The sequence below is a fragment of the Tenrec ecaudatus genome, chromosome 13 (genome assembly GCF_050624435.1).
Source record: "Tenrec ecaudatus isolate mTenEca1 chromosome 13, mTenEca1.hap1, whole genome shotgun sequence".
Taxonomy (NCBI): domain Eukaryota; kingdom Metazoa; phylum Chordata; class Mammalia; order Afrosoricida; family Tenrecidae; genus Tenrec; species Tenrec ecaudatus.
In genome coordinates, this window is record NC_134542.1 from 99,323,646 (window position 1) to 99,395,420 (window position 71,775).

Consider the following 71,775-nt stretch of genomic DNA (forward strand, 5'->3'; position numbering starts at 1 on the left):
TATGGAACCAGGAATAACACTCAAAGTAAGAAGAAACAGCTGCAAACATCGACTACTACGCAGAGTGTAAGACGCACGGATTATGGTGACACTGCTTGCCAAAGAGGAGGAATGGCTGGTCAGCCTCCCAATGGCACACGAAGGAATGGATGACCGGTGCACATTGAGGGGCCAAACAGGACTACAAGTAGCAGTGAGGAGAGGCCAGAAAGCGGCTCCCATCTTAGTTTAGTGCTGGTTGCTCCCCTTACACGCGTGCATGTGCGTGCACACACCAAGCACAGGCCATGGCAGAGTCCCTCCCACAGACCATGGTAGCCAACACCAGACCAGGGTGCAGTCCACAGCTCAAGCTAGGACAATGACCATGGCAGAGTCCATGGCACAGGCCACAACAACTTCATGGCACAGGCACATATGTGCTACATGTATGTCTGAAGATTCGCCCAGCTTCAAACTGACAACTCCAGCTGTTGAAGACTGCTGCGGTATATGCTACATACCGAATTATACCAACAAATACCCAACGAGGGGGAAAACATACACATTTACAAATATGTAACTGACATGAATTTTCTTTGCCTTTTTACGTTTTTTCGTAATTAAAAAAAAAAGCAAGAAAACTAGGGCCAGATGATCAACAGCCTTTAGTGCTTGAGTAGCAAAGATATTTGGGAAGCTCAGGAACACCATCACACAGACACACATAAATTTATATTAACTCCCTCACAGCAAACAAAGTATATGCACTCGGCACCCAGGGATCATGTGTTAGCACAGCATAGCCTAATGCCAACATTGGACTCGTCAGTTTTGGGACTGTGCTGGGTTGTGTACTACTATGCTGGGAGCTATGACACCAATATTTCCAATACGAGCAGCATCACAGGTTTAAAACGCAGACTAGAAAGAAAGGCATGACAATAAAGCTCAAGGAAAATGCTAAGGACCACATATAAAACTAACCAACCCAATTCCTTTTAGCACATCAGGAAAGACGAGTCGCTGAAGAGAAAAGCCATTGTGTGTGGACACGCACATCTGATGCTTTCCCGTGACTGATCTCCTGAGATGGTTGCACAAAAACACACTGAACAACATTAAAAAGGGGGGGGGGCAAGCAAAAAAAAAAAAACCACACACTGAACATCTTCGAGCTCAGACAGCATTCCAAGAGCACACTCTGCTCTCTGCCTCAATCGGCGACTGTATACTGGGGCTAGTCCAAGCTTCACCATATGAAGATGGAGCAATTACTGGCTGATGTTCTTAGGAGGAATCTTTGTGGTTCGTGGAAAAACGGGCTTTTCCCCACAAGCTTTTTGAAGTTTCCACAAACAAATTTAGAGTAGCTAACCAGCAGTTCAAACCCACCAGCCACTCCCAGGAATGAAAATGTTCATTCCGTCCAAAATGTACAACCTTGGAAACCCGCTACAGCGTCACCATGAGACTGAAATGACGTGGGTTTCTTTGGTTTTAATGCAAAAGCACATTTCAAGGCATCAAGGCAGAATAAAAAATACTTGTTTCACTTGCATTAAAATGATGGTAGGAAGTTTATTTGCTGGTCACTGTTTGAATATAAGTTACAGAGAACTCTGAAATATCAAGACCGCAAAATCAGCAGGCTGAAGAGGCAGCAGGAGCAGGCCATGGCCAGAGCCCTGTATTTCAGCAAAGGGAGGTGAACAGTTACCTGTTTACTTGGACAGTCCTTGTCCTTAAAAAATTGTGCCAATGTCTGCATCTTATTGCACCCAGACCTAATACCAAAACTGCACGTTTTACAAAAGCTACAGAATGCATTCAGAGTCACTGTTTGCTTTTCCGTTTTCTCTTTCTCCCTGACTTTGCAGGTGGGGGTTGCGTCTCTTGAATTTCTTCCTTGACATCAACTGCAGGCTGTTTGAGAATGATTTCAGGATCTTCGTCATCATTCAACTCAGCCACTTCAGACTTTCGCCTTTCCAAATATGATGGTGTACAAACTGGCGTGGAGTCCTGGATTCAACAAGATTCTATTTAGCACATAAATGTGGGGTGAGACTAGGAATGACTAGCCCACAAATATCACATTCCCATCACCCTCTACTTTTATAAGTTTATTGAGTGATTTCAGGCTTAAGTATCTTTTGGTGATACAACCGCACTGTTAATGAGCACACTAACATCCGTGGCGGTCTAATTATGTAATTTTGTACCCAAAGCAGTACATTGGTTTGCATAAAATTCGTTTTATATTGTAGGCCTGTAATTCTTAAGAAATTACTCATTTTAATCTCTCTAGTAGACATTCCAGGTATGGTAAATGTTAATACACAAAAATCATAAATATAATGTAAACACAATATAATTTTTTCAATAACGTAATCAATGTATTGCTCAATTCTGTCAAAAACTCCTTTTGTACTAAAGTGACACTTTTTTTAATGCCATGGACAAAAAATTTCCAGGCAAAAAATTTTCCAAATGACAGCAAAAGGGCAAGCAGGGCACTGGAGACTGATCGATGGACAAATCTGAGGTGATTTGCTTTGATACAATGTAATCCTCACTGTGTTTATGTATGCCTCTATTAGACTTGCAGTTTTGAATTTCCCACCCAGTTGCATCCCCATGCGGTGACACTGCATGCAGAGAACGAACTGGAATGGAAGCGAACAAGGAAGTCAGATCGCTCTGCGATCACAGCGGAGGACACCACTGGACCGGGAGCAGTTAAGGGACTTCTCTGCAGTGTCATCCCGAGTGTGACTCCTGACAGCTACCATGTACCCCGAGCCACACTCGGGATTACCTACAAACAGGTTAAACTTTGTACGGAATTTTAAAGTGGATTGGATTACAATTATGCTCCATCAGAGTTCTGAGCAAAAAATTCCAATCTAACATTTATATAAATTGTGGTAAACCTTATTTCCCACTGCGAAAAGGTAAAAATGATAATAATCTCAAAATAACCTTTGCTCAGCTCTCTATGGCCCATGTATCACCAGTAAGGGCTTAATGGAAGTGTCACAAGTCGTGATTGAACCTGAAAACTTAGCTGTGTGGTAAATAATCACATTATTTCTATACCTGTGCCCAGAATAAGGGAGACAATTTTATCTGGTTATTTTGGGAATTCTCAGGAGTGCTACAAGTACCCAAAATCTGTTTTATTTTCCTTCCATCATTAGCAAAACCTTAAATAAATTTTAAGACACTATGAACCTGCACATTTTTCTAACATGCAATATTATAAGTAATTTACCTGGCTATTCATAGAGTTCTGAAGATCACTGTTTGAAACATTTTGGTTTTTCTTTTTCGGTAAAACCTTAAATAAACAAAGAAATTAGACACCTGTAGCATCAAATCTTTACTTTTTTTAGCTGATATATTCTCATATACCCTTATTGGTAAAATCTCCTTAAGTGAACATTTAGATTTAAAAACTAAACTGACGAATCCAGTGTAGTTAAAATTAAAGCAAAAACAGGCAAAAGGGGACAAGCAAAGAAGACAGTTCAAACTGGCACTTACAAACTGAATCAAGAAGGGGAGCCTAGAAGAGTGTGAGCGGGAGGATACCCAGGCGGCTTATTCTGGGGAAGCCCTGGCAGTGAAGCAGGCCTGCCTTTCAAAATCAAGCTCCAGGGAAGGCAGTTCTTAGGTGCCTGTTTTCAAACCTTACTATCCCAGCTTCCAAACAATGCACAAGGCCAATTAGGGCCCAAGGTTTGTAACGTAGCACTAAGTAAACCACCCTCATTAATTCTGGCAACACCACCATTCGATAGTTTGGGTTCAATGGTGTTTTCATGTCAAACAACTTAAAATCAGATCATAAGCTTTGCAAAACAGGCAAGTGATCTCAGGATTTCCTTCTTTTGAATAATGGAGATGGTAAGATCTGCTGATAAAGTTTTAGAAGAACCTACAATGTAGACCAACATTTCACATATTTGTCAAAACCTGCATGTGATAAGCCTAGGTAACTCTTAATCATATAGAACACAGATGCTGTGTAATGGCTCTTCTGTATGTTACATGTTATTGTTTGCTAATGAGCTGCTTATGACTCATGGTAACCCCAGGTTACAAATAGTAGGTAAAATCCTCCCCACAGACTGGATGGGGCAGAGGTTGTACACTGGTGCATATGGGAGCTGGAGACACAGGGAATCCAGGGTGGATGATACCAACAGGACCAGGGGTGTGAGGGGCGATGCTGGGAGAGTGGAGGGTGAGTGGGTTGGAAAGGGGGAACCGATTACAGGGATCTACATGTGACCTCCTCCCTAGAAGACAAAGCAGAGAAGGGGGGGGGGGAGACTCCGGATAGGGCAAGATATGACAAAATAACAATCTATAAATTATCAAGGGCTTATGAAGGAGGGGGAAGCAGGGAGGGAGGGGAAAAAAGAGGACCTGATTCAAAGGGCTTAAGTGGAGAGCAAATGCTTTGAAAATGATTAGGGCAAAGAATGTACGGATGTGCTTTATACAATTGATGTATGTATATGTATGGATTGTGATAAGAGTTGTATGAGCCCCTAATAAAATGTAAAGAATAAATAATTTTAAAAATTCTCCCCACAATAAAACATTTCATTAAAGAATATTTACCAATAGAGGGAAACTATAAACTATCCCTTTTTTAGCTAACTTCTTCCTGAGCAATTTTTCTTTGTCCTTAAATCGCTTCTCCATGCGTAGCTTTTCCGGAAGTGTTCGTTTCTTATTGTACCGTTTCACTGCTGGATGGGATGGCTTTGAAAATGGAATATCCCAGTCTTTGAAAAGCTCTTCATGGACTTTTTCAGGTGGCATAAAATCACCTATATTAAAAAAATATAAACAAGAAAAAGAGTTTTCAACCAAGTGGGAAGGTGAGGGGGGGGGGGTGTTAATGTTTACTTCAGTGCGATTCCCCAGAGATAACTACAATAAATGTAGTTAATCTTTTATTAATACAATGGAATTAAGGGTTATAGAAGAAGCCACTAAATTTGGGTTCAGAACTCTTCTTACTATTTCTTAGAAATCAGAGAAGACACAGCATTCACTTCACACACGACAGTTGGACACTGCCAACCTGGCTTACTTCTTTCTGGCACAACTCAGGATTAAGGGTGTGGTTTTATCTTTATCTCAGCCAAGCTGTTGAGATCAAGAGATGCTGGAACAGAGATGCTGTTTTATCAGCCTCATGCCTGAGCACAGGCAGGTGGGGTGTGGGCACTCTGCCTCTGGAGACCCTGGGATCAGGACGGCTCTGTTTGCAGGAACTAGCCACTGATCGGGGACTAATGTCTAATCTACAAGTACCTGGGTGGTGCAAACCATAAATTGTCTACTATTAGTTGAAATACTGGCAGTTCAGACCCACCAAGGTGCCTGGGAAAACAGGCCTAGAGATAAGCTTCCAAAAGGCCACAAACGTGAACACACTAGGAGATCATCATTCGTACTCTCTCCACATCAAACACAATGAGGACGAGCTGTTCTGCTTTAAGGAATTCTGAATCAGGGAGCAGAGGGTAACAGCAGGGAACTGCAGGCAGGTAAGAACCAACTAATCAATAAATAGCATGAAGCAGGAAATTCAACTTTTGTACCATCCCTGTCCTTGCCCTTCCTCCAATACATGCTGGTAGATGTGAACTGGGGAAGCGGCCTTATTAAAGTGCCCGCATCTCTATTAGCCCATCTGTGCTAAGGACCAGAGCTCCAAGGTTCTGCTATAAAATCCAACAATGCAGACCTCCCCAGAGGTGTGTTTAGACTGGGCCAGCACTCCCCCAACCCAATCACTGCTAGCTACAAGGCTGGTAGGAACGGCTAATGTCTTCCTTCAGTGGAGTCTGCTCAGGTCTCTGAAACCAACAATATCGGTATCCCAAAGAGCTGGTTCAGGATTACCTGCCGTCCCTACGTCGGGCTGGCACTGAGGCTGCCGTGCGCTAGTGTCTTGTGTAAAAGTACTACCCAGAACCAACACTGAAAGCATTGGGGGTGGGATGCCTGCCAGTGACAAGGCAATCTCCCAGGGGGTCTGTTCATATTATGACAACCTCTTTCCCATCTGGTAACTGGTTGGCTGCTAGACTGACAAAAACTCCTACTGAAGGTGTCCTGCAGTGGCGACTGCCCCTCCAATCACCACAGGGCTGCTGGGGTGCTGAAATCAGAGAAATGTCTAGGCAGTAATCGTGCAGAGCTCCAGGTGCCTTTCATGCTGACAGGGAGGTAAGTTTGCATGTTTCCCCTGGCAGATATCTCAGATAGAAGCCACCCCACAGAGCGGGGCAAGAAGCCTCGGCTAACCCCTCAGCATGCCTGTTGACTGAAAACATGGTTGCAGAAAGAGCCTAGTGGGGGAATGCAGAAGACTGCACACCATGACAGACAGGTTGTTAATGCTGACACACCTTGCCTGGGAGGCAAGCACTCTCTGGGGTGTTTAGGAGGCAGTCCAAACTGGAAAAAACCTGTAACTGTCAAGTCCTAATAAAAGCAGAGTGGGAGAAGTACCCATCAGAGAGGAAGAGAAAGCAGTAAGGAAAGGCTCTGACTGCCTAAGAGTTTATCACTAAATACTGGGAAGAACAAAGAAAGGTAACACGCTTGTAACTTCCAGTGCCTCAATAAACCATGACACAAAAAGAGAAGAACTATAATGACTCATGCAAATAAGCATGGTGGAAAGAGTGAAATCAAACCTATGGAAGACCAAACAATAAAAAAAGAACAAAAGGATATAGTGCTAAACAAAAATAAAGAGCCAAGAGGGAATGTAAACAAAAATCTACAAGAAATAAAAGCAGCACAGGAACAAAACCCTATCGAGCACTCACGGCCACTGTGAGCACGAACCACCACCACGCTCCACTCTTGTTCTCATTCCTCTTCCACTCCTCATGGAGTCTCCTTCAGTGCAAAAAGCTAGCTTAATAGCCCTTCTAGAATGTTACGGGGCTCCCACAGGCTTGCAGGATGAATGAGCGTGACTCGATTTTGAATAATTTGACCTACGGACGACTTCTGCTTCAACTCAGCACTCCCCTCAGGCTTCCAACTCCAGATTCGGCCCTCTTCACATGGCTGACTCCTTTTTGTAACCCCCAGGCTGTAACCCCCTTCCCCTATTCCACTGGGAATGGGTAACTGCTCTTTCATATGCCCCCAAATTTACTTATCGACTCTATCTTAGCAGTTCTTAACTCAGAAGATTTTTAACTTCTAATTATGCTCCCTGGAAAATGCACTTACATTCTTACACTGGTCCTTGAGAGACTCACCCAGAGAAAAGCAAGGCATCTAAGGAGTAGGGTAATCACCAGCCATCAATCGGCTGTAGGCATCACTCAATCTCGCAAAGAAGAGTACTTACACTTCAAGAGTCTTTCACCAAAAAGGTAGTTGTTCATTGTCTCAGCAACTATCTTGGCAACATCATCTGACTCAAACTCCACAAAGGCATAGCCTTTGCTATTTCCAGTCTGTAACAGCAAAAGCCACAAGATGTAGGCCATATTTTGATGCATTAGTAAATGAAATTTTAGCCACTACTTTACATAACACACACTCTCCCAACTAGCAAGTAACATTAAAAACCCCAAACCAAACTGTCACTAAGTTGATTCCAACTCACTGTGACTCGATGGGGCAGGTAGAACTGTCCCTGTGGGTTTCCAAAACTGTGGCTCTTGACAAGAGTAGGAAGCCTGACTTTTCCTGCAGAGGCTGGTGGTTTTGAATTGTGACCTTGTGGTTAGCAGTCACATCATTTCAATGGTAGTCACATTATTCATATACTTCTAATACAGAGAATAGTATGAAGCTTCACATTAAGATGCAGCCAACCACATTCCCTCAGTGGCTCCTAACAGTAAAGTACTGTGCTTTCTCCTACCCATTGCCTTCCCAGGTGGGAGCCCAGGATCTACACAGTACATCCTGGGCTCTCACCTGCACCCCACACTGTACAGTGGAATTGCCCACCTATCTTAGCAAGGAGCCCTGATGACAGCCTGTTGGGCTGCTAACCTTAAGATCAGCAGGTAGAAACCACCAGCGAGCGCCATGGGAGAAAGACGGGGCTTTCTACTTCCGTAAAGAGTTAGTCTCGGAAACACACAGGGCAGCTTTACCTTGTCTTATGGGGTCACCATGAGACAGAATTGATTCCATAGCCATTTTGATTTTTTTTATAGTAATAAGCACATGAGTTCTGGAATCCAAATGTGCACATTTTGATCCTGTTCTGACATTTACCTGGATATCATTTAAACACTCGGAGCCTGTTTTCAACTCTATAAAATGGAGGCAATAAAATAACTATTCTCCAAGGTTTGCTGTAAAGATATGAAACAATCCACAAGAGCTCAATATGATGTTTGTTTCTGTATTCAGTAAATGTTAGCAATTAGCAGCAGCTGAAAGTACTTTACAATCTTGTATTAAACAATCACTTTCTGAGTAAAGAGTAAAACTGGAGATGTGATTCTGGATGAGAAATCAGGTAGAACCTGTATAGCTTAACAGACTGGGAATCAAGAGGCTCATTTCCAGTTCTTGCAGTGGCAAAACCGGCAATCTAGACAAGCTCACATCTGCGTTTCCCCCTCAGTTACCTTCCTGGGAAGATTCTGGTAAAAATTAAAATGCCCAAAGACCCATTTTACAATCCAATTCTCAGTAGGAAAGAGCGGATGGGAAATTCTGCGAAATCCAACTACCAGTAAATTTACCACAACTGTAAACAGTAACTCTGAAAAGGGACTTGAGAGTATGTATTGTACTAATATATTACCCAATAATTCCAAGAATGCTGGAAAATTGAGCATAGGTGGCAATGCCCTGTTAACTGTCTCTATCAAACAAATCAAGTGGGTTCTGACTAGTGACCCCACAGGACAGAGCAGAACTCCTCTAGGGGCTTCTGAGACAAACTCTTGGCAGGAGCTTAAAGCCTTCTTGTTCTCCTACAGAGCAGCTGGTGGTTTGAACTGCCATCCTTGAGATCAGCAGCCCAATTAGCAACCCACTCAGCTACCAGGGCTCCTTCACAGGTATACAGAGGCATCTGAAAAATAAGAAACCCTAAGGATTCGACTTTAAAACGTTTACCTTTTTACTTCTGGACAACTTGAGTCTTGAAACAGCACCAAACTGGGAGAAATAAGCCTTGAGCTGGGGTTCGAAAAGGCCTCGCGGTATGTGACCCACATACACGACTCCAGGTGTGAGTTTCTCTTGCTAGAGAAAGATCAAGTAAATATAGTTACATTTTTTAAAAAAATCCTCTTCCAACACCCTGCCCCTAGTTCAACAAAGATGCCAAGAACTACCCTGTATTTCATCCTACAACTTTGTGCCTACGTCCTCGCTGGAACCACCACCCTGGCCACTGGCTTGTTTCATATGCCAGCCCGATGTCAGGCCTTAAAACCTCTAAGGCTGGATCAGTGGATCAGCAAATAGTCTTGAACGTGTCATTTCAAATTCCCTGCCCAGGAACTTTGCAAAAAAGGTTCCCTTTGGTTTTTTATTTAATATTTTATTTGCAAGTAATCCAAGAAATTTGAGAAGTTGCTACCGTTTGCAATAGACTTGTATCCTGCATCTCAAGTTATTATGCTTAGGTTTTATAACAAGACCTTTTAGTCTTCCATCCATGTATTTGTTTTTAAGGGTCCAATTTACTTTACTGATACTAAAATTTGAATTTCATATTAACTGTCACTTGTCGCTAAATATTTTTTTTTCAACCATTTGAAAATGTAAAAAACATGTCTTAGCTTACGTGCCATAAACAGGGAGCAGGCTGGATTTACCTTAAGCCAATGTTTCCCCCCAGCTCGTGTATTTGTGCGATAATTTTTTTAAAAGACCCTTGATGTCAGGAGCCCCGGTCAGCGGCAAATGGAACCAGGCACTCATGGTCTTTTAGAATTTCAAAATCACCACCGCCGCACACGAGCCTTCGGAACGGTGAGGCCCCATAGAACCCCATTGTTGGGGAGGGTGGGGGGTCCGCAACGCAGCGGCGGAGCAACAGATCGATTTACGTTCCATTGGGGAGGCCATTCCCACCAGCTGCCTTCTTTTCCTCTGCTCGCAAAAACTCATAGCGACCCTATCGGGTAGGGTACAATTGCCCCGTGAGTTTCAGAGACTGAAACGCTTTCTTACGGGCGGAGAAAACCCTGTCTTGCTCCTGCGGAGCGCCAAGTGGTTTCGAATTGCTGATCAGGAGATTCCAGTTAACTCGCCAAGGTTTCCCGTGACCCCGCTTCCGGCATCTGTCCATCACTCCCAGAGAGCGGGCCCACGGGCGCGCGCGCCAGGCCCCACGTCGCGGGCACCGTGGCCTGCGGCACCCGCTGGGGCCCTTCCACCCGCTCGGGAAGGCCACCCCTCACGCAGCCGGGCGCTGACCGGAGAGGCCTGGCGGGCGCCGAGGGCCGAGGGGACAGGAGCTCGGGATGGAGGCACGCCCCACCCGGCCGCCGGGCGTCTCACCTGGGCCGCGCGCCGGCGGACCTGCGCCACCTGTTTCTGGAACTTGGCCTGTTCCTGCGGGTTCAGCGACAGCAGAGGCTTAGCGGGGCCATCAAAACCCGCCATGTCCCAGTCGGTCCTAGTTGTAACGCTCCACGAGGAGCCTACAGAAACACAGGACCATCAGCCCCTTCGAAGCGGAAGCGGAAGGGGCGGGGATCCTAGGGGGCGGAGTAAAGGTGTGGTTGGGCGATGCTCAGGGCTGTTCTGAGCCCAGGCCAGGGTGCTCGCGCGCCCCCTGGTGGTACAGTCCCGCACCCCTTCCATATGTTTCAAATGGCAGGGGTTACTCATTCACCCTTATTTCGTAGCTGTATAGTTTTAAGGGGGAATTAAAACTAACATCAAAAACTATATCTTTGATTTTTCTGAAATATTCCTTCATTTGTTTTTTTCTTAGAGCAATAAAACATTTCTATGGATCTGAAACCCGAAGTCATTTCCCCCAGTTTTCCACTGTGGTTCGGTACCATCAAATCTGTTGGACCCACAGTGACCCTCAGACAGAAGGAAACTCTGCGGTCCTGCCTCATCCCTGCAACTCTCTCTATGCCTGAGCCCATTGGTTCAGCCATGGTGTCAATCCATCTCGTTGAGGGTCTTCCTTTTATTGGCTCCCCTCCACTTAACCAAGCATGATGTACTACTCCAGGGACTGGTCTCTCCGGACAACATGTCCAAAGTATGTAAGACGAAGTCTTGCCATCCTTGACTCTGACTTAAAGGGTAGCCATGAATTGGAATGGACTTGATAACTGTGAGGGTTTTTTTTGGGTTGGGGGAGTTTGTTTTTTTAGCTACAATGTGCTATTTTCTAACATTCTTTCGTAAAGTCATTTCTAGGTTTCCAAACTCATTTAACTATATGTTATGGTCAAGTTTAATTATGTTATGATTAACCCAATCATTCCAGTTTTGTTATATAGTTTGATTTTGATCAGTTGCATTCATAGCCAATCATGAGAAGACCTTTCTCCTCCCAATCTTAGACATTTTCCCCTTAATCAAAATTATCTTCTTGGATATTTTCCAAGTGTGTTAGTCTGGCTCTCCTGGGATGTAAGCAACTGGATTTAAGACCAAGGATTGATCTCCATTGTAAGGAGTTCTGCTAAGAGTTGGACTGTTCACTGCAAGGCTAGCAGTTCAATTCCAGTAGCCAATCCTCCAGACAAACTCGAGGTTGGCTGCTCCCATAAAGACTGATAGCCCTGGAAACCCAAAGAGGCGAACCTGTTCTGTCTGATGGGTCACTGTCTGTCAGAAATGACTCAATGGCAGTGGGTTATGAGTCCGAATCGGCTCAATGGCCCCTGACAACAACCGTAGTCACCCAAGCATTAGAAGGCTTCCAGAGACTCTAAGCTCCACATAGCGGAAAACCACTTCATGTGCATATGTGCATCTCCTGGTGGCATAATGGTTACTCATTGGGCTTTTAAGTGAAAGGTCAGCTGTTCAGAACCACACCAGCTCTGCGGGAGAAGACAGGGCTTTTTACTTAAATAGTTACATCCTCGGAAACCCATAGGGGTCAGTTCTACCCTGTCCTATAGGGTGGCTATAAATTGAAATGAATCAATGGCAGTGTTTGGTTGTCTGGTTTGATGCATCTGTAGGGTCTAGTTGGGACCCAGCATGGACAGGCCCTAAAGAAGATAAGCGAGGAGGGAAGGGAGTGAGAGCATCAAAGGGGTGTCCATTGCTATGTCCTCTGTCTCTGGCACTGTTAGCCATGCTCCTGTCTCTGAATCTGATAATGCTGTCAAATTGATTGTGTTATTTATGAATTCTTAGCAAGAGAAGAATGACTGATTTGCCCTGCCTCAGGGTGACTGATGAGACTTGGATGGCTTTCTTGGGTTGATGGGAGGACCTGGTTCAATCAGCAGTGCCCGGCATGGCAGAGTTAGGCCACTCAAAAGCAAGATGGCCTTAGAGGGAGATGAGAGGAGCTCTAGGGGCTAACTAAACACCAGGAGGCCTCAAAGAGTCAGCCTTATGTGTTGAGTGGAGTAGGGTCACCTTTATGTTGATGACTGATTTGAATGTGGAAGTTCTTTGCTTCTTACCTCCTTGTGCAGACAAAGCTCCACTGTAGGCCTTCTCTTCATAGAGATTCTCACCTGGAAGTCTTCAGGCAAGGTCAGCTGCAAAAGACCATTTCTATGGGACTGTTTCTATCTGACCCTCCATCACCTCAGTCCACTTCAACATAGTTTAATGTGTTCATGTTACCTTAAGGTCTTTTTCCACATGTGATTTTGGTGATCTTGAGTCCACTTGACTGCTGGACCTCCAAGAGTTTGGGCCAGGAGTCTGAAAGCAGGAGGGATTTGTCCTATTTTCCTGAATTCTTGCTCTGAGTCACATTGCTTCTCCTATCCACATACGGTTGGTTCCCCTTGCATTCAAACGTGGGTTTCACAAAGGGGGGGCCTGTGCTGGGAGCTGGGGGTGGGGGGAGGGCAGATGCTTTATAAACTTCCTCCCAGAAGACAGTCAAGTCACCAGACTGCAATAGGCCCCACTCCCTGCTGTTAAGGACAATGGACATGCCTGCAGTCATTGATTTGGTTCCTGCAGGTGGAGTTCACACCCTACTGATAATGGCATATCAGTTGAGTCAGAGAACAGGGCAAACCTGGCTCAGTAACATTCAAGTTAGGCTGCCATCCTGTATCTAGGATCTGCCTATCCTGTCACATGTATACCCCAACCCCTCCTCTTCCTATTGAGCATGTCTCTAGATTGTCCCCCTCTCATTGCTGTATAACCTATAGCAGCCCCTTCCTGTGACTTATGTCTCCCTGTAATCAGTGGGCTTGCACTCCCCCCAAAGGTATATAGGACTGGGTTAGCAATAGAGCTCTCTCTCTCTTACCCTTGTTCTCACTCCTCCTCCCCTGACCTCTCTTCAGCCCCTCCTGTCCTGTCCTCTCTCCTCTGTTCCCTTTCCCCTTGTCCTCCTTCCCTTCCCCCTCTCTCCATGTGGACCACCAAGTGGACCACCAAGAGGGGCTGAGGTGCGCATACTATCATGAAATGTGTCTGACTCCATTATTTCAATCTCTCTCTTCTATCTCACATGCTCTCTATGACTTTACTATAATCTTTACTTATTATCGCTTTACAATTGCGCCTACTGGACCAGTAATGATGTGCTAGGGGCTGGATTCCCCTTGCAAGGAGCCAGTATTGAATGTCCTGTGTGCAGAGGAAGAAACCAGGGAGCTCTGTGGGATGTGCAGCATATCATGGCATGACCCTTCTCATCAAACAGCATGCTCCTCTCCCAGAACAAAGACAGCCCTTGAGGCAAGGATTCCTGAGGGACTGAGAGGATGTGGCCCTGCCTGCAGCCTCACTGCTAATCCTCTCCTTGTCCTCTCCTCAGGAGTGATCACTGTGGGAAGAACTTCAACAACCATGGAGAAGATTCCAGAGTGTTCACCCACATGACCTGTGTCCTCGGTAACCCCCCCCACCCCCCGCTGCCATTACTGGGAGGTGGAAGTGGGAGGGGGCTAAGAATGGCCTCCTCGGGATATCTGCAGGGAGTCTATGGACAGAACAGGTGCCAACCGCTTCTCTTTTGAGCCCGACTTCTGGGTCATCAGTGAGAAGGCAGGAGCAGTCCACAGCAGTGCCTGTTCACAAACCAATCTGTGGACTCCAGCCATTACCGGGTGGGCATTTTCCTGGATGTGGAAATGGAAGAGGTCAACTTTTTGATGTCACAGGCAGCTCTCCTCTGTGGAGGCCTTGTGTCCCTTCCTCTGCCCATGGGCACAGCTCATGGCCTTCAGAGGACACTTCCAGGAAATACTGAAACGTGACCATGGAAAACAGCACTCTGACGGAGGGAATGGCAGTGGGCTAGACTGGGAATGCTTGGTAGCGTTCACACTTGGTCTATTTTATTTTCTTTTTTTCTAGAGTTTGTAAGTGAGTTAACTTCTGTAGATTTTGCACACTTTATGACAAAGCACTATTGGATTATGTTAACTGCCCATGTCTCAGGTTGATGAATTGTCTAAATGGAGAGGATTATATATTTCAGCTGAATCATCATGATGATTAGATAAATACTGCCAGTGTCTTCTGTAAATAAGTAATTAAATGGGGCTTGGGGTATTGTAAATTTACCATGCTGTTAAATTTGGTGCATTGAAAAGCATTTCTCATGCTTTTTATACCCTTCGAAATAATATGATTCATTATGGTGACATTGGGAGAAAAAGAAGAATGAAATAAAAATTTCCCTTTTGAGTTTTTATTTTTCACCAAGCACAACTGTCTCTGCCTTCCTGCACCCCCCACCCCAACATGGATTAAGACACACAGGTGATAGTCACTGATATTTACTTCTTTTCTGTGCATAAGCTGCCGAATAGTTCAAGTCATATTTAGTTCGTTTTCAGTCTCACCAGCATCCACGGCAAGTGGCGGGGGGCTTTGGGGGCAGTGGGGCTCCTGACATGGTCAAGTTTTGGGCGCCCCACCCCCAGTCTAGTTTTCAAAGCCAGCGCAGCCATGAGGAGATCTCATCATGAGGTTTACCTGCAAGACCCGATTGAGAAGAGGGCAGCAAACAAGGTATAGCATTGCTGGTGGCAGTAGGAGCTTGGGTGAAAGTAGAGAATACCATAGATGTTTGCTTATGTTTTATTGACAATGAAAAGACATTCAAGTGTGTGGACCATACAATTTATGGATATCCTTGATCAGAATGGAAATTCCAGGACACTTCCTTGTGCTCATGCAGAATTTGTATATTAAACCAAAGGCAGTTGTGGGAACATAACAATTGAATGCTGCATGGTTTAAAATCAGGAAAGGTGTGTGTCAGGGTTATAGCCTCTCACCATATTTATTCAATCTGTATGATGAACAAATCAGCAGAGAAGCTGGATTATATGTAGAAGAATATGGCCTCAGGGTTGGAGGAAGGTTTTTTTTAATCACCTGTGATATGCAGATGGCATAACCTTGCTTGCTGAAAGTGGACTCAAAGCACTTGCTGAAGAGAATCAAGGATTTCAGCCTTCAGTGTGGATTACAACTCAATGACCCAAAATCCTCACACCTGGACCAACTGTACTATTATGATAAATGGAGAAAAGGCCAAAGATGTCAAGGAGTTTGCCTTTCCCGGATTTACAATCAATATTCATGAAAGCAGCAGTCAAGAGAACACAAGATTCGTTACAATGCTTAATGTGCTTCACAAGAACTCTTTAGAGTATTGAAAAGCACAGGTGTTACTTTGCGGACTAAGGTGCGCTTGACCCAAGCCATGGTGTTCTCGATTGCCTCAAATGCATGTGAGAGTTGGACATTGACTAAGGAAGGGTATAGAATAGATGCATTTGAATTGTAATACTGGGGAAGAATATTGAAAGGACCATGAACTGCCGAAAGGACAAACTGATCTGTCCTGGAATAAGTCTAGCCAGACTGCTCCTTAGAGGCAAGGATGGCCCAATGTCATCTCACATACAGACATCGTGTTTGGTAAAGTAGAAGGGCAGCAAAAACAAAACAAACAAACAAAAAAAACAAGAGAGAGAGAGAAAGGCCCTCAACAAGACGGAGTGACACAGTGGCCCCAACAAGGAAATCCAGCATAGGGACAATTATGAAGATGGTGTAGGACAGGGCAAGGATTCCTTCTGTTGGACACAGTTCCCTTAGGTCTGACCTGAATCCGCCGCTTCTAACAGCAGTAGCAACAACAGCTGAATATGATCAAGAGTTAAGATGGTTGATTAGAATCCTAGTACAAAAGCTCCCTGGGGTTGAGTCAATATATTGGGTCCTGGCAATTCTGTAGGACAGGGTGGAACTGCTCTCGTGAGGCTCTGAGACGGTAACTCTTTTTAGGAGTTGAAAGCCTTTCTCCTGTGGAACAGCTGGTGTTTCAAACTGCTGATCTTTTGACTAGCAGCCGAATGAGTAATCAATACATCATTAAAGGGCAAGGGGAAAGGTGAGCTCACTCATCTCCAGCCTGCCCTGGCACCAACCCCACAGAGAACAGGATGACCACTCCCCAACACACTTGGGGTTTGGGGTTCCATTTTTACCAGTTAGCACCCACATAACAAGTACACTCCAGGAAAACATGTTTACAATCCTTACAAATAAACATGCCACAAGGCGCTGGAAGTATTGGCTTACTGGAGATGCAGAAGGAATTCCGTACGCATAATTGTGCCTGGTGGGCAGAAGGACAGGGATCCAGTCTTGAGAAGTCCCCCTTCTCTTTGATGCAGCAGACGCCAGGAGGTTCAGAATCCTTTGCTGTTGCCCATAGTAGACACCGTTTAGTTAAGTATGTTGGGACCTGTAATGGGTAAGTGTGGCTTGGACAGATTCTTGGTGACTTGGCTGTTGTTGTTATTGTTGTTGTTGTTGTTAGGGACCATGACGGTGGTTCCCACTCATAGCAACCCCATGGCCTACAGAATAAAAGTCTGCTTGGACCTGCACCATCTGCACAGCTGTTCGTACATTCAAGCCCATTGCTGCAGCCACGGTGTCATGCCCTCTGCCCAGGGTTCCCTCTTGACACTTGCCCTCTGCTTTACTGAGCACACGATCCCTCTCCAGGGACTGGTCTCTCCTGAGAACAGGTCCAAAGTACATGAGACCAAGTCCTGCCATCCTTGCTTCTAAGGAGCATTCTGGCTGTACTTCTTCCAAGACAGACTTGCATGTTCTTTTGGCAGCCCTGGGTCTTTTCAACATTCTTTGCCAGCACCACCATTCAAGCGCCTTAAGACTTTGCCAGGCTTCCCAACTCCATGTCTGACTGTCACGCACATAGGAGGCCATTGAAAGTGCCATGGCTTGGCTCAGGCACACCCTGGTCCTCAAAGTAACATCCTTGCTTTTCCCCTTCCATCTTTTCTCCCATTTTCATGACGGTCAAGTTGTGAGGATCGTGACTTTCTTTACATTGAGTTGCAATCCAGACTGGAGGCTGCACAACTGATCCTTAGCTGCAGTGGTCTCAGCTCTCCTCACTTTCAAGAAGCAAAATTGGGCCATCGCATATTCCAGGATGCTCAGAAGCCCTCCTCCAATCCTGCTCGCTCCTTGTCATCAGGCTTCTCTGATCATCGGCTCAGCAGATTGAAAGCTTGGTGTCTGTCCCCACCTGGTGGTCTCTTGCAGGAGAGGTGATTTCAAAATCTCTATTTCCAAACAGGGTCACAAGAGATAGGACTTCAAGATCCCCTGGTATTCTTTACTTGTTTGTTTGTTTGTTTGTTTATGCCACCGAGTGAATTCGGCACCACATAAAGCCTCACACATACCAGGCAGTCATGTCTACATCCAATCTGCCATCCAGCCATGTGGGCAACCTGGTTATCTCTCAGCCCCCACAGACATAGCCCCTCCGAGCATCACAGGCCTGTCCTCACAGAGAGCTCACTGTGCTTCCTCCCCTGATCCTACGACCTTGACCCCAATCCTAACTCTCCCACCCTGACCCACCTTCCTCCTCCTGTGTGGAGGTCAGCATGCAAGCCCAGCATCCAGACTGACCGGGGACAGAGGAAGACAAGTGGCCATCCGAGAGATCTCTGCACTTGTTTGTTGGCGTCGAGATGAGACCACTACCTGTTCTTCAGGTCCCAGTGGCGGGGCTGTGCCCCCTAAGGATCCTTGCTGGGCGTGGAGGCAGGCGAGATGCATTGGGAGAGGAGGGCAGAGCCAGGGGTAAGGCTTCAGAGAAGCTCCTTCCAGGAACTTCTGAGCAGGAAGCCAAAGGATGACAAAGCCTGAGCAGGTGCCTGGAGACAGACTAGAAGGCGACAGGGCTGGGGACACTATGCAGTGATGACAGGTGCGGAATGCCCCTTAGGGTCTAGGGGGTCAAGGGTGGCGTGTGAGCTCAGGAACCCCACCAACACACCAGTGGGCAGAGGGCCTGGTGCTCGGGGCTCCTCTGCATGCTCTGAGCCCAGAGACCACCCTCTCAGCTGAGTGGACAGCCAGCCTGTTTCCGCTTGTCAGCTCAAACAGGCCCAGCACCTAGGGCTGCCCGCCCCCACCTGAGGTCACGCAGAGAGGCCAATTGTCCCAAAGACTCTGTGAAAGGAGTACAGCCTCTCTGAATCCCCCCACCCACCCCCCCGGCAACCATACCGGTCTCCGTGGGTGGCCTAGCACCACAGGTTGGTGTAGCTGAGTGGTGCCCCACTCCTTGTGCCATTGCTGTCCTTGTGGTGGAACCTTCTTGTGTGAGGTTGCCAGTGTCCCCTGGAGAAGTCCCCATGGCTTGGGGTGATGTCTTGGTGACCCCTCCAGGAGGAACAAGGACATTCATTCCTCCCCACCACTGGGGCTCCCTCTCTGCCAGTGGTTCCCTGGGAAATCTGTTGATCCAGGTGTTAGCCCCGGTCCTGCTTGGCTAGAGTCTGCCGGGGGCAGAAGTCGGGCATGTGTGTGGGGTTCACACAGGTCCCAGGTCGAGTGCAGGTGGGGGGTGTCCAGGGAGCCCTTTATCACCACCACTACACACCCACCATCGCCTGTCCATTCTGACCCAGAGCACCCCGCAGGACACAGTAGCACTGGCCCACAGGGCCTTCAAATTCAAAGCTGTCAGCCACACAATGGAGGGCCTCACCTGGCCCTTGGGAGCAGCTGGTGGGTTTCACCCACCGCCCCGTGGTTAGCAGCCCAGTGCTCCACCCTCGGTGCCACATGGGCACCTTAACCTTCACCATAATACCAGAGCCCAGGAGCAGGTGCTCTCAGCAAAGGGGCAGGAGGGCCCCGGGGTGGGGGTGACAATATCCCCAAGTGGGACCGTGGTCATGGTGGGACGATTCCAGACTGCACCGCATCACTGGCTGACACCCTCTTGACAAGCGCATTACGGATCACATCTCGGGACCAGAGTCTCCGACAGATGTGATGACAGGCCATGAGTCCAGACTGCTCAGGGTGCCGCCTAACCGACCATTTTCACCCCCACCAACTGGAGCACAGCCACATGGCACAAAGGCCCAGAGGAACCTCTCTGCTTGTAGGAGGTGGGGGTCTGCAGGCTCCAATTGAACTCTACACCTGCTGCCCCCTCTCCGGTCCTGAGGGTGGAGGGGGGGCAGGGAATGGGGTCTGCAGGTCAGTGTCCAGCCAGATGTGAAGCCTTGTCCATGCACCTGTCCGCTCTCACCTTTCAGAAGTAGTTCTCCAGACCTGTCTTCCCAGAAACCTGAGTGTGGACTTGAACTTGGCTACAAATTGATACTTTACCATCTGCCCCACCTGGGTGTCCTAGGATGCTAATGTATTCATAATATTCCATAAATGTCCTTCCTTCTGAGCTGAATGAATTCCCAAATGAGTGTATTGCCATTTCATCTTTTTTTCTTCCATAATAGAGCAGTAATCTTTAAAAATGTTAAATATTGCCAGCTTACTACAATGTCTTTTATAATCTACCACCCTGACTGATGCAAACTGCATGGAAGACATTCACAACCGCAAGGCTCCAGTAATTCATGAAATCCCACCTAAAACACTTCAACAAGCTGAAGTCTATGCTAAGACAACAAGCGGACATGTCTATGCTAAGACATGTCTATGACAGCTACCTGGTAAACCGGGAAACACCCATATGTGGACCCATGCCAAAGAAAGGTAACCGCACGGAATGCTCAAACAATAGAACAGTATCATTGATACTGCAGGCAGTAAAATTCTGCCGAAGACGATCCAAAACAGTTGAAGTGGTGCATTGACAGGGAGCTGCCACAGGTTCAGGTTGGATACAGAAGAGGACATGGAACAAGGATATCAATTCTGATGTCATGGCTGAAAGCATAGGGCACCAGGAAAATGTTTACTTGTGCTTCATGGATTAAGCATTATGCATTCGACTGTGTGGGTCACACCAAACTATAAATAGCCTGGAGAAGAAGGGAATTCCAGCACACTTGGTTATATGCATGTGGAATCTGTACATGGATACAGAGGCAGTGTGTGAGCATAGCAAGAGTTTTTTATGTGCTTTCAAATCAGGTGATGTGTGAGCCAAGGTTGTATTCTCTCACCATACTTGTTCAATCTGTATTCAGAGCAAGTAATTGGAGACGCTGGTTTATATACAGAAGAATGTGGTGTCAGGATTGGAGGAAGGCTTACTAGCAACCTGCAATAGGCAGATGGCATAACCTGGCTTGCTGAACGCACGGAGGATTTGACGCACTTACTGATGAAGACCAAGGATTTCAGCCTTATGTTTAGATGATAACTCACTGTAAAGAAAACGGAAATCCTCACAACTGGATCAAGAGGTAACATTATGATAAATGGAAACAGATTGAACTTGTCAAGGATTTTGTCTTACTTGAAGCCACAATCAATGCTCATGGAAACAACAGTCAAGAGATCAAATGATGTGCTACATTAGGTAAGTCTGCTGCACAAGACCTCTTTACAGTGTTGAAATGCCAGGATGTTATTGTTGAAGATGAAGGTGAGCATGACCAGACCATGGTATTTTCAATCACGTCATATGCATGTGAAAGTTGGACACTGAGTAAGGAAGACTGAAGAAAACTTGATGCATCTGAACCAAGGAATTGGCAGACTGTTAAAGAGTCCCATGGCCTGCTCAAACAAAGAGATGTGTCTTGGAAGATGTACAGCCAGAGTTCTCCTTAGAGTCAAGGATGGTGGGGCTTCATCTGACACACTTTGGACACGTTGTCAGGAGAGATTAGTCCCTGGAGAAGGGTATCATGCCTTCTATGGCCCCTGCCTACTGCCTGCCTTTTCTTATGTGGGTGACTTCCTGGTCCTTTGTACCTCCTCCTTAGCCCCGACTGTACATTCGCTGATACTCTCCCCGCCAGTTCCTCCCCCATCTGCACCAACTTGTGGTCTGTCCTTCCGCCTCCGTCCCTACATCTTCTTCACTCACAATGACAGGACTGCCCTTGGCCCATCCCAGCTCATCACGACCCACCCCCAGTGATGATGTCTGGCTATTCTTAATATTTCCCTCCTCCTTATACAAGCTCAGGACATTTATTCCTCCCATTTCCTCAGTCACCACCAAAACGTAGCATACTGAGCCCTCCTGTCTGCTTTGAACCTCTATCTGGGAGGTCTCTCGGCTTCTCCCTTGTCCTCATTTCCCATATCTTGCATGCCTCTTGATCTCTCCAAACCTTCTCTCCCCACACTTAAGCTGTCTCCTACCCCTTCCCCTTCCATCTCTTTACCCACCCACCCCCGGTGTTTATCAAGAAGTCAGGCGCTCAACACAGACTTGTACAGGGATGCTCACAGCCCCACCACTCACATGAGTCAGACAGTGGAAGCACACAAACATGTCTACCAGTGGATACCCAAATTGTGGTGTGTGCATACAACAGGGTCATTTTTAGTCACAGAAGGATTAGATACGGACACCTGCACATCTTGGATGAACCTCAAACACACTGGGAACAAAAGACCACCTTTTGAAGGACCTATTTTGAGGAAACATCCAAGGGAGTTAAGTCCAGAAATATAGAAAGGGAAACTTTATTTTGTTTTCAAACCTTACCTTTCAAATGATGTACATAAGAAAGTAAAGTTTGAACAGTAAAAATTACCAAAATTAAAAATAAAAGATTCCCTCTCAACCAAGGAGCAGAAGATTGTGGGGCTTCAACCATGTCCGGATGTGGGAGGCGTTGATGTAGCTCTGCCTCTGGGTGGATTCTGGAATAGATGGTGGGACTGGATCTTAAGAGGATTCTGAAGGCAAGTCTCGGCATCTGATGTGCCCGGCTGAGGGTGGACTAGGATTGGAGGTGAATTCCGGATGTGACAGTTGACCTGGATCTGGGACTGGATTCCAGGCAAGGAAGGCTTCCAAGATGGTCAGTGTATAACTGGAGAGTGTCCCACAGACGGTCCTCAATCTGGGCCAGTTCGGATGTCAAGAAGTGAATCTTCGCGTGTCTCTAAAGCACGATGCACAATTGGTGCACCACCTGCATCAGAGATGTGTCCCCCAATCCAGAAACATTGCTCCAAGTGGCTCTGGGACGGCATTTAAAGTCAAATTGCAATGTGGTTTTGCAATGGGTTTAAGAGATGTGCAAAGAGCACGTCCACAAGCTATGCTGATATGGACCTGGAGAGTGGCCCAGCTCTTTCTCATCAATAGGTATATATTTATTGTTCTCCATTTTAGACATTGTATTGGCACATAACTCACATATCATACAGTTCAGTAGCCTAATCATATTAAGAAGAGTTGTACAAGCATCACTACAATCAATTTTAGATTTTTTCCTTTATTATACTTATTGTTATTAGCTCCTCATCTCCCGTCAACCTCCTTTGCCATACACACAGGAAACCATGAATCCAATTACTCTCTGTAGATTTACCTAGCCTGGACTTTATATACACAATCACAGACCAAAACAACATACCAATGACATTAACGACGTAAAACAGTGAAAACATCCATTGAAAAGAAATTATAAAGCCTCACTTGAAAATTTTAAGAACTAGAACAAATTTTAAATGGGTCAGAAGGGAGACCAAATGGTAAGTTGTTAAATTTTAACCTAACTGTGTCTGCAATAATCCACTTTGCTGTGTGTTCTGCACAATAGAAATGCAATTCATTCCCCTGGTCTGTAGTCAGAGAGGATTCAGTGGAGGCTTAATCCACTTGTATTCTCACACACACACACACACACACACACACACACACACACACACACACACCCCTTTATTGTTTTACCAAGGTTTATTTTGATGTTAGTTTGGAGCGGGAGTCCTAGGGGAACCACAATGTGGATCTGCAGCAGGAACCAGAGGTAACTCTCAATGTGGATTCAGTAAAGTTCCTGTGATAACTCTTAAAGTAGATCTGGAGTGAATTCCAGAGACAATTTCTATGTGAAGCCAAAACAGGTTCCACAGAAAAAGTTCAAATTGGCTTGGGGTGAGGGGTGGTGGTGTCTAGATGTGAATTTTGGTGTTGATCTCCATGTGGGTATGAGGTGAGTCCCAGAAGTGATGGTTGACATGGATCTGTGATGGTATCCAAAGGCAGGTCTTGACGTGGCTCAGGGCTGGGTCTTGAATGGCTCACAGACTCTCTGGGAAGACACTTGGTGTATAACAGGGATGCCCCTCCAGGTGGACCTATATGGACATACAGAGGTGACTCTTCACAAGCATGCTGTCGAAGTGACACTCCACCTGGATCCGGGGCAGGTTCCAGGGCACACACAGGGCAAGGCTCTCTGTGCCTCCCGTGGGTTGCCAAGAAGCTGTTAGATGTGCAATGATGACATGTACTATCGCAAATGCCTCTGTGATAAGTCATGAATGAGGTTCAGTAGATTGTAAATAGACCATGTTATTAAATGGTGTGCATAGAAACAATGCATTCTTCATGATCTTCATACCCTTTGATATAGTGTGACACCTGATGATGATATTCGTGTTAGACAGGGTTCTCTAGAGAAACAAAACCAGAATGCTAATAATTATATATATATATATATATATATTTATACAGATAGCTAGATATATAACATAAGAAATAAACAGTTAATTAAATTATAAAGCAGTACAAATGGCTCAGTGTAACTCACTCCCATGAAACAGTTGTGAGACACCGGCAGTCCTTCAAGTCTTGAGGGCTACCAGGTAGTCCTCTGTAGAGCAATTCAGGCTATCTGGGCACAGGCAGCAAATAGCAAGGCAGGTCACAAACAGTCAGCCAGATGACAGGGTCTGACAGTCCCCAGCTCAAGACATGTAAATTCCAATTTTGTGGCGAAGCAGGTCTTGAAGGAACCTCAAATTACAGTGACACAGTCCATGGGTTAGGTGTCCCACAGGTAGTGTAGCTTGAAAATTGAGGCAAAGAACAAGCAAGGCAGCCATACACTGGGCCAATGATCAAAGAGCAAGAGACAAGAAAGGCGAGGCTCACCGAATCATTGATCTCTCCGCCCTTTAATTAATCCCACATGTGTTTATCGGCCAGGTTTCTTGTGGGTTTTTTCTCCAAATGCTATTTAATATTTGGAGCCCTGGTGGCCTAGTGAATAGAGAATATAAAATAGAGCATAGAGTAACCGTGGACACCAAAAAGGCTGACAAGAAAGCCACCAAGAAGAAAAAAGTAGGCAACAAAATGACGGACACGAAAGAAATCTATACTGGCCAGAACCCAAGCTATCAGACTAAACAAGCACTTGAAGTGGCGCCCCTTATCCACAGAACACCTATGGCCAGAACCACAGGGTTTGTCTCATACTGAAAGAGGGTCCTGCTCAGTTTTCAATTATCACCACCTCTGCCAATAAGGAAGAGCCATCTTTGAAGCAGAAGAGAGAGAAAGACCCGGGGCCATTTTGGAAGCGAATGCCCTAGATCTCTATGTAAACTGGCGAGGCTGCCGAGACCAGAGGCATCAGAGACTGTGAAGGGAGACTCAAAGGAGCAGCACTGAGACTGTGGGGTACTTTCTCCTACTCTGGCCTGAGATGAGGAACTGTGGGTCAGAGTGACAGGTGGACTGGCTCCATAGCCCATGGAAGAAAGGCCAAGGGACCATGGGACTGAGAAAATGTGAACCAAAGAGAGCCTTGGTTGCCAGCTAAGGACACCAATATCTGTATGCGCACTGTTTGCTGATCCTGACTGTGGTAGCCTGTTAGCTAATAAACCCCCTTAACGGCGAGTATTGCCCGTGAGTTCTGTGTGGTCACTGCAATGAATTATCAATCCCATCATAGATATAACATGGCAGGGGAGGATCGGTTGGTGTGAAAATAGGTAAAGAAGGATGGAGTATGGAGACACATTTGATTCTTGCTTCATGGCAATAGAGAAATCAGAGGACATCAGACATGTCCACCTCCATAACATAAAAAGACTTTCATCAAAATATGTCATTTCAATTGTCCCCTGGCCCGACAGCCCAGGTATGAGAAATAAGTCAGCAGGCTGGTCCATCTTCAGCATGTGCCATTTACTGCTATGATCTATCAAATGAAATTACCATATATGCTTATATATAAGCCAAATTTTCCAGCACATTTTTATTACAGTTTTGTGGTAAAATTAGGTGCCTCGGCTGATATTCAGGTTGGCTTATACTCAAATATATAAGGTATATGAAATCCTAATAAGAGCATAAAGACTTTCATCAAATGTTATTTATAATAGAACTGAAAACAGTATGGCAAAGGACTGAGTTAATAAACATAGCATGCCCACCCTTAAGTATGCCAATATTTCAAAAAGTATTTAATAAATAAGAGTGAGAAAATATGTGATGAGTGTCTTAATTTCCTAGTGCTGTGTGGTAGTTACATAATCTGGTGTCAGTGTGAGACTATTAAGAGCAAAGGTGTGGAGTTTAGCCTGTTAATCAGGTAGAAAATTGATGACCTTATTTGGAGGCACTGTGGAGATAGTTCATTGGAGGCCACACTCACATATTCTCTATGCCTCGTGAGACATTTCTGTTGACAAGCCACATGGAGGCACACTGATAAAGCCAGAACCCTGGAGCTGGAGGCGCCACGTGAAAACCCATGCCAGCGCTAAGATGCTTCAACCCCCACTGGATCCACAAGACTTTCCACCCACTGGCCTGTGATCTTCCTGCATTCAGTGCCATGGCATGTGTTGCATGAGTCTGAAGAGGAATTTATAGATTGGTAGCAGACATATGAGCTAATATCAGATTTAGGGACTTGATCTGGACTGGACTAGGATTTTTTAAAATATACAATTGCTCTTATATATAAAGCTCTTTCTTATACACGAGTGTCTATGAATTGTTTCTGCAGGCTGCCCAGACTAACACACTAAGTATCAGAAAGACAATGCAAATCAACAGTGGGATGAGATGCTAATGTCCTCGTTGATAGTTCTTGCCTTCTCAAAATAGATTGTCAGGTTACCTTTTAGTTATCAAGATTGTCCTTGTGTGAAATTACGGTGGGTGCCCAGGCAGTTGTCCATCAGGAACCTAGTGCCTTGTTAGGGGTTCATATAAACCAAGTGCGTGCGTGCGTGCGTGCGTGCATGCGCGCGCACGCACATACACAGTAGCTGCAGCAGCAAAGACTTACACCAATTTTATTAAAAGAAATAAAGTGAGTCCCTCTTGTTAGTTAAGATAGGCCACGTTATGCACTTTAGATGTGGACATTGGCTAAGGAATATTTCTAGTGCTTAAATGGTCTTTCGAAGAGGAGGGGAATTGTTCCTCTGCAGGTGGTCAAGCAACTTCCTAGTTACTCATGTGTCCTGGGGTCTCAGTTGTCTTTCAAATTAATCTGGGCTGTAGCTCTGGGCCACCATGTCTCAGGCGGTTTCAAGATTCTCTCTGAGACCAGTCCTTGTCAGGATATTCACCGTCAAGGCGTTGACTAAGCCAGTTCTCACAAAGAGCATTGTTCCAAAAGCGTCCTTTGTTCATTCTCTTAGCAGTCAGGGCAGAAGCCCCTGTTCTGTCCGTGTCACGAGGGTCTCGCATGGTTTCTTTCTAATTCGTTTCAGCTCCAGGTCAGCTTGTTCCAGATTTCTCTCAGACACAGTTGGGCCAGAGGTTCACCAGCCAGGGCTTCGAGCTTGTGTTGTTTACCAACGCGGTTCTCACAGGGCCCTTTGTTCGCTAGCAGGCAGAAGCCCTGTGCTGTCCCAGTCAAATCCTGTGTGGGACTGCCCATTACCCATTTTTTTATAGCTAACACACCAGATTAGGTATCATAAAGTGAGGAAAATTTTCCCACTCAATCCATGCCTTCGTCATAATCCCACCTCACTTTCATTTTCCATTCGAATCATTCCCAAACAGAATCATAATATTGATGCCCCTATTTTCAGTCTTCTGCGCCTGCTATTGTTTCTCGTTCCTCATGAAGCATTTTCCCGTTTCCATGTAAGTTAAAGCCTGGCATGTTCCCGTCACCTCAAAAGTCGCCCACACTGGACCAGGCCCCAGCGCGGTGAGGCCCCCTGCGAGGGTGTTTCTGGCGTTGCCTGTCCCCGTGCCCGCACTCGCTCGCCTCTGCGTCTCGGTCCTGCGGGCGAGCGGAGGCCCGGCGGGCTCTGGATGCGGTGGCGCCTCAGGCAGTGCGGCGGGCAGCCCGGGCTCCCGGGCGCCGCGGACGTGAGAGGACCCCGGCGACGGCGGTGCTGAAGGGCCCGGCGGACGCGGCGAGTGCGGCGGGAGTGGAGAACGACTGCGTTCGCCTGGCCGTGTCCGCGCTCTCTGAGCTCTTCTCTCGGGCGGATCCCGGCCGGCTCGGGCCACCAGCACCATGTCTGTGAGCGAGATATTTGTGGAGCTGCAGGGCTTCCTGGCCGCGGAGCAGGACATCCGAGAGGCGAGCCCCTCCCTCCATTACCCTTTCTTCTCCCTGCTCCTCCCGCGGGCTACGGGGCGTGGGGGCGGGGGGGGTCTTGTTAGGCTCAAGCTGAGGGTTGGCCGGACCCCGTGCGACCCCGGAGCCCCTTTGCCCGATTCGTGGCTTCTCGGAGGGACCTGCTCTGAATGTTAGTTTTCTTTCTTTAAACCCGTTGCTTTTGTCAGGCACGAGGATAGCGCCCGGACTCCTTTAACGCACGTGTAATGTGTTTGTTGGTTTCTTCAAAGCGTCCGTCTCTCCAGTTTCGGTCACTGTTTCGGCCACAGGCCTGTTGCATACATCATTTGCTTTTATTGGAATGCGCTTTCCTTCCTTTTGGTTATTTTATATTAATCTTTTTCACCTGTTAGGTTTTCTTACAGGGCTTTAATGTTTTTTTTTCCTTCTCCCAATTAAGGTGGTTATGTTTAAAAACTCACCTATACTTGAAACCACAAGAGGGATGAACTGTTTGCTTAGGTCCCAGTTCGTAAGCAGTGCCTATCACAGAAATGTGCTCAGTGAATATTTGAACACTGAATGAGCCAGGCAGAAAACCTGTATTGTGACTAATTATGTACAAATTCTATTCACACACATCATCCCTTTTAATTTCTTTAGTGCCCCACAGCATAATTGGGGATGGAGTGAGATTATTCTTCAAAGACTAAAGAATCTACGATATTTTAGTGGTTGGTTCAAGATTCTCAGAGATGAAGTTGAAGTTGTAGGGTTCAAACTTGTGTGCAATTCAGCCCTAGACAAGAAGAGTGTATTTGCATGTGGGGAGTTGTGATAGGCCAGCTAGGATTGATCAGGTGTAAATTGTTTCAAGCTATGTGTATAATTACGTTGAATTTGTCTGATATTTTTATTTTGAATCTTCTAGGAAATCCGGAAAGTTGTACAGAGTTTAGAGCAAACAGCTCGAGAGATATTGACTCTCCTTCAAGGGGTCCATCAGGGTGCTGGGTTTCAGGACAGTAAGTCTTTGCTTTGGATTTGATCCAGCTTGTCAATCTCTTAGAACAGCGGTTCTCAACCTGCAAGTCGGGACCCTTTCACAGGGGTGGCCCGATTCATAACAGTAGCAAAATTACAGTTATGAAGTAGCAATGAAAATAATTTTATGGATGGGGGTCAGTAATTTTATGGTTGGGGGTCACCACATGAGGAACTGTATGAAAGGGTCGCGCCATTAGGAAAGTTGAGAACCACTGTCTTAGAAAGTTAATTTTCATCCAGAAGACTGTCTTACTTTATTATGAACAATGTCCATCATCTTTTATGGCATGTGGAAATTGTATTTATAGATTTTATAGATTTACTGTATTTGTTTTCATTAACTTCACATTCTATGTAAGTGATTTAAACAAATTTTAGTGTGATGAAAAGAGCCCTGGTAACGCTGTCAGGTTCTCAATCATTGGACTGCTAACCTTAAGGTCAGCAGTTTCAAATCCACTTTGTGGGAGAAAGATGAGACTGCCTTCCTGTAAAGATTTCTAGCCTCTCTAACCATGTGTAGACTCTCTCTGAGTGGCAATGACTCCATGGCAGTGCGTTTGGTTTGGAGTAGTGTGCCACTGCCTGAATACAATGTAACATGCATTTAGAGATGGGAGATGGTCACTGTAAATTATTCCAGCCAGGGTATTCTGCAGTCGCTTGAATGTAAATCAAGTATGTCCCATTAGCCTTGGACTCTCCAATTTGGATGTAGCTCACACAACTTACATATTTTAAATATATTTTTAGGTGGAGGTTGACATTATATATTACAGGTGTAAATTTACTAGCAAATTTGTAATTGTTATTCACTGTTATCAAGTCAGCCCCTGACCCATAGTGACCACATACACAAAGAACAAAATGCTTCTTGGTATTGAGCCATTTTGTGGTTAACCTACTTTGATTCATAGATATTTCATTGACTCTGCCACTTGTCTCAAGTTGGTTATTCAGATCAACAATTCTGGACAACAGCTCATTTGGGCTAAATCCTGAGAGCTAGAAGAAATCTAATTCCTGGTTATATTCTTTGGGACTGGGTGGTCGTAGCAAGTGGTAGCAGATAGTTCTTTAGGATTGAGGTCATTTACAACAGCTTACCAAGGTTGGTCACTATAAAAGACCCTGAAATAATACATGATCCCTTCGAGTTTTTGTTTATTCTTTGGCATTACTGAGAAGGGAAATTAGAGATGCTATTTTGAACTAGTAAAAAGATGTGTACTCTACTTTTGGTTATGAAATTTTAAGGTTTGACTTGTGTTTACATAGGCTCTATAGATTATTAAGATCTATATTTGAAATATGGTAATACTTACATTATTATATTTAATTATCAGTTCCAAAGAGGTGCTTGAAAGCTCGAGAACATTTTGGTACAGTGAAAACACATCTCACATCTTTGAAGACAAAGTTCCCTGCTGAACAGTACTACAGGTGTGTAACTAAATTAGCATTATTTTTTTTAATTAGCATTATTTTTATGCTAAACTAACAAAGCAAAGTAGTAATGTGCTCAAGGATTGTTGGTAACTAAGTAAAACATTTTTCTACACAGAGGCGACAACAGGAAATGGGTCAAAATGCTAATGGTGGTATTTTAATGGTGGTGTAATGATTTTCTTTGTACATCCAAAATTATATTAAGAAATAAGAATTAATTTTGCAGTGAGAAATTTAAAAATGCCTATTGTATGAGGGTAAAATACACTTTGGCTTTATTTAAGTTACAGATGATATTGGGTGAGTAGTTGTTGAGTTCTAGGCTATAGGCATAACTAAGTTTTATCTCAAAGTTTACATTTCGCTGCCAAGTGACTGCTGTTTTGCTAATACTGTACCACTGTTAATTTTATGCTATGCTGTTATGTTAATTCTATACCACCATTTTTGTATGATTAAGAAAGAGGGGAAAATGTTGCCAGTTAAATTGTGAAATGTAGATTATAAAGTACATCCTTATTTTAGACATATTAAATTGAAGAACAGTTGATGAAATTGATAAATAATCAACAATTTCAAACTTTAGTTTTATTGCTAGAAAAGCTATTTTTGAGGATCCGTACCGTGGTTAAATCAAAAAGTATTGCTGCTGTGGTCCCAGCTGACTCATGCACTGGTTTCCTCCAGGTAAAGTGTTTCCGCGATCAGTGCGTGTCAGCATATAAGTACTCTTAGTGATACATACTAGTTTTGTTAGAGTCTCTAAAAGAGAAAAAGAAAAGTTTGTGCCATGGGAAAAATGATTTTGAGGTAAAGACAAAATGGAATTTTTAACAAAACTCAAGCAAACATCTTGCTAAATCCTAAAGCTTTGTAACAAGTTTACAGGAATGCTGCTCCATATAGAACAACAAATAACAATTTTTAGATGACTCAGGCAATTTAAGGAAGGTTGTGAAGACTTCAAGTATGAGTCCAAAAAATAGAGACTTCCAATCTTTTTTTTTTTTTAAACATTTTATTAGGGCTCATACAACTCTTATCACAGTCCATACATATACATACATCAATTGTATAAAGCACATCTGTACATTCTTTGCCCTAATCATTTTCTTTTTTTTCTCCTCTTTTATTTTTTTACATTTTATTAGGGACTCATACCACTCTTACCACAGTCCATACATATACATTACATCAATTGGAGACTGTTAATCTTGATGAACGAACAAACTGGGAGAATTTCCGAAACTGGTAGAAGAGGAATATAGAATTACTACTCGGGGATGGGGGAATGAGGAGCTAATACCAAGGGCTCAAAATAGAAAGAAAATGTTTTGAGAATGATGATGGCAAGAAATGTATACATATGCTTGACACAATAGATGCATGTATGGATTGTGATAAGAGTTGTATGAGCCACCAATAAAATGATTTTAAAATATTAAAAAAAAAAAGAATTACCACTAAAGTGATAGTTACTGAAGTTAGACTTACAGGGTTCAGCAGCTTCAGTTTTAAACAAACGTCTTGCCCTCAGCAAGCTTTTATCTCATTGGGTCCCCAAAGAGTTATGCAGCTGATCTTTCCGTTAGTCTTATTTTTGAGCAAGATGGAAACTAATGACGGTGATTTTGTAGAATGAATCGTAACTAGGTTTTGAGTCTTGGATTTAGCAACATGATTCAGAGAGTAAGGTCTAATCAAAATTGACTTCCAAGGGGATATGCTGGCCCAGTTAAATTCAAGGTAGAGGGGTCCACTCAGAACTTACGACAACTGATTTTTGGAACTCGAAAGAGCTCATCTGGATTTTGTCAAGGACACAGGAACTTATGTATTGGAAGTTTTAAGAAAAATTGAAAATTGGTTTGGTGAGAAAGGCTGTAGAAGTATAGACCTACATGGAGGATATTTGGGCAACAATGGCTTTACATTTGGGTCATTTTGTTTAATTAGTTTTCTTTGATTCTGTAGCACTACTTTTTGTTTTGGTAGTACTTGGGTAATACAGATTAAATTGTATTTGTATCCTTGTATTTGGGTAGTACACAGTATGTATACATGAGGGGGGTAAACGTAAAAGTGGCATTTTTCCATGAAATTTTTTTGAAGTCCCTTTATTTGTAGGGCTATATAGTGTAGCTGGTGTGTATTTTAACATCCTTTATTCCGTCATTGGCAACATGCTTTTGGGAGATAAGAATTGATTTGATAATTTGTTCATTTATTTTTGAACTTTTTACAGTGAGTTGAGTGATAGTTTCCAGACAAAATTTGTTTTCCATTTAACAGTTTATACATTTTGCTTAGGGACCATTTCCACTCTCTTGCTGTGTTTACCATTTCGTTCATCATTCTCACCTGTCCATTTCTGACTTAGGAGTTTCTGGACTAATGCTGCCTTTTGGATCTCATGTGATTGGTTGTTCTAAGGAGTGTGTGCCTCCCTGGTGTTACAGTTTACCCTGTACATTTAGTTTGTCTATTTGAGTCTAGCTCTCGGCCCAAGGAGCAATAATCAATGTCTGTAATTCTGAAAGTGGGCTGCAGAGACTAACATGTTTAATCTTTTGTAGACAATTTGGCGACTCCTGTTTTAAGGTAATACGTGAAGCACAGAGAGGTAGGATAAGTCGAATTGGATCTTCAGAGACTACCTCTGCTGGAAATTACATACAGGTTGCCAGCCCTCAGGCTGGATTTGCCTCTCAGAAGGCTAGATTTGGCCGTCATTTTATTTCCCCTCTTTGTTTGAAATGAACTTGAATGTTACTAAAGAATCCAAGTCCATTTCAGTTTTACTTATCCTCCTTTTTTAGCTACTCAGGTCAATGTTTAGATCCAAGGGGTAAGGAATCTGGAGGGTTTTTAAGGATGTAAGCCTTGATTTTTTTTTAACTTTTGTGTTTTACACAAAAACATAACTCTGCTTAGTTGTACAGCCCCTCCTATCCCTTCCAATCAGTAATAGTATCCATTAAACTGCATAAATGTGGTCTTCCCCCTGCATCTTACCTCCATCCCATAATGTTCTGTCCCTCCCTTTCCTGTCTCCACCCGTGTCCCTGGTCTCCTCATAATCTTCAGCCTTTTGGTGTAAAATCACATTTATTTTTCTCTGTGTTTCCTTATAATAATGGTGTCATTAAAGGTTGTCATAAGAGTGACTTAGTTTTGTTAAATGTAATGCTCTCTACTTTTGTCCATGTCTTGTGTTTAAGAGTAATCATTACTTTTATTGATGCATAGTATTCCACTGTATGACTGACTACCAGTTTATCCATTTTTCTGTAGTTGGAGTGTTTGGTTGTTTCCGTGTTTTGGCTGTTATGGAAATTGCTGCAATAAACATTGGTGTGCGTGTGTCTTTTCGTGTTGTAGTCTTTATTTCTTGAAGGTTTCAGGAAGGGCCGTACTGATTTCCGTAGTGGTTATTTAGTCCTGCAGCCTCACCAGCAATGTATGAGTGTTCCAGTCTCCACATCCTCTCCAGCATTTATTATTTCTTTAATTTTGCTAAGAGTGGCGGTATGAGGGGGTTGTTATAATTTGTATTTCTCCTACTGATAATGAACATGAACATTTCTTCATATAGCTGTTGGTTGCCTAGATGTGATCTTTAGTGAATTGTCTATTCATATTTTCTGCCCATTTTTTTAGTTGGGTTTGTGTTTTTCTGATTAAGGTGGGTAGTTTTCAACAGGTTTTTGAATTTAGCCTTTTATCTGGTGAGTCATTACTACTTTGCCCCATTCTCTAGGTTCTCTGTTGGCTCTTGATGAAGTGTTTTGATGTGCTTACATGTCTTACTTTTAGAAGTTCTAGTCCTTTATTTTATCTCGTGTAATGTGGATATTTTTCATTAAGTTTGGTTGTGGAATTATCCTGGCATTAGGGCCCTCAATTTTGACCCTATATTTTCATTGATGGCCTTTGGTCTGGGATTTATAGTTAGGTCTTTGATCCATCTTGAGTTCATTTTTGTACATATTGTGAGTCTTGTTTCATCCTTTTGCAGGCGAGCATTTGGTGTTTGCAGCACCATTTATTGAAAAAGCTCTTCTCCACTTAGACTCTCATTTTGTTGAAATTTTTTGCTGTTCCCTTTTCATCTTCTAGCACAGTTTAAGTGTAGTATCTGAGGCTTTTAAGTCCATCTGTTTCAGTGGTTGCATATGGAAATCATTGCTTTTATGTGCAAATTAGGATTTTCTTGATTTTATGTATTCACATCAGAATGAAGGAACAAGATGTTGAGACTCAAGTATAATTGCATTTGTCACCCATAACCTTTGGTTGCAAATTTTTTCTCAGAAATATCACTGTTCTTAGTGATGAATTACAGTTGTTTTAACATCTACATTTGTAAATTTTATATCCATTAAAATTATGCTTTTTGATTAAACTTATGAATTTGACCTTATAAAATGTATACTAAATTCATCTAATATATTTAACCGTCACATTGCTCTTGTATGTTTTCTGTATTGGAGTCTCACAAGAGATTTTATTTGGAAAAAGTTTCTTTCAATGTTTGAATGTGGCTGTACTAAACCTGTCTTTCTCAAGCCTTCTAAACCCCAATCTCATACCTTAAACCTGCTTACATTAATACAGATTTCATGAGCACTGGAGGTTTGTGTTGCAACGCCTGGTCTTCTTGGCAGCCTTTGTTGTGTATTTGGAATCAGAAACACTAGTGACACGAGAAGCGGTTACAGAAATTCTTGGCAGTAAGTGTCCTCATTAGTGGTGATCTGCATAATCAGACATGGGAGCTTGATATTTCTGGGAGGGATAGTGCTTGTACTTTCTTTATATTAAAGCACAGGAATGAGAACTAGATTGAAAACCAATTACATAGAAACACAATAACAAATATTTCGTTCTTTAACTTGAGTGTTTTACAAATCTTTGTTACTTTTACTTTTTAAAAATTTAATGTCTGCAGAAGAACTGTAAGAATACCTGTTTGCCCTCCACTGAAATTCACCACTTATTAACATTTGTCAATCTGCTTAATTTCTTTGTGTTTACAGAGGTAGACCGTTTCAGTCAGTTGCAGACATAGTGACTTTTCCCTTTAACGTTCAACATCTCTAAAGACAGGCATTCTTAATGTAAATATAGTACCATGCACGATCATTTCTTTTTGAAAGAAGAATGGAAGAAAAATTGAATTTTGTGTAAAGAGGTCTATTGCCGGGTTGTAAAAATGTGAAAGAAACCAATTTGGAAGATAAATCTTTTCTTAATTTGTTTTGAGAGAAATTAAATGTATATGTCTAAATTTAGATCTAGATAGCTTTAATCCTACATTCCATTTATATGGTCCCTTAACCTGATTTTGATATATTTTCAGTTGAGCCAGACCGGGAGAAAGGATTCCATCTGGATGTTGAAGATTATCTCTCAGGAGTTCTAATTCTGGCTAGTGAACTGGTAAGATACTCTGTAAATTCCCTTTTCCTTCCCACTGACTGTTCATTTTCTAAAGGAATACAGAAATTCAGGGCAAGTATAATGTTTAGCCAGCTCAGTGATCATGTAGTCATTGTCTATGTGGTCTGTTGTGTTTTGCTCGTCTTTGAACATGCCAGCTCAAGTGATGAGGTAGCTATGTATGCTGGTAACTGTTAATTCATACAATAGTTTTAGAGTCCAATTTAATTTTAGAATTATGTAAACTATTCTTGGCATTCATTTCTTTAATTGCTCTTCTGGGAAATTATAAAAGCAAATGAAATGAAGAAAAGGGCATTTAAAACTGATAATAATTACTTATGTCAAAACTGTAGACCCCAGAAATGTTTCCAAATACTTAGTAATTTCAAATGCTAATTGTGAAGACCAATAAGAAAAAGGCTTTGTGTTTAAGTCTGTCAGCCTTCGCACTGGTGGTTTATTGTTTTGGCTTTAAAGAAGCCTGCCTACCTCTGCAACTGAAATCAGCGATAGCTCATCAAACTCCCATTAATGTGCTTTCCACCACTCCACAGACCCTCACCCCCACCCTGTCTTCCTCCTTCCTGCCGGATTCTGGGTCGTCCTCACTCACCACTCCTTTATCCCTATTGTCAACCACCACTCCTCCATTTAGTATTAATATATTCCCGCACATCGCAGGGTTCTGCATTTCACCAAAACATCTTACAGACCCTTAAAGTAATGGCTTATGTGGTTGTGCGCACTGGTAAGGCTCAACAGCAATGTTCAGATGTCTGTGTGGAGGATCCTCGTCGTTTACAAACTTGAGAGGAAGCTGGTGGCACAGGTCAGATAATAGCCCCAGCTCAAGCTTCAGGAACAGGAGGTCCATTGGAGGCAAGCAGAGACAGGAGTCAGAGCAAGAGAGCAAGGTATCCGAAATGAAACCACATCTTGTTTGTTTCTCTTCAAAACCAAACTCACTGCAATCGAGTCAATGTCGACTCATAGTGACCCTATAGGTCAGAGTAGAACTGCCCAGTGTGTTTCTCAGACTGTATTGAGGACTGTCTTCTACTCCTGACGTAGAAAGCCACGTCTTCCTCAGAGATGCTAGTGGTTTTGAACTGCCACCCTTGTCGATTGCTGCCTAACTCATAACTACTACACCACCAGGGCACCCTCTTGCTGCTTTTACTGCGCTAAAAAGCATGCTGGAACTTGTCGTGCCTACTCAACTCTGAAGCCAGCATTGGTGTTTGTCACCAATGACTTTACACTAGTTGGGAAGGGGATATACAAAGATGGCTTTCATGGAAGCATGTTTTTACCTTTTGCAGATCATACTCCTTAGAAACCAAAGCCTGATGATTTGAGGCATGCCCTTCTGTAAGGTGGGGAATGAAAATAAAGCCCACTTTAATCCAGTCTCATTAGTAAAACAGAGCTTCCTCTAAAACAGAATTATAACCTAGACATCAAGTCTTGGATAAAGGATTAAAACATAATAAATGTGAAAGAAGATATAACCTTTTTAATAAATCGTGCTAAAATAATTGAATCTTCACCTACCAAAAAATGAAACAAGACCCATACCTCATACCATGTACAAAAAATAATTCAAGGTGGATTAAAGACCTGAATATAAACCCTAAAATGATAAAGACTATAAGTGAAAAACGTAGGGACAAGGGGAGGGTATGGTTTATATCTCCACAGGGAAAGTGGGACCAGACTTCAACTCAGTGCCTCAAGGTGTGAATGCAATATCCCGGCGTGGAGGAGGGAACCGGTGGAGAGGTCTGGGAGGCTGGCCCCAGCACCATAAATTAAGTGGATTCCTGCCCCTCCCCCGAAAAGAATTTGTTCCAAAAGACGACATTGACTCTGCAGCTCCAGGAGATGGACATATCTGATCAGAGCACACGGGAGCAGATGAAGGGGCAGGAGGAGAGAGTGGAGCACAGCCTGGCCCACCAGGCCGTGAGGATGATGTTCCTGAGTAGAGCAGCCAGTCCACAGAGAGAACAACATGGCTGGCCCCACTATGAGAAATGATGCCCCTCAGTGACTAAGGGCGATACAGGGGACAGCACCGGAGACACAGCGTGGGAACTGCACCTGACCTGATCCCACCACACCGAGGCAAAGCACTGGGGAGTGCAGCGGAACAGCAAGGGAATGGAGTGGCAAGGTCCCCAGGGAATGCTGAAAGTGGACTTTGGGGCCAGGGCGTGGTGCCCCAACAGACTGGACTGGAAAACGCTCCTAAGGGCCAGCAAACGATCCCTGAACTAACTACAAGCTTTTCTCTTGTGAAAAAAAAAAAAGAAGGAAAGACAAACGTAGGGACAAATTTGAGGACCGTAATAAAAGACATATAAAAGACATAAAAGCACAGCCGAACATGATGAAATATATCTATACTCTAGAAGACAAAATACAGGAGTGGGACCATCTAAAAATACGACAGTTGTGCACATCATAAGACTTCTCAAAGAATGGTCAGATTGGGAAAAGTATTTTGCAATAATTAATAGGTAAAGGGCTAATTTTTAAACTATAACAATTAGAAAACTACAACACTAAAAAGAAAAATATAAATAACCCAATCAAAATATGGGCCTAAGACTTGAATATTTACTAAAGATGACATCCAGGGAGCCAACAATCATGAAGAAATGCTGTATTTTGTTAGCAATAAAAATAGACAGATTAAAACAGCAATGAGGTACCATCTTACACTAGCACTCTTAGCAAATTTAATAATAATGCATGTTGGAGAGGACGAGGAGAGATTAGAACACTTGTACATTGTGGGGGAGATTGTAGAACTGTACAACTCTGGAAATTGGTATGCTACTTCCTTAAATTGCCAATGCAAATACCGGTACTTTATGATTCTGCAATCTGTACTTGGTATATACCCTAAAGAAATAAAGAACAAAACATGAACAGATGTAAGCATACACGTTTATTGCAGCAATTTCTGTAATAGCAAAAAGATGGAAACTGGCTGTAGAGGAATGGTAAACAAACTAGTGCTTTCTTACAATGGAATAATGTGCATACTTAAAAAATAATGAGTCTGTCAAGCACCGTAAGATGTGGTCAAAATTAGAAATCATGCTTATCAAGTCAGTCAATTTCATAAGTATTTCATAATACTATTAGTATAAAGAAAAGGAAAAATGGTTTTCACACCCAAAGGTAAGACTTTACACTACGATAAGGCTGGGTACCAGAGGGGGGAAGCGACAGGAAACTGCAGGGAGGATAGGTGGGAAAAGAATCAGAAGGAAGGGAAAACCTGCTATATGTGGGCGAGGCTAATGGATTATAACCGCAGGTGTCGAGGCGGCTGGCATTTACAGAGTGTCACAGAAGGGAGAACTGTGGCTAAGGGCGGGAAATGGTTAAGACCGCCACTTGTAAGAACTTAATCTCTCCTTAGTATTTTACTAACCTCTCTGTAGGGCACAGTCTATCTGGGTGTGCACAAATGTGGCTAAGATGGGAGGAATTCGGTTAATGAGGATAATGAAGGACAGTCTATGCCAACCAGTTCCAGTTTTTTACCTTGTGGGACAAACCAAACCAGTAGCTCATTGTGCCTTGTTGGTTTAAGTGGTGAAAGGGGTCAAGTGTGTTTTCAGGCCCAACGTGGTCAGAATGTAGTAAAGAGTGGGTTTAGGGAAGCAAAGAAAGTGTAGTGGGAAGGACTTTTAAGGAGAAGGAAGATTTGAGTTGGGTCTCAAAATCTTACCTACCCTCAGGACAGTATCTTGACTTAAGCTAGCTTCTTAGGCCAATATTTTGGCTGACTAAAGAGTAAAATACTTTATAGTGACAGCTGTGTAGCTCAGTAGGAAGGGCCTGGAAATGTAGCCATTTTGCCTAGATGTGAGGAGACAGCAGAATAGAGAGAAATACTCTGGCATTTCTTTCATTTCCACACAAGCAAAAATGAGCTTAAAGTTGACACATGAAGAAGCTAACTATTACCCAATAGTCAATTTTTAAAATTAGGAAGATTTTAGAAAATGTTAATTGCATTAAAGCTTTATTTGACTAAAATTGCCTCATTTTCTTGTTTTTCCAATTGAGCCATTTCCATCTGTGTTCACTCACTGGATGAGAGAAAGCTCATAGTCTCTCTCCGGGCCTACAGTTCTCTTCATAGTTGTGATTTGGGTGTAGCTGTGTTAAAGAGAAAGGAGCCCTTTTGTGATCTATCCTCGTTTGTCTTGTACAGTCGAGGTTGTCAGTGAACAGTGTGACTGCTGGAGACTACTCCCGGCCCCTGCACATCTCAACCTTCATCAACGAGCTGGATTCTGGGTTTCGCCTTCTCAACCTGAAGAACGACTCATTGAGGAAGCGCTACGATGGCTTGAAATACGATGTGAAGAAAGTCGAAGAGGTGGTCTATGATCTTTCCATCCGTGGTTTCAATAAGGAAACGGCCGCTGCTTCTGTGGACAAATAGGCTCTCTCCCTGCCCTGGCCTTGTTTACCTCTGCCGCTGCCAGTGAGTGAGCACAGTGCCTCTTAGAGTAGTTCCAATGCCCACTTGCTAAACACCACGCTTTATTTTCTTAACCAGTTGTGGTGTATCAGAAGTAAAACATCTTTGATGGTTTAAAAAAAGCAAGGGCAGACTTTTCTTTGTTGTTTCAGTGAATTTGCTCTGTAATTCCATGTGTTTTAGTTGTGTCTAGAAGTGTCAGTGTCAACCTCTTGATAAAGTCCTTTTCTTGTGTATTGATATCAATATAATCTTGATGTATTGTTAGGTTTATTGTCTTGTTTGTAGTCCTTCCAGACGTGATCTTTGATGTTTTCTATATTCCAAGTTAGCCATCTAGATACAGGTATGACCTGGATAGAGTGTTAAATAATTAAAAAGAACTATTGCCAATTAGAGACAATGAATAAATTATTTTATATTCCTCATTTTAAGCCTTGTGAGTAATTCCAATGTTGAATTTTTTTTACAAGAGAAACGGGGTTGGGACAAGGGTGGGTTTCACTCCCATCAAGATAAGGAGAAGCCGACTGCAAAGGCAGGCTCACCAGGTTACTGGGAAGTTCTTATATTGAAGGGTTTAGTACGGTCTTGTTGCTAGCCCTGTGTTAAGGAACACTGCCAAGTCGGGAGTAGGGTTTAATATTTTAAAACACGTGCTGTCTGATATTGCCTTAACAGTCTATTGGAAAGCAAATGTGTGTTAATCTTAAAAACTTCACGCACTTGAACTTAACGGATCAATGAGGGGGGTTTGAAAAGTTCTTGAAAAACATAATTAGAAGAAAATGTGGGGGGTTTTTTCCTACGAACTTTAAAGAACCCTTGTGAAACCCCTCCATCTTTTAGCAGCTACCTAATATTTTGATCTGAGAGCATAAAGCCATTCACGTGCATTAATTAGCAATGCCCTAACTAATGTATTCTTTGTTAAAATGCCATGCTTTGTGGGGAAGTTCATGTTCAGCTTTATATTTTTATTTTAAAGAGTAAGAACTTTTCAATTGTTAATGACTATCCCAACAGAAATCCTTACAGTTTGGGCCAAGTCATTTAAATTCTACTGGTCCTACTCTCATTTCGGATAGTGCTAAGAATATCTGCCGGGTAATTTGCTGTGGGCTCTTCATTTGGAAGTAAGCTATTGAATTAATCCATTGTCCTTTGGAGCTCACTGAAAGGAAGGTACTTACCTTTTCAGAATAATATGAGGTGTTCAGAAATGTCACCTTATCGTGCCCAATACTAATATTAGTCTCTTGCTTATATGATAGGATGTTTGGCATTGCCACAAGAGATTTTTATCTCAGGCTGAAGGAAGGGCTGACTAACCCAAAGAGAAGGTATCAGTGAATTTTAGAACAGTTTTCTTGATAGATCCTTCTGCACAAGATCTTGTTTAATGAAAGTGTTAGGTTCATAAAAGTGCCTGAGATGGTTACCGAAAATGTGCTAGAATAACTGCTGAATTGAGCGTAAAAGCCTTCTTAGTGATGTGATCAGACAGATGCACCAGATTTGATAACGGTTTCTGCCTCTGTAAGTACCGATTGTGCTTCAGAATATTAAAACTCTTGGCATAAGTTGTAAATTTTAGTTTTAACCTGTATTTTAAGAGAATGAGCACATTACTTTGTCACTCTGTTAGAGAATTCAGAAATGCCATGTTTATATTTACTGTATTTGTTGCTGACTTATAAAGCAATAAAAAACATCCTTTTATTGTCTCTGTTGCTGTGACAACTTTTCTTTAAGGAGAACAAATTCTGAATATCTCTTGCTGCTGGAGATGACCTAAAATGATAAACATACTCTATTGTGTAGTTGTTATAGCATTGATCAAAAGATGCTAACCAGTTCTTTACTGTACAGGTAATGGTTGTGTGGCCTACCTTGAGGTGGAGTTAAAGTTGCCTTAATTGAGGATGGTGAGAACCCTGTCTCTGGTTTGGGGATGTCAGAATTTTTTTCTTTTTCCTTCACTTTCGAGAGAAACTGTTCAAAGAAAGTAAAGGTGTATTAGGAATTGCTTTCTTATATTGCTTTATTTAGAAGAAGAGGAGTACCAGCCATAAGACTTGGTAATGTTTGCCTTGTTGGAGCTTAAATAACAGTATGACTAAATGCGTAAGGAAATCTAAAAGAAGGGAAAATGATGGGCTTTTGGGTCTTAACGGAGCTGAGATTGGGTACTAGAGTGGGTTTATGATTCTGTACAGAAATGCCTTGTTTCCTGTTTTAAAAAATTGTTCTTTTCCAGATACAGTCTTCCTGTCATTCCTAATAAAATGAGACTATGAGCTGGACTCATTTATATCCTTAGTATTCACTATACTAAGCTTTGAACAAGTAAACCCACTCCCCCCAAATAGCAACAAACATTTACGGGAGACAAACACGCCGGTACAGTGATTGTCTGTATGGCACTCTCTGGGATTGGTCCTGCCCCTGCTAATATACCCAAAGTGTGAACATGAAAGCTTGCGATCTTCACTTCCAAGCAGCATTCTAACATACTTTTTCTAAAGTAGATTTGTTCATCGGGCAATCCTTGGTATAGATCAGGGAAGGGGAACCCTTTTTCTGCCATGGCCAATTAGATACAACATTTGTGGGTCATACAAGTCAAACAGCTCACCTAATGATTGCTGGAACTGCTTTTCTTTGGTGAGATGTGTGATACTAGCTGGTCTTGATTTCAAAGACCTTATGTGCCCATGGGCTAGATGTTCCCCAACCCTGGTGTGTGAGTCAGGGTTGACTAGTGAAGTAAATCCAGGGATACTTGTGTACGAATAAGAGCTTTATATCAAAGAGATGAAAAAGGGTGTAATCAGGGATTTCACCTGAATGGGAAAGTAACAAATGAGAAATACAATTAAAAAAATCTATGAACTAGTTTAGGCATAAAAATAGTGAAATTATATACAAAAATGTGATAGTCCAAATTAATAGAAACTGAAAAGGAAAAAAGTTTACCAAGACTAACCAAATTTAATGGAACTGTGGAACAAAAAGAGACCTAATATATGCATTGTGGGAATTCCAGATGATGAAATATTGGCAAAATTTCTCCATCCTGATAAAGTAAACTGAGCTTTACATCCAAGAAACTAAAAGCAAACTAGACCAGAAAAATTTACTCAGAAACCCATTAGAGTTATATATTCAAAAAACCAAAACAAATATTGAAAGCATTTCGAAGCTAACAGTCTCATACAGCACATCTCCCACTAAGACTTTCAGTCATTCCTCAGACACATAGATGGCCAGAAGGCAGTAAAATGATACATTTAATGAGCTGGAAGAAATAAAAACCCCAGTCAATGAAAAGTACTATAATCAGAAGGAGCAGACTTCCAGCAATGGGTCGCCTAAGCATACATCCTGCACAGAACTTCAACAACAAAGACAGGAGAGACCAACTGAAATATATATGATCCCTGACCTGAGTTTCAGAGAAGAGGATAAAGAATTGTCCTGAACACTGAATAAGCTGAACAGAGTGGTCTGAGAGGAGACAAATGAGAATTGTTCGTTGGTCTCACATGACCCTAATCAGATCCACATACTCCAGCATCCAGGGTGGTGCCTGGTGATGAGAAAAGAGGCAAGTGGCTAAGGCCAACCTACAACCATCAATCAAATGCAAATACAATAGTATCACAATGAAAAATTACCTACTAAGGGGAAATAATAGGAAAAAATTTTCAGTAGAAACCTTGCAGCGCTTCCTTTCCAGCCTGGTCCCGGCGCTATGGCTCCCGCGAAGAAGGGCGGTGAGAAGAAGGGCCGTTCGGCCATCAACGAGGTCGTGACCAGGGAATACACCATCAACATTCACAAGCGTATCCATGGCGTGGGCTTCAAGAAGCGTGCCCCTCGGGCGCTCAAGGAGATTCGGAAGTTTGCCATGAAGGAGATGGGGACACCAGATGTACGAATCGACACCAGGCTCAACAAAGCTGTGTGGGCCAAAGGAATCAGGAATGTCCCGTACCGCATCCGTGTGCGGTTGTCCAGGAAACGAAACGAGGATGAAGATTCCCCAAACAAGCTGTACACACTGGTCACCTACGTGCCCGTCACCACTTTCAAAAACCTACAGACCGTCAACGTGGATGAAAACTAGTGACTGATTCTCTAATAAAGGTTTTTAAGCTGCAAAAAAAAAAAAAAAAAGAAACCTTGCAGCAGGTGAGAAGGAAATGGGATGACATATTTATACTCTGAAGAAGAAAAAATGCTAGCCAAGAATGAAATACCCAGAAATACTATATATTATGATAGGGTAATTAGAAACAAAAAAAACCACCCTCGAAACCTACTCACTGCTATTGATTTGCTGCCAACTCAAGAGACTTTAAGACAAGGTAGAGCTGTCCCCTGTGAGTTTCCAAGACTTAACCCTTTACAGTAGAAAGCTCCTTCTTTCTCCTGAAAATGACATTTCCAGATTAAAAGCAATTAAATGAATTTTTGAAAATCAGATAAATCTTATAAGAAAGAATAAAAGGAACTCTGGATAGAGAAGCATCAAGAGTACACAACAAACAAGATTAATAAATGTGGCAGACCATCCCGAGGCCAACCCAGATAGAGAAATAACCACAGAAAAACTATATTCAGATAGCAATTTGTAAACAAACAGTTGAGGGGTTGGAGTAAAGGAGACGGTGTCAAGGAGTCCAGGGAGAAAAAGAATGTTTGGAAACTGATTGTGGTAGCAATTGTACAATTCTTGACATGATTGAACTATGGAATGATGTGATATATGTATTAAATCACAAAACATTTTAAAAAGAAGAGGGAATACTGTAGTTGTCAAACAAAATTGGAGAGACATTCAAGATTTCAAGAGAGTATAGGCTTTTAAGCTTGGAAAAAAATTACAGAATAACTTAAAAGAAAATTAATACTCATAACGAAAAGGAAACAAATTCAGTAAACACTAAAACAATAGCAATGAAGAAAATGACAAGAAAAGCCACAAACAATGAACCAAGCACAGAAAGTTTTGTGAAATACACAAATAGCACAACAAAATACAGCAAAATAACAATAATACTGCCATTGGGTCAATGCCAACATACAGCAACTTATAGAAGGTAGAATGGCTCTGGTGAGTTTCTGAGCCTTTACTAGTGGAGTAGAAAGCCTCATCTTTCTTCATCATTATGTAGAATGCGTTTTGAAACAAAGTTTAAGTATTGATAAAGAGAAACAGGGAACACATTAAGAAAACAAACTATACCCAGCATAATTGTTCTTCAAGAATGAGGATAAAATGAAAATATTTCCAAGAAAATAGAATCTGAGAAGGTTCTCTAATAAAGGGTGTTGCACAGACAAATATAAGGAGAAGTAGCTAGGTATTAATATATGTTATTTCTAATCGGTTTTTCTTTCATGAGTTTTAATTAAAAACAGCAATACAATTATATTACAGGACTCATAAAATGTAAAATTATAAGTAGTGGCAACAAAAAGTGATGGTGAAGAATGGAGTAGGCATATATTGTATTTTACTGAAGTTATGTTGGTATGTTATAAATAAAAAGGATATTACAAGTAAAAGTATTTAAACTTAATATTCACAGCAACCACTAATAAAAGACCTGTTTATGAGATATACCTTAGACCCACGAACACAAATAGTTAACAAGCGAAAAGATGGAAAAATATTAAAAGATTGACAAGGAACCTGAGGGTCTGAATGAAACAATAAATCAACTAGGCTAAAAAGACATATATAGAACACTCCACCCAACAACAGTACAGTACACATCTATTTCAGAGTATATCAATCATTCTGCAAGATGGACCACATGTTAGGGAACAAAACAAGCCCTGATAAATTTATGAAGATTTAAAATAAGATAACAAAACTAGAATTAGAATCTTAACATTAGAGTAGACTTTAATATAAAACCTGTAAGACTAGGTTTAAATGGACATTATATGCTAACCATTTGGTCAGTTCATCAAGTCAAATTTATGTGCGCCTCATATCGAGGCCCTGGTGGTGCTGCTGGGAGTTCATATCCACCCGGATGAGGCTGCTGACCCCTGTAAACGTTTCCAAAACCTGGAAAATGCTAGGAGTCAGAATTGACTTGGTGGCACTGGGTATCACCGGGGAACCTAAATATGTAAAGCAAATGCTAAGAATTGAAGAGAAAAAGATTTTAAAAACCTGCCAACGAGTTGATCCTGACTTACAACGACCCCATGTGACAGGTAGAACTACCCCTGTGAATCTTTGAACCTGTAACTCTTTTGACAACAGTTTTATGTGCACTTCATCCACATGCCATGCAAATAACTCTACAGGAAATCCCTGTCTTTCACCTGCTGGGCAGCTGGTGGTTTTGAAATGCTGAAACCTGGCGGTTAGCAGCTCAGCATGTAACCACCGGAGACATCAAACACCATTTTCAATATTGGGCAGAACATCTAAAAGATTAGCAAGGAACCAGAGGGTCTGAATGAAACAATAAATCAGCTGGACTAAAAAGACATATCTAGAACTCTCCACCCAACAACAGCACAGTACACATTCACATCAATCATTCTGCAGGATGGACCACATGTTAGGGAACAAAATAAGGCTTGATATTTTTTTTAAGACTTCAAGAACACAAAGTGTTTTCTGTGATCACAATTGAGCGAAGTTAGAAATCAATAACACAAAAACAAAAAAAAACCCGGAAAATACACAAATGTATGGAAATTGAGGAAGAAACTGAGAGAGAAAAAATTGTAGAGCCAGAGGAAAGTTAAAGCAGAGCACACTCATATATTACTAAATGTCTAAATGTAAAAAGTTCTCAAACTAATAGCCTAAGTCAACAACTATGAATTAGAAAAAGAGCAAACTAACCCTGGCCTGCCAGAGAAAAGAAAGCGGTTCACTGAGAATAACTAAATAAAATTGGAAATAGAAACAGGAGTAGGTTCTTTGAAAAGATTCATAAAATTGACAAATCTTTTATGTGGACTGAACCCCCAAAATCAAATATAAAAAAATGAGAGGACATCAGAATTGGCCTGGTAGGTATAAAGGAAATGATAGGATATTATGAACAACTGCATGGCAGCAAACTGGATAAATTCATAGTAGCATAGTAGCATATTACCTATATATGAATAAATTCATAGTAGCATATTACCTACCCAAACTGAATAGAAAATTGAAATCTCAAAGACATACAATTGAAGAAGTCAAGTCAGTGATCAAAAAATCTTCCAACAAAAAAGCCTTAGACCAAATTACTCCACTTGAAATTCTACCAAGTATTTACTGAATAATTGACCCCAATAGTATTAAAACTCTTCCAAAGGGTTGAGAAAGACAGAGTACGCCTAATTCACGCTAAAAAGCAAACATAACCCTGCTACTAAAAAACACTACATGAAAACAAGCCAATCTCTTATGAATATAGTTGTAAAATATCCTCAACAGAATATCAGCAAACAGAATCCAACAGTTTATTAAGAGTCACATACCATGACCAAGTGAGATTTCCCCCCAGAAATGTCAACATTAAACAATCAGTCAATATAAAACACAGTATAAGCAAAACAAAGGAATCAGCAGTATGATCAACTCTGGATTCAGAGAAAGCATGTGATAAGATGATGAAATCTCTCAAGAAGATTGAAATTTAAGAGAACATCCTCAAACTGATTCACATCACATAAGAAAAGACAACTTCACAAAGATGGACAAAGAATGAGAACTCAACTTTTGAATCAAACAAGACAAGGTGCTCTCTCTCACCACGTTTAATCAATTTCGTTTTAGAAGTCCTAGTTAGCAATAAGACAAAATAAGAAAGAGAGTGCGAATGAAGGAGAAAGAAAATAGTTATATAGATTGGAGGAGAAAAAGTAAAATGATCTCTTCAAAGATAGGATTCAATATATAGAAAATCCCAACAAGTCCAGAAGAAATCTATGACAACTAATATATAAATTAGCAAAGGTGCAGGATACAAGTTTAACTAATAAGCATCAATTTGGTATACACTAGCAATAGAAATCTGAAAGGAAAATTAGGGAATAATTCCATTATCAGTGGCATCTAAAGTTAAATACCTAGGAATTAATTTAACTAGGGATCTGAAACAAACTAATGAATCCTACAATGAAAATTTTAAAGCACTGTTGACTGAGATTAAAGAAGACTTAATCAATGGATGTTTTATGATCAGATGTGAGCTGAAGGTTTCTCTTGTAATTTCTGAAGCTGATGAACAGGAAGCGAGATCACGAAGCAGGAGAGTTACAGGCTGGTGAATGCAAAGGTAAATGAATCCGAGTTCGACTAAAATGAATCCAAGGTTCACAGACCCCCTTACAGCTCCTGGGATTGGCAGGTGACACAACGGGTGATCAAGGAACCAGATAATAGGATTCAGCTCCAGCAGGAGGCAAAGAGGCAAAAGAGCTGGCTCTGCTTCCAAAAACTACACTCACTGCCATGGAGTCGATGATGACGCATAGTCAGGCCCATTTGGGTTTCCAAGATTGGAACTGTTTTCAGGAGTAGAAAGGCCTCTTTCTCCTGAGGAACGGCTGGTGGTTTTGAATTGCAGCCAGACTGAACACAGTCCAATGCATAACTACTAAACCACCAAGGCTCCTTCAACTCTACTTAGGATCCGTTATACAAAAGGCCACGGCTGCAGGATGATGAATAGATTTGGCTTGACCTCCACCTGCCCCAGGAGGGTTTAGTTGACATAAATTCTAACCATACAAGTCATATGCCACTACACGACCGTCTCTTATTAGCTTTCAGAAAGGTACAAATTAACAACACAATGAGATACTATGTCACTCCTAAGATAATGAAAACACAAGTGTTAGAAGGAGCAGGGACTGGGAGCAATGTGAAGTACACTCAGTATCGCTTGTCATGGCAGTAATCCTAAATTTTAACCGATAAAAAATAAACTTAAGAAAATATGTAGAATCTTCCAAAATATCTTTAATCCTTGGTTAAAAAATGAAAAAAGGAGATAATATTTATTCTCTCTCTTACATCAATTACTCATGATCATTTGGTATCATTTAATATTAATTAATATTTACCTACAGCCATCTGCTCTGGCGGGAGTTCTGCATTAATTGATTTCAGCCTTGTATTTCAGTGACAGCCTGCTGGCCTTTCTCTCTGGTTATACCAACTGGATCTGCAGAAAGACCAGTTCAGAATTCAGGGAACATGGGAAAATGACAGAAGGGGACAGAGGGGAAGGGGGTGGAGGAGGAAGAAACACATACACAGGGAGGGGGCTGTACGGGGACACTTCGATGAGCTGAGCTGTATAACTACATGGCGTGTGATTTTCTTGTACGTGTTATATTCCACGAATAAAGAATGAAAAAGGGCCACAGTGATGAAGTTTCACTGTTGTAAGTCATGGCAGGTAGGAGCCACCAAAAAGGAAAAAAGAGCAAGAGAAATAGAATGCCTTGCCCAGTAGAGGAGGGTGTTTATTTTTATTTGGCTGGAAGAAGATTATTTAATGGACTTTAAAATTTAAGTCATTTAATAAATTAATAATAATTTAATAAAGTAATAATCAAATTAATTAAAATTGTTTAATTATTTAATGAATTCTTTTGAAGTGTAGTCAGTGAGTTGGTGCCTTCTACTTTAATGAGAAACAATTAAGACCCAGAACCAACCAAAATAACTAAGACAAAGACTCAACTTCAATGTTAAAAATGAGTAAACCCTTAGGATTTATTTATTTATATGCTTTTTCACTCTGAAAATAACTTTCAAGAAAGGATTACTGGGATGGAACCTGGTTCTCTTCCTTCACCTAATCCTAGAAGATCTTAGCTATCTCTTACTGGACCAATTCTAGAGGTGAACTTCAGTGAAACGACCATCACTCTTCAAGAAGGTTGTGTGGTTTAGTGAACCTTCCTATGCCTCACCTGCAATTTCACTTCTTAAAGCACAGGAATTGACTAAGTTTTATAACCAAGTGGCCAAATAGGAAGGAAACTGGCTTTCTTACTTCTTTTAGCTGCTTTATGGTTCTTAAACAGAAAACCATATGGAAATAGAAATATTTTCCAAAATACTCTTGCTGAGAAAAAAAACAATAAAAAGGTAGAGGTCTAGTATAAGCCTTATATGAGCTTACTCCAAGGAGAACTTTATGATTTTGTATTTTATACACATCGAAGGAAGGGAATAGATAAAAGTACTTGGTGGTTTGTCAAGGATGCAACAGAGGTTATGGACACACTTAGGGAGAAATATTGAAATATGCACACCACGTTCTCAGGATAACATTTGTGTTTTCTTAAAAACACGTGTGCTACTTTTTATGTTATAAAAGAGTCATTGTAGAAAATTTGGAAATTATTAACTTAAAAAATTATGTTGAGATAATTATAGATTCCAGTATTAATTTTTTAAAAGTTTTACTCATAAATAATTTACATACCATAAAGCTCAATGATTTAATTTTATTAAAAAGATTTGTGCAAACATCATCACAATCACTTTTACTTCATTCTTAAACTCATTATTCTTAGCTTCCTATTACCCACAACCTACCCTGTCATAACCCTAAGGAACTATTAATCTAGTTCCTGCCTTGATGGATTTACTTATTCTGGATTTCTTATCAAGAAAATCATACAAAAACTCCCCCAAATGACAACAAAACAGAACAGAGAAATCTCAATCTAAGGAAAAGCAGAAAATAATAGAAACGAACAAATTTAAGATAAGTCAAAAGAGAAAACAAATGACAAGATGTTAAATTTTAACCTAATTATATTTGTAATACAGGAGCCCTGATAGTCTAGTGGTTATGTATTGGACAGCTAACCAGAGGGTCAACGGTTCAAAGCCAATAGGGACTCTGAGGGAAAAAGATGAGGCTTTCTATGCTCACAAAGAGTTACAGTCTCAGAAACCCAAAGGGCACTTATACCCTGGTTTGTTTGTTTGTTTAATTTTTTTTAATATACCCTGGTCTTATAGAGTTGCTATGACTCGGAATCAACTCAGTAACAATGAGCTGAGTTTTATACCTGCAGTAATCCATTTTACAGTGCATTCTGTCTGAAGGCAGGAGTATTTACATCCCTGCTCAGTGGACCCTGCTTAAATAGAGGCTTAATCCAGGTGGATGCACTGCAAATGGATACTGCCATCTATAACCTGCAGACCAGGTCCTCAGAATTTACTCTCTAATGACATTCCCTTCTTTGATCTTGGACTTCATTATTTACAATCCTTGAGTCACACAAGCTTGTGTGCTCCTTCCCTGTAGAGTTAGCTGACCACTCTCTAAGATGACTCCTTGTTTTCAGACAAGCTTTTAAGACCCCAGACTCTATTCTGCCTGAGAGCTGGGCACCGTCTGATTTCTTCACCATGCTTTGCTATAGCACCCACGTCTTCGGTGATCATTTCATTAGGGCAAATGCTTAGCAGGGCCCACATTGTAAGAACAAATTGTTTTTAGTGCAGGCTCAAAATCCGTTCTTATTATAAAGTTTAGAAGTGTCCTTGGCAAATGTTAGAAGCAGCATTATCGTATTTTTGAGAAACCATTTAAATAACCAAGAGACACTTGATGATTCTAATAATAATACCTTTAACCCGGTCAATAATATAGAAAGAAGGGAAAGGACATAATGCTTGCTTAAAAAAAAGAGGGCTTTGAAAAAGAGGAAGACTCTGGACAAGGTGTATTGACAGTAGCTGTGGGCTCAACCCTAACTACGATTGTAAGGATGGTACAGGACAGGGCAGTGTTTTATTTTGTTGTCCGCAGGATTGATATGAGCTGGAAACAACGCACAGCACCTAACAATAACATTAACAGAAGGAAACTTATACATATGTAGGAAAGCTTGTTAGATCAAATTACATGGGCTATTTTTACTTACCCAGGTTAAAACCTAAGCAATTGAACACGGTTTAAGAAAGCAATGAGGGCTAGATAAAAAGCAAAAGGTTCAATAATGTTCATTCACTAAGAAAAAACTACATCTGCAATACTAAAACATGTCACAAAATGCAAAGAAAGTATGGTAAAAGAAATATGTTAGTGTTAAGTTTCCAGTTATTGGGCAATATGGAAAGCAATGGATTTGAACCCAAATCCACTAATTTCCAAATCCAATATTTTAGGATAGCAGTACTCTGCTGCTTCTCACTGGGTGGCTCAGCTTTAAGTCCAAAGGATTATTTTAGTTCCTTTAGTCTGAAACGGTTGTGTTTACAGTAAAATCTGGTTCACTTACTGGGGATTCCCAATCAAATAATTCTGAGGTAAGAATATGAAGAATGCTGTAGACTTAGAACTGACAAGATCTAAAATCCAGGAAGTCTATAGCAAGGAGCCAGGATCATGGCGGGAGGAAAAGAAACTCAGTCCAATGCATGATAAGCTATATAATACTCCTATTGGATGTCTATATAAGTAATGTGAGTGTTTTGTCCAAGGACAGGCGGTCTCCCCTTGGTTTACCCTTCAACAGAAGTGAAATTAACCTCCTCAGGTACAGGAATACTCCCACACCTCTGCTCATGAATTCTCATTGAAATTAAGTAATCACTATTTTAGGAGTATTAATTAGTTTGGGATGACTGTAGAACAATGCTATGTTACAGGAACTATTTATTCCTGTCCCACTCACCCCTAAACAATAATTTAAAAAAACTAACTTACCTCAACTGGGGGGTTTGTAAATGTGTCATATGCATTAGACCCACATACCTCCACATTGTTGGGGATAACTGACTAAATTATCACCTGATGGAGAACTGAGGCCTGTCTTTGTATTGGTGGTTGTCCTTATATTAATGATCTCATACAATATTTTTCCTTTTGTATTTGACTGACTTCATTCAGCATAATGTTCTCCAGGTCCATCCATAGCATGTAGTGTTTTGTAGTTCTCCTCCGTGCTCTGAGCAGTCCTGGCCCTGCAAGTTAATATAATTTAAATTGTCAGGGTCAGCTAGAGGTCTGAATGACCCAACCACAGATTGCCTCACATGACCCATTCCACTGGTCATGTCTAGTTGACTCATCACAACACCTGTCACATGATAACAAGGGGCACAGACTGTAGATTTTGAGACCAGTTGTTATGCTGGAATGAGGACAAATCAGGATGCAAGAATAACAGTCAATGAGAAAGTAGGATAGAGACTGAGGTGAGTCAATAGGGTCCTACCACTCAGCCTCTATAATATCCAATGTCATGCCCCTAGACTTCATCATCTTACTCCAATCATGAAACCGCCTGCTTTGTGATTGAAGCGTCCTTTGCTTATTAAAGATGTGCTCTAGTTACTGGCTTGTCATGATGTCCCCCATGTGTAGCTCCCTATTGTGGTGGCAAACCACTCATAAGAAATTTGGTGGCTTTTCTCTGAGGAAGAAAAGCCTAGCAACATCAATTATTGGCATATAACATTAGGGGGCTCATCCAGGGTCCTGCCTTTCTTCTGGCTTATCCTGTATATGAGGTAAATCATGCCACGAGCTCTTGGCCTTTTAACATTTATTTGTTTTTTCTTCATCTTCTTTTGGATTTTAAGATTAGCTCTGAAGAAAGAGAGCATTTCCTGTCTTTTCATGAGGTGGCTAAGTGACTGACTTAGTCGTGCAGGAGCTGCATAAGGTGACCCACTGATAGCAGTGATTCTTGATGAGTCCACCTACTCTAGGTCTGGAGAATAGACAGGAAACGCGCCTCCAGGAGTCTCTGTCTATGATACTGACTTTCTTAAAGGTTTCTCTGTCTTGATCTTGAAAACAAATAGCTGTTTACTTGAACTTGTTCTGAAGTTTAAATTTCTTTTCTATTGCTGTTTATCGTGAAAGTTGTGAATCTGAAGTGAAGAAGCTAACATTGGATGGGATGTTTTATTTATTTATTTTGGTGGATTGAGTGTTTAAAAAAGGACTTAGTTCACAGAATGAACTGGCATTCTGTGATGCTAACCTTTCTGACACAATCACTGAAGATAAAGTGGATGCATAAACAATTATAGTGAAGAAAGCTGATGGTGCCTGGCTATTAAAATATAAAGTCTCTGAGGGTACTAAAGGCTTAACTCCTAGATACCTGTTTCCTGTTGATTCTTCAGACTAAGAATAGGTGGACTCAGAAAGAATTGCTGCTGTAGACAACTGGACATCCCTCACAGAAGGGTCAGAAGGAAGGAAAGCGTCAGCCAGGGAGCAGTACAGCACTGAAAAAATACACAACATCCCTCTAGGTCTTTGATTCCCGCCCCGCCCCCATCATGACCCCAGTGATACCTTACAAATCCAGCTAGACCAGAGCATGGACACAGGTACAGATAGGAACTCTGACACACACAATCCAGGATGGATAAAACCCTCAGAAATAGTAATGGGAGTAGCAATACCATGAGGGTAGAAGGAAGGTGGGGGGATAAAGGGGGAGAAAGGGAACACTGATTGAAATTATTGGTGTATAACTCCTCCCCCCAAGCAGGGGGTGAACAGAAATGTGGGGAGAGGGAGACAGCAGATAGTGCAAGATATGAAAATAATATTAATTTATAATTTATCAAGGGTTCATGAGGGTAGGAGGGTGGAGGAGGAAAGGAAAAAAGAGGAGCTGATATCAAGGGCTCAAGTAGAAAGGAAATGTTTTGAAAATGATGATGGCAACATATGTACAAATGTGCTTGATACAATTGCTGTATGGATGATTGTTATAAGAGTTGTAAGAGCTCACAATAAGATGATTTATACAAATATAAAGGGTTTAGTTGATTGTGTCCTTGTGTGTTGGAAAAGTAGCTTGTGAATGGGATCCGTTTGATTTCTGAAAAACGCGGGCTGGTTCCTTTACCCGAGATGGCAACATGAGGATGCCCCGTGTGTTTCCTCCACACGCTAAATAAGCCCCCAATTCTTTCTTTCGTTAGAAACATTTTCCAGGTTCTTTCTTCCTCTGTTAACAAACTGCGTTTATGTTTTTAACAGGACACCCTTCTCAACAGCGAACTATTTATTTTAACTGGTATATATAACAAGGCCTTTTAGAACAAATTGTTGGAAAAATAGGTTTTACTTCTGGATGGTAATTAAACAAAGTGTATGTAGATATGTATTTCTTAAGAGCTCAACTTTGATTTTATAATATGCACATGTTTATGAATAAAATATTTAATAATATAAAAAACAACTAAATATAAGGAGAAACAAAACAAGTATAGGCTCTTGAGATCTGCCAATGTTAAATTGAGTGAACAAATATTTGCTGTAATTGAAGTCACATACATTTTTAAAGAAAAGCTATTTCGGAGGAAGTGCAAGATGGTGACCAGGTAGGTAGCTCATACCCAGAGCTGCATGGAGATCGGTGGGTGGGGAGATTTGGGTGCTGAGTAGGGGTGTCAAGGCTGTCAGTCGATCCCTGAGACAGCCCAGAGCACTTCTCTGAATCAGAAGCTGACTTTGACCCCATTGCCTGCACTCCCTGCAGATTTCTGTGGACTCAGGCCCAGCAGCTGCCTCTCTTTCAGTGCTCCAGGTGCCCACCCCACCTCAACTGGCGCCACAGGCCAGCCAGGCTTATGGCAGAGGCTTCTGTCCTGCCTTGGAGCTCCATGCAGACCCGCCGGCCAGTACCCCCTTCCAGAAGACCTGCTCCAACTTGGCGTTCCACACAGAACCACCAGCAAGACCTGGAAGTTCCTGTCCCGCTGTGATGCATTGTCTGGTCTTACAAAACGACCAGCACAAGTTCTGCAGAAGCTTGGGTAGCTGCAGCTTAGGGACCCACATCTGTGGGGCTCTCACACTGTATTCTCAGTTCTACCTTCTCTCTCTGCAATCTCCCCTTCCCTCTGTGCTCCAAGCAGTGGAACTGCACACTAACAAAGAGCTAAAACCTCCTTCCCACCAGCCTTCCTGACTGAAATGCCCTTAGCCAGGAACAGACCACCCAACCCCCACCCCATCCCCACCCCAAACTACACCCCCCCTTGCCCAGGCCTACACTTTCCTTCAGACCACAGCCTGCACAGCTGCAAACGGCCCCTACAGAGGCCTGAGGGTGGCTGGAACACAAAGCATAGGCCAAGGTGAGAGGGAAACCCCAGTGGGACAAAGATGAAGCACCACTCCTCAAGGCAGCTGGCTAAAGGCAGCCTACAGAAACAACACCAACCACCCAAAGAGAGAGCCCAGGCTCTGTGAGTCCCAGAAAAATGGCACCTAGTTCCAATAAAACAGAAAAAATGCAGCAAGCTGCTTCCACAGCTTCAACAAGAAAAGAGAAACAAAATCCAACACCAGAGGACAACCTGGACCTAACAGCAGCCATGGAAAAGGCAGATGTTAACGTCACACAGAAAGATATCTTCAAAATGCTGCTTAGAGTCATACAGAATATGAAGGAAACAGTACAGAAAAAGGATGAAATGATGGAGGAGATAAAGGCCATGCACCAAAAGGAAATACAAGAACTAAGGGGCAAGATAAGAAAAACTGATAGCCAACTCATGGACTTCACCCACCGAATGGAGGAGGCAGAGAACCACACCAGTGATGTAGGGGGCTCCCAACCAGCAATGAATAAACGTGAGAATAAACATTGAATAAGTCCTTCAAAGAAGCTGAAAAAACCTCAGAGCTATGTCTGATGCCATGAGAAGGAACAACAGCAGAATGATTTGATTAGCAGAGGAAAACACATCAAATAAATCAACATCAAAAATAGTGATGGGATTTTTGGAGAACTTCCCTAGCTTAATGAACAAAATCCAGGCAACCATCCAGGAGGTCGAAAGAACACCAGCTAGACTGAATTCCTAGAAGCTGTCACCAAGACATATAATTGTTAAACTATCCAACTTTGAGGAAAAGGAGAAAATTATGAGAGCAGCTAAGGAAAAACAGGCAATCACATATAAGGCAATCAGATAAGAATATGCTCAGACCTATCAGCAGACACTATGAAAATGAGGAGAGAGTGGAGCAACATATTCTGAAAAGTGAAGGGAAATAATGAGAACCCGAGAGTACTCTATCAAGGTTGATGGAGAAGTGAGAGTTTTCCCAGACCAGCAAAATCTTAAAGAATACACTCAAAGAAATCCAGCCCTACAAAAGACCCTTCCCCACCCGATACAGGCAGAAGAACAACACGCACCAAACACAAACAAGAGACCGCCACACAGAACAATTCCACCCAGAGACCATCAATGGGAAAACATCGCCAAGATAGCATTGGCTCAACTATAGAAAGAAGGCAAGAATGAACCACACACACATACACAACCCATGGAAAAGAAACGGAGGTAGGAAAACACCCAACACAAGAGGTATAAAATGAGATCACAGATAGATGGTATGTACTCTTAAGAGAAAGAGGCTAACAGACTGGCTTAGAAAATACAACCACTTGATCTTCTGCCTACAGGAGACACATCCCAAGATTACAGACAAAAATAGGCTGAGAATCAAAGGCTGGAGAAAAACATACCATGCAAATAGCAATTCATAACAAGCAGGGGTTACAATTCTAATCTTGGATAATATTGATCTCAAAGAGCAAACCATTAAAAGAGATAAGGAGGGACACTATATAATGCTCAAGCGAACTGTAGACCAAGAACCAATAATCATTTTAAATGTATACATGCCAAACAAGAGATCCGTGTAATATATCAATAAAACACTCCAAAAGATGAAAAAAGAAATCACAGGTTCAACAATTATAGTAGATGACTTTAATATACTGCTCTATGAGAAAGATAGATCACTGGGAAAGAAACTCAAGAAGGAGACAACAGCTCTAAACAGTGCAATCAGATGATTTGACCTGATATTTACAGAGCTCTTCATCCAAATACAAAAAATTACACATTGTTTTCAAGTTCATATGGCACATGTTCAAAGATAGATCACATGATGGGGCATAAGTGGAATCTGCACAAATTTAAGCATATTGATATCATACAGACTTCTCTCTCTGACCACTGGGTGGAAATCAACAAAAGGAAGATGAAGAAAACAAGGCCAGATAATTGGAGGATAACTAACTCTTTATTGCCGAGGGAGTGTGTACTGGCCCAGATCAGAGATGAAATTAGGAAATTTCTAGAAATCAACGAGAATGAGAACATGACATATAGCATAAGTCACGCAAGAAAAAGTAGAAAACTCTGCAGCCTTCAGGAATAAGCTTAGTAGAGGTGTTTCGGGCAGATGTTTACCAAGTTAGATCTGGAATTAGCAGAGGGAGAACTTGTTTTAGATACTTGCTTCATTAGCCAATTAGAGCGATGATGTCTGTAGGAAGATCCAGTGTAAGGGAATCCATAAAGCAACCCAGATGAACTGCCTTCTTGGTGCTCACCATCAGAAATTGGAGGAAGGGAAATAAAAGCACCAACTTCTTAGAGCTGCTACTGTCACCAGAGTAGACCCCAACCCTGAGGCAGAATGCCCCATGCAATCCGTGCCACTTTGCCTCTGAGCTTCTCTCTATGGCTGGGGGAACCCAGGCCATGTGCAATAGGTATGTCACAAGGGAGGTCACCCCCCCCCCGCCCAGGAGGAAGAAGGGGTAGGAAGTAATCCGCCTTCTATTTGAATCCAGTGCAGACCTAAAACAAATGCCCTAAGCAAATAGTGGTAACGGCAAACCCTGGCTCTCAAGTTCGCTACGGCAATGTCATTGACCTCAAATTCAAGGAGCCTTGGGTATGTGTGGATGTTGCCAGTAAGTCCATTTGTTTTCTACTGGACATTGAGGCTACTTATTCAATACTAAAATCATCTGGAGGACCCTTAAGCTCCTCCTATCTCCAATAGTTGGCATCAATGAGTCTCTGTCAAAAAGATTTCTCACATCTCTTTAAAAAATATCATTTTACTGGGGGCTCGTACAACTCTAATCACAATCCATACATCCACCCATTGTGTCAAGCACAATTGTACATTTGTTGTCATCATCCTTCTCAAAACCTTTCTACTTGAGCCCTTGGTATCAGCCATTCATTTTGCCACTCCCTTCCCACCCCCTCCCCCATGAACCCTTGATAATTTATAAATTATTATTATTATTTTGTCATATCCATACGTCCTTCTTCAGACTCACATAGCAGCAGGCTGATGACACAGATGGTGAACCAGGAAGCAGGAGGACTGCAAGTTAGTGGGTCAGGGTTGTGTGGATCCAAGGTCAGTAGGAACCTGGCAGGGCAGCAGCAGCAGTCCTCGGGGTCCAGTGGCTCCCAGGCGCACCCCTCTCAACTCTAGCAGAGTTCCAGAAGGCAGAAATTCATGGGAGCAGAGAGAGGGAGATACCCATGTTCCCCTGCTCATACGAAAGCTATACCCTCAAGGAGTCATCCTTAGGCTATCACATGACTGACAGGTTGGATTCCATCCCTAAACTTTTATACATCTTCAAGCTGACATACAATCAACTCAGTACCATGACTTTGGGATAGACAGCAGTCTTCTGCTTCTTTTCACACTAGAGTGCTCCCGTTTACAATCCAAAGGAGTGGTCCAGTTGCTTTAATTCTCAACAGGTGTGTTAAAGGCAAAGTCCTGTCCACTTAGTGAGGTCCTTAAAAAGAGTCTCTTGGACGGGAACTGTGAAGAAAGCAGTACAAATTGAAAAGACAAGTTTTAAAATCCAGGAAACCTCTGCTGTGAGCCTGGATCACCAGAATGCAAAAGACAAACTCAGTCAGAAATGCATGGTGAGTAACAATATACAGGCAAGATATTAAATTAGGGACCCATGCTAGTAATGTTAGGATTTTCTCTAGTCCATTCACCAGCAGAAGTGAGATTGCTTTCTCAGAAACGGATTTATCTCTGACCTCTCTAGTCAGGAATTTTCATTGAAATTCATCAAATATTATTGTAGAAGTATCTATTAAATTAGGATGACTGGAAGACAATATTATACGGCAGAAATTGCTTGCCCCTTTCCTGCTCTACCCACAAGTGAGGGCCTCCTCTGATAAAGGAGAGCTACACAGATGATAAACATTAGATGGATACAGCATAACAGTGATTGAGAGACCAGATTAAATGCTTTTATGACCTGCCTTCAACTCAAATGCTTAGTGTAATTTTTTTTGTGAGGGTATCTGTTTCCTTAAACAGACCGAATTGGTCCTAAAGTTAAAATAAACATTTTAGGGGCAAATGGTCCACATGTGGGTTATCCCAACTCATAAGAAAGCCAGAGACAGAGATAATAACAATATTAGGTCAGATGTTTGAAAATAACGCAAGACAAAGGGCAATAAGGATGATGAGGTATTTGTGAAGATCTAAAGCACACAATTAGCAGCTACGTTCTGTCAAAGCCTCAGGCTGTATATGAACAAAGAGATGAACATGAAATCTGATATTCTATAACCCACAGCTCAAGTCTTCCTAGTTTCCCTCACATTGCTCTAGGAATTTGTCAAGTTTGTGAATAGAAGCTTTCAATTTGAGAGTTGTGAGATTTTAAAACCACAAGTTGAACAATCTGAGACAGGATACCTTGAAAATGCCTATCATATTCCCACATATAGAACTTCTATAAGCATTCAATCTGTTTAGTGCCCTATTTCCATTCTTGGTAAACTTTAGGTCAGCTTTAATTTGTGAAACTTGCCAACTTTCAGAGTTCTAGAAATCTTGATTTAGGGTGGTGGGCTCTGACTCAGGATATTTGCCCTTTTAATAAGTCCAACATAGTCTATTTTTTCTTGGAGAATTTTGGTTAAGTACTTGCCTCAATTGGTCACAAAACAAGAACTTATCTGTAGTTGGCAAAGTTTGATGCGGCCATAACTAAGTCACAGTAAAATATATACCCAAAGTCATATAATTTTCTTAAAAGACATAAATGGGAAATTTACAAAGAAATGCAAAACCAAATAAAGTTAGTTATTAAAAGGAAACATCCTAAAATACAATGTTTAAAGGTTCCAGATATTACAAAACCTAAGTTACCAAACTCTATGTTGTTACTTCTCAGTTGTATGACAGAGAAATTGTTGGAATGATCTATTAGCTGTTCTCAACTTGACTTCCACTGGCCAAATATACTTAGTTTGATCATTTGCATTTAGTAGTAGAACATATCATCGTGAAGGTGATTTTGTGGTGATACACTAACATTTCTATATTTTAAGAATGAATCAACTAAATTTGATCTACTATCATAAAAATTTAAATCATTACAATGTTACCTTTACTTTAAAAAAACATTTTATTGGGGGCTCGTACAACTCTTATCACAATCCATACATCCATCCATTGTGTCAAGCATATTTGTACATATGTTGCCATCACAATTCTCAAAACATTTGCTTTCTACTTGAGCCCTTGGCATCAGCTTCTCATTTTTCCCTTTCCTCCCCGCTCCCCCTCCCCCATGAACCCTTCATAATTTACCCACATCTACACTGTCTGTCCCACAGGGGGGAGGTTATATGTAGATCTTTGTAATTGGTTCCCCCTTTCTCCCTCACCTTCCCTCCACCCTCCCGGTATCACCACTCTCACCACTGGTTCTGAGGGCTTCATCTGTCCTGGATTCCCTGTGTTTCCAATTCCTATCTTTTTATCAAAGAAAAGTTCACTTACACCCTCTTTCTGCAACTTACTGTATACCCTCAAGTCAGGTTTTTATCTCTTTCACACTCTGGTGAAACCAGACATTCTGCTTTAAGACAAGACTGTGTTCTGTCCCTTCTTAAAAAATAAAGCAAAACCCCCAATACAAAACTCACAGTCATTCTGCCTTCTTTCCAGTTTTCAGCCAAGGTCACGTCAAGTGGTTTTCAGCTGGGTCTGTCACCCTAAATGCTACAGTTCACAAATGGAAGGTGATACACACATTTCCCCACCCCACCCCCCAATTTTACTTTTCCTCCAGTTTTTTAGCCACTCAGACCAATATTTAGGTCAGAAAGGTAAAGAAAGAATCTAAAGTTTGTTTGCTTGTTTTTGAATGCTGCGAGCCTTCACTCTCATTTAAAACTTTTCAATTCTATTCTACTTTTTAAAGAAGGATATTCTATATAATTATACAGCCCAATTGTGTTAGGCAGGGTTCTCTAAAGAAACAAAACCAGAATGCTATTACATATATATACACACATAAGTATATAACATAAGAAATAAACAGTTAATTAAATTATACAGCAGTACAAATGGCTCACTGCAACTCACTCCCATGAGACAGCTGTGAGACACTGGCAGTCCTTCAAGTCTTGAGGACTGCCAGGTAGTACTCCGTAGAGCAATTCAGGCTATCTGGGATGACAGGGTCCGACAGTCCCCAGCTCGAGATGTAAATTCCAATGATGTGTAAAGCAGGTCTTGAAGGAACCTCAAGTTACAGCGACACAGTACACGGGTTAGGTGTCCCACAAGTAGTGTAGCTTGAAAATTGAGGCAAAGAACAAGTAAGGCAGTTGCGCACTGGTCCCATGATCAAAGAGCAAGATATCAGAAAGGCAAGGCTTGTCGAGCCAATTATCTCTCCGCCCTTCAATTAACCCCACATGTGTTTATCGGCCAGGTTGGCGCAATAAACTACCTCACCATCTCAACAAATAAAATCAGCAATAGCAGGCATTAAACCTCCCATAAAGGTGGTTCTTTCCCTCTTACACTCCTCCCAGCCTCTCTCCCTCCTTCTGTAGTCTCCTATCCTTCTCTTCCTGTTCTTGCCCCTGTCCCTGGCCTCCTAATAGACTTTAAAGTTTTATCATTTGGTAGAAACACCACAATTTTTTTCTTATAATAATGGTGTCTTGAAATAGAAGAATAAACATCCATCCCATAATAAACAGATGGAAGCATAGATAGTTGGAGGGAGGGCAGGCCACACTTAGGGAGGTACATGAGAGCCCAGCATAAAGAAGGAGAAGTGGGGCAGGCGGAGGGAGAACCGAGATGGGGAGAATCTGAGTGGATGGTATGGGGGGGGGCAGGGTACCAACCCACCCGGGGGAGAGTATTGGTTGTGTCCCCACAGAACTGGAACATGCATACGGACCCCACCATGACACACCAAACAAGGAGGACAACACAAAGAGGCTGGGCCATACGCTGGCCCAATCCAGAATTAGCCCGACCCCCACATTCGAAGGGAATACCACAGAAAATGAAAATAGATTGTCTGGTGTGGGAAAGGAACTGACCCACCACACCACATCCAGAAGGAAGCTGAAACAAAGGAAGGAGAAAGGATGTAATGGAGTACACCTGGGCCCACCAAGCCCACAGAACGATAGCCCAGCTCAAAGGGTCCATTGTACAGAGAGGACCATGCAGCTGGCCACACTGCGAGATGCGACATCCTGCACCAACCCATGGCCCTACACGGGACAGCACTTGAGACACAGTGGGGGATGTGCGACTGAACTGACCCCACCCTGAGGCAAACACTGGGGGCGTGCAATGGAGCAGCGGGGGAAGCAGAGCAAAGGGATCCCGAGGGAGTATAAAGGATGAACTTTGGGGCCAGGACGTGGCACCACACAAGTTTCATCTGGAAAACACTCCTAAAGACCAACAAACAAACCTTGAACTACTAGCATTTTCTCTCTTTTTTTGCTATCTTTTTGTTTTGTCTTTTTTTTTTTAACCTTGTAAATTTTGTAGTTAGTGGCTTTTCTGCTTATCAGCGTGTCAGTGTTGCTGCTGTCGAAGCCATGTTTATATGTGCCACTTGGGTGCTGTCAAAGTCATCTGCATTTGTATGCACATGTTACTATATCAGCAGGTCCAACTAGACAAGATCGTCTGGACAAACAATGAGAATAACGGGACCAACGGTCCTGGAGGGACATGAGAGCGTGGGAGGTAGGGGAAGGGAGGAGGTGTTGGCCAACACAGGGACAAGGGAACAGCAAGTGGTTCAAAACCAGAGGAGGAAGGGGATGGGAGGACTGGTAGTGTGTGACCAAGGGCAAGATAACTGAGAGGAATTACTGAAACCAGAATAATGAAGGCTGAACATGGTAGTGGGACGGGAGGAAAGCGAAAGGAAATAGAGGAAAGGAGTAGGAGGTAATGTGCATACAGAAAAGCCTAAATACAGACATGTACATATGTAAATATATTTATGATTATGGGGAAAATAGACTTATGTGCATATATTTTTAGGTTCAGTAGTAGAGTAGCAGATGGACAGTGGGCCTCCTCATGCATACTCCCCCAATACAATAGCACCTCACCCAGCTAAATGGTCATTGCATGATACCCACCTTCCTGACATGATCACTGAAGACAGACGTGTGTGTAAGCAAATGTGGTGAAGAAAGCTGATGGTGCCCAGCTATCAAAAAGATATAACGTCTGGGGTCTTAAAGGCTTGAAGGCAAACAAGCTCAGAAGCAACAAAGCCCACCGAGAAGAAGCACACGGCCTAAGCGAATACAAGGTGTTGAATGGACCAGGTAGCAGACAACAAGGAACAAAAACAATCATTGTGTGATCACCTTCCTCACATAAACGCTGAAGACGAAGGTGTGCATAAGCAAGTGTGGTGAAGAAGGCTGATGGTGCCCGGCTACTGAGAGATATAGAGATATAGCATCTGGGGACTTAAAGACTTGAAAGCAAACAAGTGGCCATCTAGCCCAGAAGCAACAAAGTCCACACGGAAGCAGCACACCAACATGGGTGATCGTGAAGGGCAGAGGAGACCAGGTCTCAAACACAAAGGCGGGGGGCAGGGGGGTGGGGAACGGGGGTGGGGGGGAATCACATCACCGTGAATGAGGGGGAGTGCGTGATGGGGACCCAAGGCTCATCTGTAGACAGCTGGACATCCCTTGCAGAGGGGTAGTGGGGAGGAGATGAGTCACTCAGGGTTCAGTGTAGCAACTATGAAACTCAAAACCCTCTAGTTCTTGAACGCTTCCTTCCCTCCCAATTATCATGACCCCAATTCTACCTTGCGGACCTGGTTATACCAGAGGATGTACAGCAGTGCAGTAGGGATCTGGAGACACAGGGAATCTAGGACGGATGAACCCCTCAACACCAGCGGTAGGAGTGGCGACACCGGGAGGGAAGGGGGTGTAGAAAGGGAGAATGGATCTTGGAGATTTATGTCTGACCTCCTCTCTGGGAGATGGGCAATGGGAAGGTGGATCGGGGGAGACATTGGGCAGTGTAAGATAGGATAGAATAATTATTCATAAACTATCAAGGGAACAGGGGGAGGAGGGGGGAGGGGAAAAAGAAAGGAAACCGAGCTGATTCCATGAATCCAAGTGGAAAGCGAATTTTGAGAATGATGAGTGCAACGAATATATAAGGGTGCTTTGCTCAATTGATGTATGTATGGATTGTGATGAGTTGTATGAGCCCCAATAAAAAGATTTATTAAAATAAAAAAAATAATGGTGTCTTTAAATATTTATCTTTGTCAGATTGACTGTTTGCTAAGTATAATGGTCTCTACTTTTGTCCATGTCTTCTAGTGTTTACGAGCATTGTCATTTTTTAAAATTGGTGCATAATATTACATTGTATGAATGTACCAGAGTTTGTTGATCCATTCCTCTATAAGCAGAATTTTTGGTGGTTACCATGTTTTTGCTATTATGTGAAGTGCTGCAATAAGCATAGGTGTGTCTAGGTCTGTGCATGTTGTAGTCTTTATTTCTTTAGGGCACATACTCCCTAGCAACATTGCTGATCACCAGTTACTTGTGTTTGCATTTAAGGAATTGCCAGACGGAGTAGTGCAATTCTTTAGTCCTACCAGCAGTGTAAGAGTGTTCCTTCCCATCTCTCCGCATCCTCCAGCCTTTATTGTTTACTGTCTTACTGACTTTTACTAAAAGGGTCAGTGTGAGGTGGTATCTCATTGTTGTTTTAATTTGTATTTCTCTTCTTACTAGTGAATGTGAACATTTCTTCAAATGGTTGTTGGCCACCTGGATATTATCTTTGGCAAATTGTCTATTCATATCTTGTGCCTAGTTTTAATTGAGTTATTGGTATTTTTCTTAAGATGTTGTAGTTTTCAATAAATTTTGGAGATTCACTCTTCATCTGATGCAATATTACTGAATATTTTTTCTTATTCTGTGAGTTCTCTGTTGACTCTTTTGATGAAGTTTTTAGATGTGCATAAATGTCATATTTTCAATAGGTTCCAGTTCTGTACTTTGTTTTCTAGAGTGCGGTAAATTTTCATTATATTTGGTAGTGTATTTATACCTTGTATTAGGGTCTTTAAGTTTACCCCCCTTTTTTTTCATTTATGGTCTTTCTAATTGTGAGGTTTATATTTAGGTCATTGATTCATCTAGAGTTCATTTTTGTACAGGGGATGAGTTATGAGTTCTGTTTTGTTCTTTTGCTGGTGAAGATCCAGTTTTTCCAGCATCATTTGTTGCAAAGGCTGTCTCTTCCACAATTAATGTGTTTTAATTCTTTATCAAAAAGTAGTTGTCCACAGGTACTTGGTTGTATTTCTGGGATCTCAATGGTCTTCATAGCTATTGTTGTTGCAGAGCCAGGCTCTTTTGATTACTGTGACTATGTAATTGATTTTAAAGTCAGAGTGTGAAAGGCCTCCTACTTTGCTTGTAATTTTTAAATAGTGTTTTACTTATCCTGAATCGCTTTCCTTTCCATAGAAAGTTGGTGATTAGGTTTTCAATTTCTTTGAAGAACTATGGTGGGATTTGGATCAGAATTGCATTGAATCTGTGAAATGCTTTTTGGTAATATTGATATTTTCACAATGCTTAGTGTGCCTATCCAGGAACATGGTAGCTTGTTCCATTTGTGTAGGTAGTGTTTCTAGAAAAGTTTCCATTTCATCTAGATTTTCAAAGTTGTTTGAAGACAGCCTTTCCTAGTATTATATAATTATATTTTTATTTATGTTTGTTCTGTTCTGCTGCTACACTTTCGTTTCTTATTCTTGATACTTACACCTTCTTCTTTTCCTTTGTTAAGTTTGCGGGTAAAGCCAGTGGTTTGTCTATTTTGTAAATTCTTTCAAAGATGTGGGATCTCTCTATTCTTTTGGTGAAATCTTTGGAGACATATAAGTGCCTAATTATTGGAGTCCCGTTCATCTAGTTTGTCGTCTGCTGTTTGTGTTTCTTATGATGTTTGATTGTGTTTATATCCTGTATTAAGACTCCCAAGTTTGTCCCCATATTCTAATCGATGATATTTATAATTCTAAATTTCACATTTGCTTAAAGTATATATTTTTTATTAAAAATAATTTTATTGGGGGCTCTTATAGCTCCTATCACAATCCATCCATCCATTCATCCATGGTGTCAAGAACTTTTGTACATATTTTGCTATCAGCATATTCAAAACACTTCCTTTCTGCTTGAGTCCTTGGTATCAGCTCAAGTATTTATTTATACACCATGTGGTATGTGGGTCCTGTTTCATTCTTGTGCAAATGAATATCCTTTGCCAGCACCACTTGTTAAAGAGACTCTCTTTGCACTTGATGTGTTTCAGTCTATTGGCAAAGGGCAGCCATCATCGGTGTGCACATTTACTTCTAGGGTTTCATTTCTCTGCTGTTGGTCGATGTGTCTATTGTTGCAGCAGTGCCAGCCTATTGATTTTTTTGTAATTAGTTTCTCTATCCTTGAAGAATGATGTAGAAATCTGTTTTATGATTCCATTATATCTATAGATTGCTTTGGGTAGTGTTGACATTTTCACAATGTTAAGTATTCCTATCTATGGACATAGTATATAGACTTCCGTTTATGTAGATCTCCTTTGGTCTCTTGTAGTGTTTTGTAGTTGACTTTGGTAAGGTCTTTTATTTCTGTAGTTAGGTTTATTCCTAAGCAATTTATCTAATGGTTAGGTATCGTAGAAGGCTTTGCTTTCCTGCTTTCCATCTCCATTACTCTCAACGGTGAAAAATGTTAGCTATTGGTTTTATATACCGTAGGTGTCATTTATTATGTTAAGGATTTTCTCTTCTGTTCCCATTCTGTTGAATGTGTGTATGTTTACATTAAAAAAAAAAACCTAGTGATTTTTGTTGGCTGATTTTGGAGGCTGTTAACCCTAATGTCAGCATTTGGAAACCATCAGCAGCTCCAAGCAAGAAAGATGAGGCTTTCGACTCCGCTAAAGACTTACAGTCTCAGAAACCCATAGGACAGTTCTACCCTGTTGTATCGGATCGCTGTCAAAATTTATTGTTGAGTCTTTGGAATCTTTTCTTTATATACTCATGTCTTCTGAAATACATAGTTTTACTTATTTGAGTGCTTTCAATTTCTCTTTCTTGTCTGAGAGTTCTGGCTAAGATTTCAAGCACAAAATTGGAAAGGAGTGGTGGTCTGGCATTCTTTCTTGTCTGGTTCTGGCTCACAGAGGGAAAGCATTCCGTTTATCTCCATTGAAAGTAATGTTGGCTCTTGGTTTTGTACATATGCCACTTATTTTCTTGAGGAATTTCCTTTTAATTCTATTTAGTTGAATGATTTTTAAAATCAGGAATAATTGTGGGTTTTGTCAAATGCTTTTTATTAATCAGTTGATATGATCATGTATTTATTTTCCTTTATTTGGTATGCATGATGAATTATATTGATTTTTTTCTTGTTGAATAATCCTTTCATACTTGTTTGAATTCCAGTTGGTCATGTTGTATTTTAAAAAATACATTTCTGGGTTCTACTGACTAGGGTTTAGTTGTAATAACGTTGCATCTGTATTGATGAGGGAATATTGGTTTGTAGTTTTCTCTTTTGGTGATGGCTCTGCCTGGTTTTGGTATCAGGGTTCAGGGTACTTCATAAAATGAATTCCGTTTTTATTCCTCTCTATTCCCTAGAATAGTTTGGGTAGCATTGGGGTCAACTCTTATCTAAATATTTGGTATAAATATATGGAGCAACTATCTGGGCTTCAGTGACCTGATCTATTACTTATTTTTATAAGTCATTGAAACTTATGTTTATTAAAATCTCTTACCGTAGAGTTGTCTGTTTTCTCTGCATTTCTGTAGGAGTTTGAGGAGTGACTTCTTAGGCTCTTTCATTGAGCACGTAGATATTCATTGTAGTTATGTCCTGCTATTCCATCGATCCCTTAATTCTTATAATCATGTCCTTTCCAATTATTCCACTCAGGTAGACCAGGTCATGACCCTGTCTCCTGGCCCAGGAACTGCACCTGTGTGATCTTGGAAGTTTTAAAACATAATTTTTCTCATTAGTCATTTCCATCTTCTAGCTTTTTCTTGAGATAGGCCATTTTTAAACTAGAAACCAGGAGGAAGCTTTTGAACGCAGCCCGTAAATCAGGCCTGGGGGCAGCCTTGGAAAAGGGCCGGTAGATGGCACCAGAGACACACAATTAGTTTGGTTCCGGTCAGCCCAGTCACCATCCAGATCCCGCTCTAGCCACGGGGCGCCCCCATCTCCTCCAGGAACTATCCTGGGGAGCACCCCGTGTTCGCGAGGAAAGGAAAATGGGAAAGGACACTGGATGAATGCAAACCGCCAACAGGCAGCGGCATCGAGTTAAAGGTTAAACTGATTGTAGGAGCTGCTGGGTGGCTGCATCTGCTGCGGGCTAACTCCAGAAGGTTCTTTTTTTTTCTTTTCACCTTAGTGTTAAAAGACTACTTAAAAAAACACACACAACATTTTGAAGACATCCTTTGCAGCCAAAACAACTTAAATCTAAACTTGCTGCCATTGAATTGAAGCTGACTGATAGCGACTCTAGACCGAGGAGAACTGACCTGGTAGGTTTAGTTGTAACTCTCCCCCCCCTCCCCTCCCCTCCCCCATCCCCCCAGAAGTTTCTTATTCAGGCATCTTGGTCTGAGGTATGGGTGCGGGTAACATTAGACAAACGAGCAAACGAACAAACAAACAAACCCAAGCAGAGATATCCAAACTCTCTACCATCAAGATGATTACAACTCATAGTGACCTTACAGAGAATTTCTGAGGCTGTAAATCTGTATGAACACATAGCCTCATCTCTCTCTTTCAGAGCGGCTGGTGAGTTTGAACTTGTACCTTGTAGTTCAAGGTTTACCTGACAGCACCATATATTCGTTTAGGATGTCCTAACTAAGGCCCTAGAGACACCTAAGTTTCCGCTTTGGCACATCCTCCCCTGGTGCAGAAGAGAAACCACGCCCTTCATTGCTGTAGCTCCACCCGGCACCTCCCAGGCTCCTCAGTGCCACAGCTGGGCTCCCATCTTCTCTTGGGACCCGCCCATGCCCTGTGATTGTTTTGCTCGTTCCTAGAGAGCTAGGGTCTGGAAGAACCCCAGACTCCATGCTACCGCCCTCCGCCCCCTCCCCCCAAATGGAAGTGAGAGTTGCTGGCCCTTGGTAAGTGTCTGCTGAGAGATCCAACATTACTGTGTCTCTAGGTTAAGGTGACCAGACGTCCTGCTTTTTAACAATTTTTCCCACGTCCGTGGCGTTTTAAAAAGTCCCGATTTTTGGAAAGAACGCACGACAAGCTAGGATATACGGTTTTTGGCTGTCGTGTGGCTTTTTCCCCAGGATATGAGTTTTATCAATGGTGTCCTGCTGGTGTCCTGGTTTACCAATGTTAAAATCTGGTGGGATGAAGGAGTTTGCGAAGTTTGTATGGAGCATCATATCTGTGAATACTGGCCCACGCCCCCCTTCTGGCCACAGAGGTTTGGGGAGAGTCACATGTATCCTAGCCTCCTCTTTTTTCCATACAGATTCTGGACCCCATTCCCAGCAGCCGCCTCTTTCCCTCTCTCCTTGAGGCAGACAGCAGGGCTTCTTGGTTCCCAGCTAGGTTTTCCTTGCAGAGACCTAAGTCACCAGGAGGAGCCCTGGTGGGTCTGTCAGGTCCGCGCTGGGAGGAGAAAGATGAAGTTACCTACCCCACAAAGATTGACGGCCTTAGGAACCATACACTGGGTCGCAATGAGGAAGAATTGACTAGATTGCTGGGGGTTTTATTTAAGATATTTTCCCCAAAACCATTTAATTAGGACATAATCCAGACGTCACGCCATTCGGTGATCCAGTCATACCAAGCAGTGTTGCACAACTGCTACCAGAGTCCGTTTTGAGACATTTTCTTCCTGTTGTACTCCTTGTTAGCAACTCCCCAGTACTCCCTGTCCCCACCTGCCCTGCTGTAACCCCACCCTCCACCCAGGGACACTTATGGTAGTTATTATCTCTATAGAAGGATCTATCCTGGGTTTCATTCGCAACAAAGAATCAAGAAGGCTATCAATAATGACAAAATACAACAGGGATAAACCCCTGTTATGAAATAAACACACAAACACAGAAACATTTAAAAACCAGATAAAATTCAAAGTGTATCAAAAAGGAGATCATGGG

General features: G+C 42.1%; 3 protein-coding genes and 1 non-coding gene across 6 annotated transcripts; 2 read left to right on the top strand and 2 right to left on the bottom strand.

Moving 5' to 3' along the window:
* Window positions 1-1,540: 1,540 nt before the first annotated feature.
* LOC142424562 (MKI67 FHA domain-interacting nucleolar phosphoprotein-like) lies at window positions 1,541-10,702 on the bottom strand. 2 transcript variants are annotated; one of them, XM_075529880.1, is made up of 6 exons: window positions 10,516-10,702; window positions 9,121-9,249; window positions 7,382-7,490; window positions 4,615-4,826; window positions 3,257-3,322; window positions 1,541-2,004 (listed from the first exon to the last, which is right to left on the bottom strand). In XM_075529880.1, the coding sequence occupies exons 1-6, from the start codon at window positions 10,618-10,620 to the stop codon at window positions 1,816-1,818; spliced, it is 810 nt and encodes a 269-aa protein (XP_075385995.1). In that variant the 5' UTR covers window positions 10,621-10,702; the 3' UTR covers window positions 1,541-1,815. The 2 variants fall into 2 exon arrangements, with proteins under 2 accessions (XP_075385995.1, XP_075385996.1); XM_075529881.1 differs by having other exon boundaries at window positions 1,541-2,021.
* Window positions 10,703-27,732: 17,030 nt separating this feature from the next.
* TSN (translin) lies at window positions 27,733-42,107 on the top strand. 2 transcript variants are annotated; one of them, XM_075529882.1, is made up of 6 exons: window positions 27,735-27,950; window positions 28,861-28,954; window positions 30,323-30,419; window positions 35,043-35,158; window positions 35,788-35,867; window positions 40,108-42,107. In XM_075529882.1, the coding sequence occupies exons 1-6, from the start codon at window positions 27,885-27,887 to the stop codon at window positions 40,339-40,341; spliced, it is 687 nt and encodes a 228-aa protein (XP_075385997.1). In that variant the 5' UTR covers window positions 27,735-27,884; the 3' UTR covers window positions 40,342-42,107. The 2 variants fall into 2 exon arrangements, with proteins under 2 accessions (XP_075385998.1, XP_075385997.1); XM_075529883.1 differs by lacking the exon at window positions 35,788-35,867 and having other exon boundaries at window positions 27,733-27,950.
* LOC142425244 (small nucleolar RNA SNORA61) lies at window positions 33,171-33,291 on the bottom strand. The gene has a single exon (XR_012779593.1). It is a non-coding gene; the product is annotated as a small nucleolar RNA SNORA61 (small nucleolar RNA).
* A 2,006-nt stretch (window positions 42,108-44,113) lies between the features above and the next one.
* Window positions 44,114-44,566, top strand: LOC142424154 (large ribosomal subunit protein eL31-like). Its single transcript, XM_075529258.1, has one exon. It carries the CDS (start codon window positions 44,138-44,140, stop codon window positions 44,510-44,512), a length of 375 nt encoding a protein of 124 aa, XP_075385373.1. The 5' UTR covers window positions 44,114-44,137; the 3' UTR covers window positions 44,513-44,566.
* Window positions 44,567-71,775: the final 27,209 nt, after the last annotated feature.

Excerpts from the sequence above, each read along its gene's own strand:
- LOC142424562 (XM_075529880.1), bottom strand. The coding sequence starts at position 10,620 with ATGGCGGGTTTTGATGGCCCCGCTAAGCCTCTGCTGTCGCTGAACCCG. Across the intron at positions 9,250-10,515 it reads TCCGCCGGCGCGCGGCCCAG|CAAGAGAAACTCACACCTGG; the intron begins GTGAGACGCCCG and ends ATCTTTCTCTAG. Across the intron at positions 4,827-7,381 it reads TGGTGAAAGACTCTTGAAGT|GTGATTTTATGCCACCTGAA; the intron begins GTAAGTACTCTT and ends TTTTTAATATAG.
- TSN (XM_075529882.1), top strand. The coding sequence starts at position 27,885 with ATGTCTGTGAGCGAGATATTTGTGGAGCTGCAGGGCTTCCTGGCCGCG. Across the intron at positions 30,420-35,042 it reads CCTGCTGAACAGTACTACAG|ATTTCATGAGCACTGGAGGT; the intron begins GTGTGTAACTAA and ends ACATTAATACAG. Across the intron at positions 35,868-40,107 it reads TAATTCTGGCTAGTGAACTG|TCGAGGTTGTCAGTGAACAG; the intron begins GTAAGATACTCT and ends TGTCTTGTACAG.
- LOC142424154 (XM_075529258.1), top strand. The coding sequence starts at position 44,138 with ATGGCTCCCGCGAAGAAGGGCGGTGAGAAGAAGGGCCGTTCGGCCATC.